Below are 72,089 nucleotides of genomic sequence, written 5' to 3'. Positions count from 1 at the left end.
TACATCTCTCTGGGTAACAAAGTGCTTCCACATAGTAAGTTTCCTTTAATCCCCCTAGCTGTCCTGTGAGCTAGCAGATCCTGCCTTGGATCATGCATCTGGTAACACAGGGTTATCTAGATTTGAATTTAGGTCTCATTATTCCAGAAACTCTATCTTTGTATTATTCAATGTGGGAAAGTGAAGTGAATTTGCTTAGTTATGTCTGACTCTTTGCGACCCTGTGGACTGTAGCCCACCAGGCTCCTCCATCTATGGGATTCTCCAGGCAGGAATACTGGAGTGGGTTGCCATGCCAGAAAAGATCCCACATTTATCTCTCAGCTATTTGTGGACAAATAAAGCATTAACATTGACTATCCCCCTGTGAAGTGCTAGACATATCTGAATTTTCACAAGAATTTTCACTTTAAAGCATAATTTTCAAGTAGTTATCTCATCTGGTCCTACAAACATAGAAAAGGAAACAAGTGCAGACATCTGTTCCTTTTATCTATATACCACCCATTTCACCACTGCACTGCCGTTTCCCTGCATCTCTGTTTTCATAAGAATATCCTATTCTCCTTGCCAAAGTGATTTGCTTAGGGATATGGAAATATGATCCAAGTTGGACCAATTAGAATCTTCCATGGTGCCTTCTGCTGGAATTTTTGGAAGGATTTGTTTCCATTGGAAATAAACTCTGGGTCTGGAGTTGCCAGCTGCCATATTTTCCTTCATATGGACAGACTCTATCTGAAAACTGGAGAGAGTAACAGAATCTTGAATATTTTGACTGAATCCTGGCCTTGCCCGACTTTTGTATTTTTCTGGACTTTTCCTTGATACAAGTCAAAAAATTCTATAACGACTTTTAAAAAGTGGTCCACATTAAAGAAAAAAAATTGACCCAGTGGTTAAGACTTCTTCTTCCAATGCAGGGGGCCTGGGTTCAATCCCTGGTCGAGGAGCTAAAAAGCCAAAACATAAAACAGAAGCAATAGTGTAACAAATTCAGTGAAAATTTTTTTTTTAAATGGTCCACATCAAAAAATAAATTTTAAATGATGTAAGTCAATGAATCAGCAAGTTCCTTTTTCCTTAAGCTTGGTTAAATTTGTTTCCTTTCATTTGTACCCAAGAGATTTTGTTTTATTTTTATTTATTTAATTATTTATTTTTGGCTGTGACATGCAGTATGTGGGATCTTTGTTCCCCAACCAGGGATCGAAACCATGCCCCCTGCAGTGACAGTACAAAGTTTTAACCAAGGAAGTCTCCCCAAAGAATTTTAATTTCTTTTTAGCAGATAGATAAATCAGCAATGCATTGCAATGTTCAGTTCCTCAGTCATGGCCAACTGTTTATTGACCCCATGGACTGTAGCCTGCCAGGCTCCTCTATCCGTGGAATTCTCCAGGCAAGAATACTAGAGTGTGTTGCCATTTCTTTCTCTAAGGGAACACCCCAGATTAGAGATCAAACTCATGTCTCCTGTATTACCAGGCAGATTCTTTACCACTGAGTCACCAGAAAAGCCCAGATAGATCAAAGAGGTATGTAAATCTTTAAAGGTCTCATAACTTACAGTGGTATAAATGATGTTGAAAAAGAATGCTCTCAGAAGAAAATGTCTTTCTACTAATGCACAGGTACCTCTATAAGTATATATGCATTCATGGAGATTAACCCAGGCCTCTGAGCCACACACTTTGCCTACTGGATTATTCATAAGCTTTCTTGATTCAAGCAGGTGACCTTGAAACTGAGTAGAGCTCATCTAGTCCCCCCCCCGCCCCACCAACTTGGCCCGGACCCAGCATTGATCCCCCAGTTTGTCCTTCATCATGTCTGTGCCTTTTATGATTGGTTCAAAACTGGGCAGCTCCTCCATCAAGGTCTTTGCACACTCTTTTATAGCAAGGCTGATGTAGTTTATATCTGGTCCTTCCTGGACATTCAAGAACACATTGATCAGAGTCTCCCTTCAGGTAGGACAGTCCTCTCATATTTCTTCTGCATCTCTACTGTCCAAGGACATGTTTCTGGGGGATCTTGTAGAGCTGGGGATGGTGTTTTCACAATATTAGAGTTAATTTGTTTCAGGCCTGACAGATGAGTTTAAAGGTCTGTTGGAAGAACTCATTTCCAACTCAAGTCCAGAGCTATTCAGGCTGCACATGTTTCTAAAGAGAATTTCTTTTGGAAAATGAATGCTTAGTTTCAAATATTTTATTTTTTCATTTATTTTTATTAGTTGGAGGCTAATTACTTTACAATATTGTAGTGGTTTTTGCCATACATTGACATGAATCAGCCATGGATTTACATGTGTTCCCCATCCCGATCCCCCCTCCCGCCTCCCTCCCCATCCCATCCCTCTGGGTCTTCCCAGTGCACCAGCCCTGAGCACTTGTCTCAGGCATCCAACCTGGCCTGGTGATCTGTTTCACCCTTAATAGTATACTTGTTTCAATGCTATTCTCTCAGAACATCCCACCCTCGCCTTCTCCCACAGAGTCCAAAAGTCTGTTCTGTACATCTGTGTCTCTTTTTCTGTTTTGCATATAGGGTTATCGTTTCCTTCTTTTTAAATTCCATATATATGTGTTAGTATACTGTATTGGTCTTTATCTTTCTGGCTTACTTCATTCTGTATAATGGGCTCCAGTTTCACCCGTCTCATTAGAACTTATTCAAATGAATTCTTTTTAATGGCTGAGTAATATTCCATTATGTATATGTACCACAGCTTTCTTATCCATTCATCTGCTGATGAGCATCTAGGTTGCTTCCATGTCCTGGCTATTATAAACAGTGCTGAGATGAACATTGGGGTGCACGTGTCTCTTTCAGATCTGGTTTCCTTGGTGTGTATGCCCAGGAGTGGGATTGCTGGGTCATATGGCAGTTCTATTTCCAGTTTCTTAAGGAATCTCCACACTATTATCCATAGTGACTGTACTAGTTTGCATTCCCACCAACAGTGTAAGAGGGTTCCCTTTTCTCCACACCCTCTCCAGCATTTATTGCTTGTAGACTTGGATAGCAGCCATCCTGACTGGTGTGTAATGGTACCTCATAGTGGTTTTGATTTGCATTTCTCTGATAATGAGTGAGGTTGAGCATCTTTTCTTGTGTTTGTTAGCCATCTGTATGTCCTCTTTGGAGAAATGTCTGTTTAGTTCTTTGGCCCATTTTTAAAAAATGAAGAAAGAAATGGGAAGACTTTCCTCCAGAGTCTTTAATTTACCTGAATTCTTTAAGCCATCAAGTCACTCCTGTTATCACACCAAGGTGAAGCTACCACTTAAACACAGGCCCCTGATTCCATGACTTTGTTTGTGTGTCTGTATATATTGAACCACTTGTTAGAACTCACCCTGCATGTATGAATCTTTCAATGGTTTTTCTTGACATATTAGAGATGCCAGTACCCTGGCCATTTGCCAATATTTTGTCTGTTCACTTCTCATTCTGTTTCCTGAAATAATCCCAAGTGTATCCTGATACATTGCAACAAAAAGTAACAAGCTGGAAGCCTCAGACTGTAACCCTGTGGTTTATCTTCATATGATTGGTTATGTCTCCTTCCAGTAGTTGACTGTTCAGTCGTCGCTCCTGCTGTGATTTTGAGGACACTTCTGAGGTTTTTTGCTTAATAGAAATGTGGATTGTGCTGCTGACCTTGTTGGTCTCTCCTGCCCAGCCCCCACATATTCAGTCCACTCCAGTCCCTTGAGTTTGCCCAAGTTCTCCATAGTAGCATTTCTTATTCATCATGGGTTGAATCATAGCATCATGGGTTGGATTTCAGTGGGAGCTTCTTAGAAGGGAAGAATTCTGGAATGTTGGCCTTAGGAATAACCATGTCTTATTAGTGACTGTTCTCCAGAGAAATAGAGCCAATAGAATCTCTATCTATATCTGTCTGTCTATCATCTATAACCTCAGATACACAAATGACACCAGCCTTATGGCAGAAAGTGAAGAGGAATTAAAGAGCCTCTTGATGAAGGTGAAAGAGGAGAGTGAAAAGGCTGGCTTAAAACTCAACCTTCAGAAAAATGAAGATCATGGCTTCCAGTCCTGTCACTTCATGGCAAATAGATGGGGAACAATGGAAACAGTGGCATATTTTATTTTCTTGGGCTCCAACATCACTGTGGACTGACTGCAGCCATGAAATTAAAAGACGCTTGCTCCTTAGAAGAAAAGCAATGACAAATCTAGACAGCATATTAAAAAGCAGAGACATTACTTTGCCTACAAAGGTCCATCTAGCCAAAGCTATGGTGTTTTCAGTAGTCATGTACAGATGTAAGAGCTGGATAGTAAAGAAGGCTGAGTGCCAAAGAATCGATGCTTTTGAACTGTGGTGCTGGAGAAGACTTTTGAGACTCCCTTGGACAGTAAGGAGATCAAACAAATCAGTCCTAAAGGAAATCAACCCTGAATATTCACAGGAAGGACTGAAGCTGAAGCTTCAGTTAGATGCTGAAGTTCTAATACTTTGGTCGCCTGATGCCAAGAGCTGATTCATTGGAAAAGACCCTGATGCTGGGAAAGATTGAAGGCAGGAGGAGAAAGGGGTGACAGAGGATGAGATGGTTGAATGGCATCACCAATTCAATGGACATGAGTTTGAGCAAACTCTGGTAGATGGTGAAGGACAGAGAAGCCTGGTGTGCTGTAGTCCATGGAGTCCCGAAGAGTCAGATACAACTGACCACTGAACAGTAACAGCAAAGTCATCTATCTATCCATCTATCTAGCTATCTACCTGCCATCCATCTCTCTGTTTACTTATATATCTCTCTGTCTTATCTACCTATCTATCAATCTATCTATTGATCGATCGATCCATAGGAGAAAGAGATGTATTATAAGGAATTGACTCATGTGATTATGGAGCCTAACAAATCCCAAGATCTGCAGTTGGCAAGCTGGAGACCCAGGAGAGATGACACTGTAGTTCCAATCTGAGACTGAAGTTCTAATTTGAAAGCTGAAGCCTCAAGACCCAAGAAGGTTTGAGTTTTCAGTTCAATTACAAATCCAGGAAAAGAACTGATGTCCCAGCTCACAGATAGCCAAGCAGGAGAGGTTCGCTCTTATTCAGGCAAGGGTCAGCCTTTTCATTCTATTCAAGCCTTCAGTTGATTTTTCAGGATCCATCTGCATTGGGAAGGGCAATATACTTTCCTCAGTCTATGATTCAAATGTTAATCTCATCCAGAATCACCATCACAGACACACTCAGAATAATGTTTGATCAAACGTCTGAATACTTATTGACTCAGTCAAGTTGACACGCAAAGTTAGCCATTGTTCATGGTAATGAGGACAATAATAATTCCTCCCATGGACATTGTACAATGCAACCTGCAAGACATTTTTACCTTTTTAAAATCACATTTTATCATCAAAACCATGCATTGAGGGACTTCCCTGGCAGCCCAGTGGTTAACACTTAACCTTTGAATCCAGGGGTGCAGGTTCAATCCCTGGTCAAGGAGCTAAGATCTCACATGTCTCATGGCCAAAAAAAGAAAACATAAACAACAGAAGCAATACTGTAATAAATTCAGTGAAAGCTTTAAAATGGTTCACATTTTAAAAACCTTTAGGAAAAAAAAAAAGAAGAACCACAAGCACTGAGATAGGACTTCCTATCCTCTTTTCTTGAACAAGGAAACTTAAGCTCAGAAAGGTCAAGTATTTATTTATTCATTTGCTTTCTATGTGCCAGATACTGTGCCAGGCACTGGAAATTCAAAAGTAAAGTTCAATTCACTATCTCTCTACAACCAAGGACACAAGAGTTCAGGAGAAATTGGCTCTGTGTTGAGCTGGAGCTGGTTGAGCATGAGCTGTGTCCAGAAGAACAATTAGTGCAGAACAATGAAGAGCTAACTGCAAACAAAGGTGACGAAAAGCTTGAGAGGGTACAGTTAAATCACCTCTGTTTGCAGTAGTTACAGAAGGAAGACTGAGGAGGCAGTTGGAGTCCTGGCATTTGGGGGCAGTTTCACAAGGTTTCAGGATGTGCTATGCTGAGGTTCTGGATGGGAGGACAGCTGGAAGAGGGCCAGAGTGCTCTCCAAAATGTCCTTTATCCCTGAGATCTCAGAGTCTACAGCCCAGCCATGTTTTCTCTCTTGCTCACTTTTCGCTCTCAGTGAATAAGTCTTGTTTATTCTGTCTCCTAAATACCGCTCCATTCTGTTTATTTCTCTTCATCCCCAGGGCCACTTCTTTAATTTAGTTTCTCCTTACCTTGACTCATGAAATAACATTCTGTTTGCTTTTTTACTTCCTCCAAGGTTTTCCCCACCCAGTCACTACCAATCACTCTAAAATGTGACTCGAAGTGCAGGCTCAGTGTGACAGGGCCGGATTTAAATTTTGCGTATTTTACTATCTACATTAGAACTTCTTGGTAGGGTTGGTATGACTTCCTAGGCAACATCCAGGCCATCCTGGGTCACTAACTATAATACCATATGCTATTGTTATTTAATCTCATTTCATTCCCTTTCATCTCTAACAGTGAAATTACATGAAATTAGCCCAGAGTCTGTCACTTTATTTTGGACTCACTAAATGATTGCTATTTTAATTACAGACTTTTTTATTTGCTTGCTTATTACTTAATGGCTCCCAGTCACCTACAGTTTGCAGCCTTATAGAGACCTGTAGCCTTCTGTGCACAGGCTTCAAACCTATTTTCCATCCTTATCTTCTACTTTCAACCCTACACTCCCTACACTCTAGCCATGCTGAAGAACCTACTATTTACTTGGTCTGTCCTGGTTCAGGCCTCCACTGTCTTTGCACATGTCTGGCCTCATACTAACCTCTCAGTTCTTTTTAGTTGATTTCTTCAGGGGGATGTCTGGAAGTCTTGTACTGGGTCTTAAAGACACAATTCAACTTTCACCTCCCTGGAAGGCTTTCCTGATTGCTCTAAGAAGAATTAACTACTCTCCTTCCAGTCACCACTCCACAGTGCGTGCACTGTTCAGATGTAAGATTGCTTTCCCCGATGCTTTCCATATTTGATTTTATGTCTGTCTACTGGATTACATGGTGAACTCTGCTAATTAAGCAGTATTGATCGCAAGGGAAATGTTTTATATCAGATGAAGAAAAATTATCAATATTAGTTAGTGGAAGTAGAATAAGATACAGGGATAAAATGCAAAAAGAGTATATAGGCAAATGGAACCTCAGAAAATAAATGAACTGCTGTATGTTTACACCCTTGTGATCATAAAAATGAGATCTGCTGTATGAGCATAAAGAATTTGTCTGACCAGAGCTGAAGGTGCAGGTATAATAAAATTGTATCCTGGTGATAGAGCCACCCATGGTAATGATCTTGAAATAAGGGACCAATCCATATGCTAATGAAATAAATCATAACTACAGAAAAGTAACCAAAGTTCTACACAGCTCCATTTTGGAGGCAGGCCAAGAGAAGTATTTTGCAAATTTTTGAAGTATTTGGCAAGTATTTGAACAATTTGAAAATTTGCTCAGCAGAGAAGGAACTCAGGAGGAGAAGAATTTGAACCTTGTATAAATGGAGTTATAGCCTTCCCATGTGGCTCAGTGGTAAAGAATCTGCCTGCCAATGCAGAAGACTCTGGAGACATGGGTTTGATCCTTGGATCAGGAAGATCCCCTGGATAAGGAAATGGCAACCCACTCCAGTATTCTTGCCTGGAAAGTTCCAAGGACAAAGGAGTCTGGCGTGCTATTGTCCATGGGGTCACAAGAGTTGGACATGACAGTCACTGAGCGTGTGCACACACACACACACACAAAAAGGGATTTTTAAGGGGCCAACCAATTCTGCTTTATTGACTATGCCAAAGCCTTTGACTGTGTGGATCACAATAAACTGTGGAAAATTCTGAAAAAGATGGGAATACCAGACCACCTGACCTGCCTCTTGAGAAACCTACATGCAGGTCAGGAAGCAACAGTTAGAACTGGACATGGAACAACAGACTGGTTACAAATAGGAAAAGGAGTACATCAAGGCTGTATATTGTCACCCTGCTTATTTAACTTATATGCAGAGTACATCATGGGAAACGCTGGGCTGGAAGAAGCACAAGCTGGAATCAAGATTGCCAGGAGAAATATCAATAGCCTCAGATATGCAGATGACACCACCCTTATGGCAGAAAGTGAAGAGGAACTAAAGAGCCCCTTGATGAAAGTGAAAGAGGAGAGTGAAAAAGTTGGCTGAAAGCTCAACATTCAGAAAACTAAGATCATGGCATCTGGTCCCATCACTTCATGACAAATAGATGGGGAAACAGTGGAAGCAGTGTCAGACTTTATTTTTTTGAGCTCCAAAATCACTGCAGATGGTGACTGCAGCCATGAAATTAAAGATACTTACTCCTTGGAAGGAAAGTTATGACCAACCTAGACAGCATATTAAAAAGCAGAGACATTACTTTGCCAACAAAGGTCCATCTGGTCAAGGCTATGGTTTTTCCAGTGGTCATGTATGGATGTGAGAGTTGGAAGAACACTGAGCTCCGAAGAATTGATGCTTTTGAACTGTGGTGTTGGAGAGACTCTTGAGAGTCCCTTGGACTGCAAGGAGATCCAACCAGTCCATCCTAAAGGAGATCAGTCCTGGGTGTTCATTGGAAGGACTGATGCTGAAGCTGAAACTCCAATACTTTGGCCACTTGATGCAAAGAGCTGACTCATTGGAAAAGACCCTGATGCTGGGAGGGACTGGGGGCAGGAGGAGAAGGGGACGACAGAGGATGAGATGGCTGGATGGCGTCACCGACTCGATGGACATGAGTTTGAGTAAACTCCGGGAATTGGTGATGGACAGGGAGGCCTGGCGTGCTGCGATTCATGGGGACGCAGAGTCAGACACAACTGAGTGACTGAACTGAACTGAACTGAACCTTTTCAGACTCTTCTTGGGTAAGCCACTGAGTATATTTGTGATTAATACAAATAATGAAATAAGTGGGAATCCTCATGCCACAACCCAGAACCACCACTGTGTGGAGGGATACTGCTCTGGCTAAGCTCCTGCTTCTCCTGGTTCATTAAGCTGCTTGGAGCTGGAGCATTTGGCAGTGGCCTATGTCTTATTTTCTCTCTCATCTCCCTCCTTTTAGGCAGGAGTGTCTGGACCTCTCAGAAGAGATACAGAAAAATCCAAAGATGAGTAAAATTTTAATCTTGGCATCTTTCTAATTTAGCTCAAGGACTCATTATTAGTAAAAACAAAATTTGTGACAAAATGGATGATAATACATACTATCAGGAAAGCTAAAAACCCTAAATGTGTTGAATCCTACATAAAGAAATATCTACCATTAACGGTACTCTGCTAATTATCAGGGACACTCTGAGAGGCTTTATATCTGTTGACCTTTTAATCCTCATTTAAGACTCAAAGCAATTATCTTTGTAGGATAGGCATTATTATTTCTGTTTGTGGATGAGAAAACTAAAAGTGTATGGAACTGATTCAAGGCCATAGACGCAGCAAGTGGCACAGTTAGCATTCAAATTAAATTGGCATGCTCCAAGCTCTTTTTATATCAATACCCACAGGATCATGTTATCATGATAAGAAAATCAGGGAAAGGATAATGTGAACTTGTAGGTGAGGTTTAAGTTGATGACAAAGAGAAATTCCTACAGCTCATATTCTGTTTTGTTTCTGCCTTATCTATCACATGGTTTACTATAAACCACCTACTAAGACCCTGATACTGGGAAAGATGAAAGCAGGAGAAGGGGATGACACTGGATGAGATGGTTGGGTGGCATCATCGACTCAATGGATATGAATTTGAGCAAATGCCGGGAGATAGTGAAGGACAGGGAAGCCTGGCGTGCTGCAATCCATGAAGTCGCAAAGAATCAGACATATCTTATTAACTGAACAACAACCTGCTAAGAAGAAAAATGAATCCCCAAAATGCTTGAACTCTAAGTAGATTTTGATCTATTAAAATCTAAATAGAATTCTCCCATGGATATGTGCAGAGACCACTAGTGTAGAGAAAACTGGTCAGTGTGTTTTGGAGCTGCAGTGTGCTTAATGGTTAAGAGAGCAGGTTTTGGGGTGTAGAAGACCCGAATTCAAACTATATCTCTGCTACTTCCTAACCCTGTGAACTTGGATGGGCTATTTCATTTCTCTCAGGCCCATTGTCCTGAGTGGATAAGTGTTTATAATAGCATCTACCTTGTAAGATTAGTGCACAGATTCTAGTTTGGAAAATACATATAACAGAGAAATATGTACTATGGACAAAGGTAAATATTCAAAATGAGCTATTTTTATTTTGTTGTAGTCCAGACCCTTATTTATACCCATGCAAGCAAAAGAAACTCTTGCGTGTGCTGTACTAAGTCTCTTTAGTTGTATCTGCCTCTTTGCTACCCTATGGACTGTGGCCCCCCAGGATCCTCTGTCCGCGGGGTTCTTCAGGCAAAAATACTGGAGTGGGTTGCCATGCTCCGCTCCAGGGGAAAGAAAGTCTTAGGAAGTGTTAATTATATTAATTTTTAAATTGAGATTCAAAATTGCATTCATAAAACCATTGAAACTATGCAAACACTGAGAATGAAAATAGAAAAAGACTGCAGAGAAATGTATCAAAAGTATTCAAGAGGTTGCCTTTAGAAGCATGGGGCGGTATTTCCTTTTATTAAACTTCTATATTTTTAAACTCTTCTGTGATCAGAATATGCTGCATTTTATTAAAGGGAAACTTTAATTCTATATAATTTTAAATATTATATGCTAATGTTACCTTAATCATCAAAGGAAATGAACAGAAAATGTTTGAAATGTTTGCACCAGAAAAATGTCAGTTTGACTTAGTATAAGCGGTCAAGGCTACATTTCCAGCAGTCATGGGCTGATGTGACAGTTCTACCATAAAGAAGTCTGAGCACCAAAGAATTGACGTTTTTAAACTGTGGTGATGAAGAAGACTCTTGAGAGTTCCATGGAAAGCAAGGAGATCAACCAGTCAATCCTAAAGGAAATCAACCCTGAATACTCTTCGGAAGGACTGATGCTGAAGCTGAAGGCCATCTGATGCAAAGAGCTGACTCACTGGAAAAGACCTTGATGCTGGGAAAGATCAAAGGCAGAAGGAAAAGAGGGAGACAGAGGATGAGATGGTTGGATGGCATCACCGATTCAATGGACATGAACTTGGGCAAACTCCAGGAGATGGTGAGGGACAGGTAAGCCTGGAGTGCTTGATCCATGGAGTCCTGAGAAGTCGGACATGACTTGGTGACTGAACAACAACAAGCAGATTTGCCTGGCAAATATCCACTGCATACTGGAGGCTCCTGAAAGCATCTCTAAGTGAGGTGGGGGGTGGAGGGGGATGTTGGAACTGAGTCCACAGGACAGCCTTCCCAAGAGTTCTAGAAGGCTGGAAAATGCAAATTCATCTCTGTGCTCAATCCCTTGCAACTGAACTAAGAAATCCCTGGGCTCTGATGGAGGCAGGGTGCGTGCCACCTCCTTGTTCTGACGCAATTGAGTCTGGGAGAAGCAGAGTTGCCTGAGTAGGGACAGCCCTGCTTTATCAGCACCGATGCCTCAAGCAGTCACGGCTGAGGTTAGCTTCATTCAGTACAGGGCTTCCCTGGTGGCTCCGCCAGTAAAGAATCTGCCTGCAAGTTTGATCCCTGGGTCCAGATGATCCCTTGGAGAAGAGAATGGCTACCCTCTCCAATACTCTTGCCTGGAGAATCCCATGAGCAGAGTTGCCTGGTGGGCTACAGTCCATGGAGTCATAAAGAGTTGGACTCGACTAAGCAGCCAACACTTTCACTTCTCACTTTAGCTTAAATACAGTAGTTTGTTAATTGTGAGTTTGACACAAAACTCCCAGTGTCACAGCAGGCAGACTGGAAGTGGAGCCAGAGAAGTGGGAAGGTTTCCAGGCACAATGCAAGTGCATAAAATGGAAATTAATGTACAGCAAGGATGTGGAGGGTGAGGGTGTCCTGGTGCAGTTTGACTTGAATCCTGAAAGGCTCTTTGAAAGACTCTGGGTTGGTTGCACAAAACTTGCTGGAGGTGGTAATGAATTCACCACCGAGATTTTTGAATGCTAAATAGTAAAGAGCCAAATGGGTGATTTAGAAGACTTTTGAGATCAGCGTCTGTCAGAGACCTGGATCAAAAAAAAAAAAAAAAAAGGCATTTGGGAAATAACTGGTAGGTCAGAAGACCAGGTATGGATACAGAATGGAAGATGTTGGGATTGCTGAGAAAGGTATAAGAAAGTGTAAAAAGAAAAGAAAAAAGCAAGATATGCAAAGATGGAAGATTAAGAAAGGTGAGAGAGGGACTTCCTTGGTGATCCAGTAGTTAAGACTTTGCTTTCTAATGCAGGGGGTGTGAGTTTGATCCCTGGTTGGGAGCTAAGATCCTATATGCCCTGTGGCCCCAAAGCCAAACCACAAAACATAAGCAATATTATAATAAATGCAATAAACACTTTTAAAAAGTGGTCCACATTGAAAAAAACTTAAAAAAAATAAGGGTGAAAAACTAACTCAGTAAGTCCCTCAGAGACAGTCAGAGGAATAAGAGGTCTCTGCTAGAAGGGAGTGAAGAGGAGGACAGCAGTCCATCCAGTAGTTGAAAATATTCACTCATATATCCCTCCATTCATTGTTTTGTTCATTTTTTCACAAACAGAAATTAAGGGTTCACTTTTTGCCTAGCACTGTCCTATCACAGTTGAACAGAGAATGGGAAAGCAGACTCAAAATGGATTATTACAATACACTGTGATCAGAGCTGTAATAAAACTTTGTACAAGATGATATAGAGGCAAGGAAGAAAGAAGCCGTTGGGGGAGTTAGGAAAGACTTCATAGAGGATGAGTCATTTAAATAGGGCTTGAAAGGAAGAGTTGGGGATGAATGAGGACAGAAGGAAGAATATCTCAAATAAAGAGAGAAGCCGGGCAATTTATGTTTGGAAAATGAGATGAAATGACAAGTAGATGGAGGATGGACGGACGAACAAAGAAAGTGAAGGGAGATGGGATTGAAATGGGAAGAGTATGGATTCTTAAACTAGGAATTGGAAAATAATTCTGTGTACCAGTGGTTTCCATGCTTTTTTGGTCAGGTATTAAATTAATTCATAATTTTGAGTCATACCCCCAATATTCATTCATTCATTCATTCAATAAATTATTAGTGAACATCTGTTATACACCACACTGCTTCCCTTAACCCATAGACCAGGTTCAGTTTCCTGGATATTATGCACTGAGAATTCCTTAACATTTTGCTACATTTCTGTATTTTATATAGTCAAAATATAAATGTGCTCACTTCTATAAAATGTTTAATTTTAAGTACCTAAATTGTATCTATATAAATTTTTGAGAACCTCTTCTATTACAGACACAACTATTTGTATTTTTCTCCATTTAATAGAGCTTAGAAACCATGGTCTGACTTCATTTCCTGCCCAATCAGTAACCTCTGCTTGTTTTTTAATTTCTTTCTCCTAGGTATTTTACTGGAGTTTTATTTGGTTGTTTCTGCTCATGTCCCTGATAGCATTAATTTTGTGTATATATGCTGTCATCTTGTGACCTGAGAAACCCCAAGGACAGAGGAGCCTGGCAGGCTACAGTCCATGGGGACACAAAATAGCGGACACTTTGGGATCCTTTGTGCCCCAAAGTAGATACTTTTTTTAGAAATTAAGACAATGTAATGGTTCCTGAGTCCTTATTTGAGCCAGACATTATCCTGAGTGTTTTTCATGTACCAACTCAGTTCATCTTCACAGCAACGTCCGTGAGGATCGCATTGTTGTCACCGTATCACCAGGATATCACCAGCAGCTGAACTGCAGCTGAAGGCTGCCTACTATGCACCGGGAACTCGCAGAAGGTTCTGGGTTTGCTAAGTTTGGTTCTAGAGCCACATTCTCAGTCAAGGTGTCTCGTATCATGTACCATGAGGACCGCAGGTATGAGCATCAAGAGTTGACCATGTGCCAGGGACTCTGTCAAGTCCGTAAAGTGCACTAGCCCGGCAAGCCGTCATAACCGCCCCACACTGCAGCATTATTATTATCACCCATTTCACAGGTGAGGAAACTAAGGCTTCAGGACCTTAATAAGCTTGCTGCAAGCCAGAAAACAGGTGAGCAGTGGGGCTGGATTTAGAAGACATGTAGCTTTGGCCGAAGTCCGTGTACATAGCCCACTGGCTCTACCACATCTGACACCTGGGGAGGCACTTACTTTTGACTTTCTTTCTTGCAGAATGTGCCTGGGGTCTGATTATAGGAAAAACACTGACTAACACTGGTCTCATTACCATCAGTTAAGGAGAGAAAGAGTTTGTCTCCAACAAACACTGGACATTACCAGATGCCAGCCTCCAAGCTAGTATTTTATGAAATATCATGTTACTAAATCACCCTGACAACTTTCTGAGGGAGATATTATTATCATCCAGTTTTCACATGGAGGATCACCCACGTTAGTGGGTTAGGCTGGAGACATTAAATGACTCCCCCACGGTCACAAAGTTGATAAGAGGGAGAGCCCTGACTGAGACCGCGGTTTCCTTGTGTCCAAAGCTTACCCCTTGCAGCTTTAGGGGTGAGTCCCTGGTTGTCCCCTCCTGTTGTGCCTGAGAAGAGAACGGAGGACTACTCCTGTCATCATTGCTCTGCCTCTCAGCTGCCCGGGCTCCCAGAGGAGGGCCCGTTCTGTCCACAGTCTGGATGACAGCACCCTCTCCTCTGCTCGTCAGCTGCAGTCTCCCTAGAAGAAGGCTTTGCTATTGGAAGGAAGATTTATGGCTTCAGCTTCATCAAGGTGGCTTCAAGATGCAGTGCTCTAGCTCAGGCGCCTCTTCCCCATTCATCTTCCTCAAGGTGAACAAAGATTATAAATTCACAGTGCTTCTGATTAAGTTTTAGGGACCCCGTCACATCACTGCCAAGCAGAAACACACACACACACCCTTACTCACATACTTATATCTGTTCACTTTTGTTGTTTAGTTGCTGAGTCACGTCCGCCTCTTTTGCAGCCTCATAGACTGCAGCCCATCAAAGTCCTCTGTCTATGGGATTTTCCAGATAAGTATACTAGAGTGGGTTGCCATTTCCTTCTCCAGGGGATCTTCCCAACTCAGGGACTGAACCTGTGTCTCCTGCATTGCAGAAGGATTCTTTACGGCTGAGTCATCAGGGAAGTCCATATCTATTATTAATAACTGTATCTGTGTAAAACACAGGATTTTCACACCACACTGTGATGGTCAAAGCTATGGATTCTGCATCTGGACTTCTTCTTGTTGTTGTTCAATCTCAGTAGAGACAGAGATATAAGTAAGGGAAAATCTCTTGTTTTCAAAAACTTAGGGTCTTGGGAGGAGAGAGAGACAGAATAGTAAAAAGTTAGTTTCTAGTAAATGTTACGGCAGAGGCAATCACAGATGTCTGTGGAAGCACAGACTTTGGAAAACAGTGGTCAGAGAAGGTTTGGCTCTTGCTTATGCAAAAGTGACAAGCAATTAATCCTGAGCTTTGTAGAGCAGGTCTGAGTACAGATCAAAAGGGTTAGAGCCGAAAGGAACTGATACCTGAGACAAAAGGCCTTCTGTGATATTCATACTCTTCCTACACCTACTATAGTCATCTTGCATATTAATAACTACTTATATTGGCTTATTTTCAGTTTACATTAGGGAAATGGCACTAGCAGGACCATTTAAATCATGAAAGGTACTGAGTAAAACTGGTGATAGAAGCAAGGTCTGATGCTATAAAGAGCAATATTGCATAGAAACCTGGAATGTTAGGTCCATAAATCAAGGCAAATTAGAAGTGGTCAAACAGGACATGGCAAGAGTGAATGTGGCCATTTTAGGAATCAATGAATTAAAATGGACCAGAATGGGTGAATTTAACTCAGATGACCATTATATCTACTACTGTGGGCAAGAATCCCTTAGAAGAAATGGAGTAGCCAACATAGTCAACAAAAGAGTCCGAAATGCGGTACTTGGATGCAATCTCAAAGCGACAGAATGATCTCTGTTTGTTTTCAAGGCAAACCATTCAATATCATGGTAATCCAAGTCTATGCCCCAACCAGTAACGCTGAAGAAGCTGAAGTTGAATGGTTCTATAAAGACCTACAAGACCTTTTAGAACTAACACCCAAAAAAGATGCCCTTTGCATTATAAGAGACTGGAATGCAAAAGTAGGAAGTCAAGAAACACCTGGAGAAACAGGCAGTTTTGGCCTTGGAGTACAGAATGAAGCAGGGCAAAGGCTAATAGAGTACTGCCAAGAGAACACACTAGTCGTAGCAAATGCCCTCTTCCAACAATACAAGAGAAGACTCCACACATGGACATCACGAGATGGTCAGCACTGAAATCAGACTGATTATATTCTTTGCAGCCAAAGATGGAAAAGCTCTATACAGTCAGCAAAAACAAGACTGGGAGCTGACTGTGGTTCAGATCATGAACTCCTTATTGCCAAATTTAGGCTTAAATTGAAGAAACTAGGGAAAATCACCAGATCATTCAGGTATGACTTAAATCAAACCCCTTACGATTATACAGTGGAAGTGAGAAATAGATATAAGGGACTAGATCTGATAGACAGAGTGCCTGATGAACTATGGATGGAGGTTCATGACGTTATACAGGAGACAAAGATCAAGACCATCCTCGAGAAAAAGAAATGCAAAATGACTGTCTGAGGAGGCCTTACAAATATCTGTGAAAAGAAGGGAAGTGAAAAGCAAAGGAGAAAAGGAAAAATATACCCATTTGAATGCAGAGTTCCAAAGAATAGCAAGGAGAGATAAGAAAGCCTTCCTCAGTGATCAGTGCAAAGACATAGAGGAAAACAATAAAATGGGAAAGACTAGAGATCTCTTCAAGAAAATTAGAGATACCAAGGGAACATTTCATGCAAAGATGGGCTCAATAAAGGGCAGAAATGGTGTGGACCTAACAGAAGCAGAGATATTAAGAAGAGGTGACAAGAATACACAGAAGAACTGTATAAAAAAGATCTTCACGACCCAGGTAATCATGATGGTGTGATCACTCACCTAGAGCCAGACATCCTGAAATGTGAAGTAAGTGGGCCTTAGGAAGCATCACTAGAAACAAATCTAGTGGAGGTGATGAAATTCCAGTTGAGCTATTTCAGATCCTAAAAGATGATGCTGTGAAAGTGCTGCACTCAATATGTCAGCAAATTTGGAAAACTCAGCAGTGGCCACAGGACTGGAAAAGGTCAGTTTTCATTCCAATCCCAAAGAAAGACAATGCCAAAGAATGCTCAAACTACCACACAGTTGCACTCATATCACATGCTAGTAAAGTAATGCTCAAAATTCTCCAAGCCAGGCTTCAACAGCATGTGAACTGTGAACTTCCAGATGTTCAAGCTGGATTTACAAAAGGCAGAGGAACCAGAGTCAAATTGCCAACATTGCTGGATCATCAAAAAAGCAAGAGTTCCAGAAAAACATCTATTTATGCTTTATTAACTATGCCAAAGCCTCTGACTGTGTGGATCACAACAAATTGTGGAAAATTCTGAAAGAGATGGAAATACCAGACCACCTGACCTGCCTCTTGAGAAACCTGTATGCAGGTCAGGAAGCAACAGTTAGAACTGGACATGGAACAACAAACAGGTTCCAAATCAGGAAAGGAGTACGCCAAGCTGCATATTGTCACCCTGCTTATTTAACTTATATGCAGAATACATCATGAGAAACGCTGGGCTGGATGAAGCACAAACTGGAATCAAGATTGCCAGGAGAAATGTCAATAACCTCAGATATGCAGATGACACCACCCTTATGGCAGAAAGTGAGGAAGAACTAAAAACCTCTTGATGAAAGTGAAAGAGGTGAGTGAAAAAGTTGGCTTAAAGGTCAACATTCAGAAAACTAAGATCATGGCATCTGGTCTCATCACTTCATGGGAAATAGATGGGGAAACAGTGGCAACAGTGGCATACTTTATTTTTTTGAGCTCCAAAATCACTGCAGATGGTGACTGCAGCCATGAAATTAAAGATGCTTACTCCTTGGAAGGAAAGTTATGACCAACCTAGACAGCATATTAAAAGACAGACATTTGCCAACAAAGGTCCATCTAGTCAAGGCTATGGTTTTTACAGTAGTCATGTATGGATGTGAGAGTTGGACTATAAAGAAAGTTGAGTGCTGAAGAATTGATGCTTTTGAACTGTGGTGTTTGAGACAACTCTTGAGAGTCCCGTGGACTGCAAGGAGACTCAACCAGTCCATCCTAAAGGAGACCAATCCTGAGTGTTCATTGGAAGGACAGATGTTGAAGCTGAAACTCCAATACTTTGGCCACCTGATTTGAAGAGCTGACTCATTTGAAAAACCCTAATGCTGGGATAGATTGAAGGCAGGAGGAGAAAAGGACAACAGAGAATGAGATGGTTGGATGGCACCACTGACTCAATGGAAATGAGTTTGGGTAAACTCTGGGAGTTGGTGATAGATGGGGAGGCCTGGGGTTCTGCAGTCCATGGGGTTGCAAAGAGTCTGACACGGCTGAATGACTGAGCTGAACTGAACTGAACTGAACTGAGTAAAATACACTCACAAACATACACACTTACCCCATAAATTGATAACAAAGATACTCTACATTTGGAAAGCAGTTTTTTTTTTAAAAAAGCAGAAGGCTTTTAAGGTTAACGACAAAAAGAACTGTGCATGAATACTGTATTCGCATAGGATATGCTTTGCATTTTCTTACTATGTGTATATTCTTGTTGCACAAACAAGTGAATAAATTGTAGATAATGAGAGCCAGGTATCTTTGCAGAGAAAGAAGTTAAGAATAAGGGATGGAGAAAAGCTAGTATGAACTCGGTGCCATTGGATTAAAATTGGAGATATCTGTATGAATTTATGGTTTTAAAATATATAAACACAAATGAATGAGATGTATATCAATATGTGTGCATGATTGTATTTCCCAAATCTGGCCACTTATAAAACTTAAGCAAAGCCACTGACCTCAAATTCAGTTCAGTCCAGTCATGTCAGACTCTTTGCAAACCCACAGACTGCACCATGCCAGGCTTCCCTGTCCTTCACCATCTCCCAGAGCGTGTTCAAACTCATGTTCCATAGAGTTGCTGATGCCATCCAACCACCTCATCCTCTGTCATCCCTTTGTCCTCCTGCCTTCAGTCTTTCCCAGCATCAGGGTCTTTTCAAAGGAGGCAGTTCTTCACATCAGGTGGCCAAAGTATTGGAGTTTCAGCTTCAGCATCAGTCTTTCCAATGAATATTCAGGACTGACTGATTTCCTTTACAAATGACTGGTTGGATCTCCTTGCAACCCAAGGGACTCTCAAGAGTCTTCTCCAACACCACAGTTCAAAAGCATTAGTTCTTTGGCACTCAGCTTTCTTTATAGTCCAACTCTCACATCCATACATGACCACTGGAAAAACCATAGCCTTGACTAGACAGACCTTTGTTGGTAAAGTAATGTCTCCACTTTTTAATATGCTGTCTAGGTTGATCACAGCTTTTCTTCCAAGGAGAAAGTGTCTTCTGATTTCATGGCTGCAGTCACCATCTGCAATGATTTTGGAGCCCCCCCCAAATAAAGTCTGCCACTGTTTCTATTGTTTCCCTATCTGTTTACCATGAGGGGATGGGACCAGATGCCATGATCTTAGTTTTTTTGAATGTTGAGTGTGAGTGACCTCACTAATCATGAGAAAATTCCAGACAAACCTAAACAGAGAGACAATCTATAAGATAACTGATCAAAACCCATCAAAAGTGTCAAAGTCATAAAAACGAGGAGAGGATGAGGAACCGTCACCAACTGAAAGGTAACGAAATATGACTAATGACTAATACACGGAATGTGGGGCTCTAGATTAGACCCTAGACCAGATGAGGGACACGCAGGGAAAGCTAGTGAGATTTGAATAGTCTGTAATGCTAATTTCTTGATCTTGATAATTGACCTATGCTTAAGTTGTTAGCACTAGTAATGTAAGCACTTAATGCTATTTTTGTAACTTTTCTGTAAATCTAAAATGATATACAAAATTTAAAAGGTGAAAAAGATACTTAATTTGGTTGATCCTTCACAGTGTCAGGCATACAGTAGAAATTTAATATATGCTGGTAGAATAGCTTTGGACTCCCCAGGTGGCTCAAGTGGTAAGGAATCCGCCTGTCAGTGCAGAAGCCACAGGAGACACAGGTTTGATCCCTGGGTTGGGAAGATCCCTTGGGCAAGGAAACGGCAACACACTCCAGTGTTCTTGCCAGGATAATCCTACGGTCTATAGTTCACGGGGTTGCAAAAAGCTGGACACAACTGAGAGTGCACATGCAATTGTTTTGCACCATATGCTTGATCTGTCAGTTTCCCCCACCTGAGGTGTTATTCTGTCAACCCCACATTTCTTGATTCATTTTATGACAATGGGCGTCCCTAGTAGCTCAGCTGGTAAAGAATCTGCCTGCAATAAGGGGTCCCCGACTCGATTCCTGGGTTGGGAATATCTGCTGGAGAAGTGATAAGTTACCCACGCTAGTATTCTTGAGTTTCACTGGTGGCTCAGCTCGTAAAGAATTCACCTGTAATGTGGGAGACCTGAGTTCAATCCCTGGGTTGGGAAAATTCCTCTGTAGAAGGGAATGGCTACCCACTCCAGTATTCTGGCCTGGAGAATTCCATGGATTGTATAGTCCATGGGTTGCAGAGCTGGACACGACTGAGCAACTTTCACTTTATGACATTATATGTGGCCATGAATTATTTGATGTTGATGTGAGCTGCTGATCAGTTTCACGAACATTCTGGAGAAGAAAGAACTAGAGAAGAAACAAAGGTAGGCATGGAAATTGAGAGGCACTGCAGTGCACAGGGCAAGTGCTCTTAAGCCTTGGAGAGCAGAAGCCCAGCTCCAGCGTCTTATAGTCATCTGTACTGCTCTGCACTCCGCACATAGGGGGCAGCAGACAACTGAGAATGATGCTTCGGAGACGCTGGAGTTGGCCAGCTGAGAGGCTCCCGGGAGCTGTCCATGGTCCTGAGATAGATGTCCAGGACCTAAGCTGGCCCAGGCATGGGATCTTAGATTTATTTTTTTTTTAATTTTTGAAAAAAAATAATTAATTTATTTTAATTTTAAATTAATTACTTTACAATATTGTAGTGGTTTTGGCCATACATCGACATGAAACAGCCATGGACACACACGTGCTCCCCATCCAGAACCCCCCTCCCACCTCCCTCCGTATCCCATCCCCCAGGGTCATCCCAGTGCACCAGCCCTGAGCACCCTGTCTCATTCATCAAACCTGGGCCAGCGGGGATCTTAGATTTTGCATGTGCGGCTGTAATTAAATATGAACTTTAGAGTACCAAGCACGTGGGAATTATGGTGTGTGTGTATGTGTGTGTGTGTGTGTTTTCCTATTTGTAAAGCCAAGCTCCAAAGAACTTCATCACTGTGGAAGGTGGATCTGGCTCATTCCAGAAGCTTGGACCTGGAGGGAATTGAGCCCCCTGTAGTCAATGCTTTCTCTATAACATGCTTCATAAAGTGCAATTCCAAGTATTATACCTAGAACATAATTTCACTGGACTTGTAAAAATGCAATTTCCAAGACTTGCCTATTAAGTCAGAATCAAAGGCAAAGTTAGAGTTAGAGTTAAAGGCAGAGTTCCAAAGAATATCAAGGAGAGATAAGAAAGCATTCCTCAGTGATCATTGCAAAGAAATAGAGGAAAACAATAGAATGGGAAAGACTAGAGATCTCTTCAAGAAAATTAGAGATACCAAGGGAATATTTCATGCGAAGATGGGCATAATAAAGGACAGAAATGGTGTGGACCTAACAGAAGCAGAAGATATTAAGAAGAGGTGACAAGAATACACAGAAGAACTGTGCAAAAATGATCTTTATTACCCAGATAAACATGATGGTGTGATCACTCACCTAGAGCCAGACATCCTGGAATTCAAAGTCAAGTGAGCCTTAGGAAGTATCACTATGAACAAAGCTAGTTAAGGTGATGAAATTCCAGTTGAGCTATTTCAGATCCTAAAAGATGATGCTGTGATAGTGCTGCACTCAATAAGCCAGCAAATTTGGAAAACTCAGCAGTAGCCACAGGACTGGAAAAGGTCAGTTTTCATTTCAGTCCCAAAGAAAGGCAATGCCAAAGAATGTTCTAACTACTGCACAATTGCACTCATCTCACATGCTAGTAAAGTAATGCTCAAAATTCTCAAGTCAGACTTCAACAGTACATGAACTGTGAACTTCTAGATGTTCAAGCAGGTTTTAGAAAAGGCAGAGGAACCAGAAATCAAATTGTCAACATTGATTGGATCATCCAAAAAGCAAGAGAGTCCCAGAAAAACATCTACTTCTGCTTTATTGTGGAGAAGGAAATGGCAACCCACTCCAGTACTCTTGCCTGGAAAACCCCATGGATAGAGAAGCCTGATGGGCTACAGTCCATGGTGTCACAAAGAGTCAGACATGACTGAGCAACTTCACTTTCTGCTTTGTTGATTACACCAAGGTCTCTGTGTGGATCGCAACAAATTGTGGAAAATTCCTCAAGAGATGGGAATACTAGGCCACCTGATCTGCCACCTGAGAAATCTATATACAGGTCAGGAAGCAACAGTTAGAACTGGACATGGAACAACAGACTGGTTCCAAATAGGAAAAAGAGTACATCAAGGCTGTATATTGTCACACTGCTTATTTAACTTATATGCATGGTACCTCATGCGAAATGATGGGCTGAATGAAGCACAAGCTGGAATCAAGATTGCCAGGAGAAATATCAATAACCTCAGATATGCAGATGACACCACCCTTATGGCAGAAAGTGAAGAGGAAAGAAAGAGCCTCTTGATGAAAGTGAAAGAGGAGAGTGAAAAAGTTGGCTTAAAACTTAGCATTCAAAGAACTAAGATCATGACATACAGTTCCATCACTTTATGGCGAATAGATGGGGAAACAATGGATACAGTGAAAGACTTTATTTTGGGGGGGCTCCAAAATCACTGCAGATGGTGATTGCAGCCATGAAATTAAAAGATGCTTGCTCCTTGGAAGAAAAGCTATGACCAACCTAGACAGCATATTAAAAAGCAGGGACATTACTTTGCAACAAAGGTCCATCTAGTCAAAGCTGTGGTTTTTCCAGTAGTCATGTATGGATGTGAGAGTTGGACTATACAGAAAGCTGAGTGCCAAAGAACTGATGCTTTTGAACTGTGGTGTTGATGAAGATTCTTGAGAATCCCTTGGGTTGCAAGGAGATCAACTCAGTCAATAATAAAGGAAATCAGTCTTGTATATTCATTGGAAGGACTGATGCTGAAGCTGAAACTCTAATACTTCGGCCACTTGATGCAAAGAGCTGACTCATTTGAAAAGACCCTGATGCTGTGAAAGATCGAAGGAAAGATGAGAAGGGGACGACAGAGGATGCAATGGTTGGATGGCATCACCGACTCGACGGACGTGAGTTTGAGTAAACTCCAGATGTTGGTGATGGACAGGGAGGTCTGGCATGCCGTAGTCCATGGGGTTGCAAAGAGTCAGGCACAACTGAGAGACTGAACTGAACTGAAGGCAAAGATTGGACAGAAGGGAAGTCTGGATGAAAATATTCATTTAAACATTGCTTCCCTGGTGATTCATATTCACTCTGAGGTATAAAAATAATTTTATATCCAATGAAAAGTGGTATAGATAGAAATATTTGGAAAGTGGAAGTTGTCACTGGAACTACTATTCATATTCATATCTCTTTCTTAAAGTTTCCCCCTTTTCCAATATGCATCAAAATTTGCATAATATTTCACTACATGAATATGCATTGGTTTGTTTAAGAACATGAATATAATTCATAAATATACATGTATTTATTCATGTTTATTATTTCACTCTTCAATTATTTATTGAGTACTCACTATGCTCCAGGCACTATTCTCGGCTCTTCAGATACAGTATAGAATAAGACAGAGTCTTTGTCCTTATGGAGTTTATATTTTCCTCATGGAAGGTGAGGGAGAGACAGAGACACTTCAGGTGTGAATTTCCAAAGCTGTGGATGTATGTTAGCATGTCCAACCACATAAGTTAGTTCATGTGTCTGACATAATTGTCATGTTCATGCATCCTCTACAAGTGGTTCTGTTGTTGCGTAGCTTACTCTACAGTACTGAATAGAGTACAATAGCATGGTATCTTTATGTCAAACCTGGGATGTCCAGAAGTCTGCGTAAAAGCAGTGGTATATGGCGAAATGTGTTAGTTGGGTAACCAGGCTAACTTTGTTGGACTTACAAATGCACTCTCAGAACAGAACTCATTCATATGCAAGGGAGTTACTGTATTTGTGATACACGCTCACATTTTTTTTAATTTATGAAGTAATTAATTTTGCAAAATTTAGAAACCATTTATTTAGGCTTTCTAAGTATCACAATCAAGTCCATTCCACTCTATACAAGCCCAGCACAAGTCTTGGCAATGACACTGGACACAGTTGTGTCCTTCCAGATGGTGCTGTCCCCTAGAACCTTACTAGTCTTCAGAGTGATGACTCATCTCAACATTCTGGCCCCTGACTCCATGTTGCTGTTAGTTCTCAGAAACTCTTCTGTGGCTCCATTTTCCTTTCTTAGAAAAACAGCCAGTGTGGAGTCCCTGCTGTTTTGCTGTTGTGACAATAAACGAGTGTGTGTTTTTCCACACTCATTCCTTCTGTGGAAAGAGCTGAAAAAATGACAAGTAATTTCCTCCTCCAACATATATACATTTTTCTTCATCAAAAATGTTGTTTTGTGCTCATCTGGTGCCCTCTTCCCAAGAAGAAGAATTTATTATTAGATCGGCAGCTCCCTCAAACACCGAATAAAAGAATAAAGGAGAACTGTTTGTGCTGCACTGTCTTATTGGAGGCCTCTCGGCAAAATGTATGAACTCCAGCGTGTCACCGTATTTTACAGTAGCACTGATGTTTTCACCAGGTGCTTTTAAGTCAGGCAAACATAACTCATATTTCAACCCAAACTCAATTTGCATAGCATCGATGATAGCATCACATCTTTCAAAGCTGCTTCAACTCCTGGGATCCCTTGCGCTCAGCGCAAACTCTCCTGTTCCCTATACAGAAGCATGTTCTACAGTTAACGTAAGCAAGCCCTAAAGCCCACTGGAATTTTTGTGTATTGTAGGCTCAACGAGTACAGTGATGTCTCATCCAAGTTCTGTCAAAGCAGATTGGTCATATTTGTCACCTCTTCACCACTTGGGCAGGAAAGACATTCCCAAGTCAGGGAAGTACATATGGTCCAACCATTTAGTTTGAAAATAGCATATCCCATTACTAAGAAATTATGTTAAGACAGTAAAGCATAAGATAAGAAGCAGAGAAGAGAGATTATTTATGTACTAAGAGACATCGCTAGATAGAGATCATCATAGTCATGCTTAAAATCTTGCATGTTAGGCTTCAGCATCATGTGAACCAAGAACTTCCAGGTGTCTAAGCTGGGCTTAGAAAAGGCAGAGGAACCAGAGGTGAAATTGCCAACATTCACCGGATCATAGAGAAAACAAGGGAATTCCAGAAAAACATCTACCTCTGTTTCACTGACTACACTAAAGTCTTTGACTGTACGGATCTTAACCCACTGTGGAAAGCTCTTGAAGAGATGGGAATATCAGAACACCCTACCTGTCTCCTCAGAAACCTGTATGCGGGTCAAGAAGCAACAGTTAGAACACTGTATGGAACAATTGATTATTTCAAGATTGAGAAAGGAGTGTGACAGGGCTGTCTGCTGTATTCTGCTTGTTAGCCTATATGAGTTACATGCTGGAATCAAGATAGGCAGGAGAAACATCAATGACCTCAGATATGTGGATGATACCACTCTAATGGCAGAAAGCAAAGAGGAACTAAAGAGCCTCTTGATGAGGATGAAGGAGGAGAGTAAAAGAGCCAGCTTAAAACTAAATATTAAGAAAACTAAGATCATGGCATCTGGCCCTATTACTTCACAGCAAATAGAAGGGAAAAAGGTGGAAGGAGTGACAGATTTCCTCCTCTTGGGCTCTGAAGTCACTGTAGATGGTGACTGCAGCCTTGAAATCAAAAGATGATTGCTTCTTGGCAGGAAAGCTATGACAATCCTAGACAGTTTGTTGAAAAGCAAAGACATTACTCTTCTGACAAAAGTCCATATAGTCAAGGCTATGGTCTTCTCAGTGGTCACGTAAATTTGTGAGAGCTGGACCATAAAGAAGGCAGAGTGCCAAAGAATTGATGCCTTTGAACTGTGGTGCTGGAGGAGACCCCTGAAAGTCCCTTGGACAGCAAGGGGATCAAACCAGTCAATCTCAAGGGAAATCAACCCTGAATACTTGCTGGAAGGACTGAAGCTGAAGCTGAATCTCCAGCATTTTGGTCATCTGATGCAAGCAGCTGACTCATTGGAAAAATCCCTGATGCTGGGAAAAATTGAAGGCAGAAAGAGAAGAGGGCATCAAAGGATGAGATGGCTGGATGGCATCATTGATGCAATGGACATGAACTTGGGCAAACTCCAGGAGATGGTGAGGGACAGGGAGACATGGCATGCTGCAGTCCATGGGGATGCAAAGAGTCAGACACAACTGGGTGACTGAACAACAAGAGACAGATCGCTAGACAGAGATCATCCTTTCAACCATGAAATCATTGTTTATCAAGCATCTACTCTATGCCAGGTGCTAGGCTTAAAGCAATAAGCAACAAAAACTCAGACTCATCTCATCAGGCTCATAGACTGCAGGAAGCAGAGACAAATCATCAAGTGTAGAAGAAAATGTGATTAATTGCTGCAGTAGGAAAAAAACATGGTACTATTGGAGAAATAACTCAAGGCATCACATCTCATTCATGGGTCTTGTAAAAGGTTTCCTGAAGATAATATTTATACTGAGACTTAAAGATGAGTAACAGGATTAGGATTCTAACAGGTACCTTGACCCCACTTCTTTATTTCAACCATTTTCTTTCCAGGTGTACTATCTGAAAATGGACATGAGTTTGAGCAAACTCCAGGAGATAGTGAAGGACAGGGAAGCCTGCCATGCTGCTGTCCATGAGGTTACAAAGAGTCAGACATTACTGAGTAAATAAGACTGAATAGAAGCACTTTTTATTTTCTGTGCCACACACAACATTTTACCTACATTTATTCTCTATAGTTTTGAGCTTTTACAAATGTGGGAAATTAGTTGCTATTCCCCCAGGTCGAAAAACAACTAATGCTTTTAGACTCATTATGTTTTACAGAGTGTTTTACGATTATTATATTACTAATTGACCACTTCCAATAATTGTGTGAGATGGGTACTAGTTCCCCATTTTGCAGAAGGGAACTAGGGAGTTTAGTGACATGAACTATTTTACTTGAAGATGCCCAGTAAGCAGTAAAGCTACAGTTCGAACCCAAGTCAGTCTGACATTTCTTTTACAATAAATACTAGCTTGAGTAGCACATTAAACATGGGATGGAGCCAAGAGATTTCTTGTGTGAGTTAATTTCATTATATTGATGGGGAAACTTAGACTTGGGGGAAGAAGAAAACCATGTCTAAGGCTAGAATGTCTGTGGCTCTAGCTTTTTCTCCCCTTCCATGAATTTCTAGACTGATTTAGATTTTCACTAGCACTTTCTGTGGAATAAAAAAAAAAAGATATTGTTCTTATGAAATAAAAGAGAGATTAGTAGCCTTCCATTTGCTTCTTATCTCCTACTTTTCTGCTAAAGGGTATTTGAAGAGAAAGTTCATTTGTTCAAGACAAAGAAGGAAGCATTTTCATACTTTTCCAGCTGGCTAAGAACACCTGGTTTCCAATTTGGGAGATGTGAGTAATTGTTTATCCAGAGATTACCAACCTATGCTCCTAACTAATCCCCAGCCCCAGGGGACCAGAGAATGTGATGTTACATTTATTTACAGATGGGACTGCATGCAGGAAGGGAACACATGTTTTTGCTGATAGACACAGGCAGTTTTTCCATCTGCTTCTGTGTGTAGGGGATTCAGGGAGAAAGGATGAGTCCCTTTCTGACCATGAATCTGCAGGAAAATCAGGCACACTAGGATTAGTTTACTGATGCTTCTAGTTGGTAGTAGGTGTATGCACACACTTATGAATATGCCTGTACCACACATGTGCATACCCTTGTATTGGGGGGAATTTGAAAATGCATCTGCATTGAATATTTGTGATTGTGCAGGAGACAGAGGTTGTAGTGTGTAGAAAGGTGCGTATGATACCTAGAATGACTGTGTCATGTATGGAGATTTTGTGTGTTTGCTCATTTTGTGGAATGTAAGTTGCCAGGATGTACTTGCTAATTTAACATGTACAGTGAAGATGAGTAGGATATTCCCTGGTGGCTCAGGTGGTAAAGAATCTTACTGCAATGTGGGAGACCTGGCTTCAATCCCTGGGATGGAAAAATCCCCTGGAGGAGGGCATGGCAGCCCACCCCGGCACTCTTGCCTGGGGAATCCCCATGGACAGAGGAGCCTGGCAGGCTACAGTCCGTGGGGTCACAAAGAGCTGACACGACTGACAGACTAAGCACAGCACATGAGCACTAGTCAATTTTAAGTGATTAGTTCTTCAAAAAGCGAGGAAAAGAGGAAAATTCCACTCTCTTGACCTCTCTTCTTCTGTGGAACTTGGGTCTAGAGTGACATCAGCTTCTGGGTCAGATGGATCTGTGAAATGAATTTGAGTCTGTTCCGAAAAAGGGTTTGTGCAGTATCCCCATGTCAGCGTCTTGAGATAGGACTCTTTATCCAAGAAGGGAAGAGAGCCAGAAGTCAAACCAGAGCTCGTGGACTTGTTCCACTTTGCCTTGGATGACCTTGGATGGAGCTAGGGAGGTGAGACAGTAGGAAGTGCATCCCCTAGAACTGCTCAGGAAGGAAGGGATGTACCAGACATTCTCTTTCTTTGGCTTCTTGGTCAAAAATCAAGAGGCCATAAATGCATCGGTTTCTTTCTGGACACTCAATTCTATTCCATTGTTTAACATGCCCATAGTGTTTTGAGCATGCTAGTTCTGCTGGATGGAAACTGCCCCAGAGACATGACCAGAGAATCTTGTGGGTGCTGAAGCCCCAGTCCACTCTCCACTACATGTGGAATCCCGCCACAGCTTCCTATATAAAAGCTCCCCCCAGTCTTAGGGCCAAATGCCTCCTGTAACGATGCTGTATAACCCACTACTGTACAGCACGAATGTTCCTGAGACTTTCCTCCTCCTCTGGAAACCACATCTGCCTCGATATAATGGCTGCCTCTCTTTGTCCTTTGGACTTATGATGAGTAAGTGACTGTCTTTCTCCTGAGGGTAGTGAGACATAATGAAAAGAACAGCAGCCTGGTCCTGAATTCAAATCCCACTTTGTCACTGACCCATTATGAAATCTTAGACAAGGAATCTAGGATTCTTAAGTACTAGTTTCCTCACGTAGAAAAAAGTGGGAGTGATGCTCCATACCTCACAAAGCTTGTTGGACAGATTCATTGAGAAAAAGACTTTGTTATTATTATTCATTCGCACCATGTAGCATCTTAGTTCCCCGAGCAAGGATTGAACCCATGCTGTCTACATTGGGATCATGAAGTCTTAACCACTGGTCCACTAGGGGAGTCCTGAGATAATGACTTTTGAGGTTTCCTTGATCATAATGAGTCTCCTTTCCTTCAGCCCATGAAGCCACACTTTCCTCAATGCCGGCCGTTCACATTATTTACAGACACTCTGGACTTTGTTTTTCATCTTCTAGATGTGCTTCAGTTTGTTGACACTGTTTTGAACGTGTGGTGCTCGGGTCTGAACAGGGGACCACAGCTGTGCGCTGAGCGTTCCGGAGAGACCAGATGCTCGCCTCCTTGATAAGGAGCAACATAGCTCTATGAATAGCTTTCCATAGACATACCCTGCTGTTGCTATGCTGACTCATGGCGCAATTCGATCAATAGGGAAGTTCATGGTCTCTCCCAGTTCTCTCTCATCCAGTATTTGAGCAGGTAATTTTTGAGCCTGTGGGAATTAGCACATATTTAGTCACAAGAAGTAAAGCTCATTTTCCTTACCAAGGCCCTGTGCAATCTGGTCCCTGCTTACATCTCATTTCCTGCCACTCTCCTTCTCCTCCTCACTTCTTCCACTCCAGTCCCTCTGGGTCTAATTCTTGCAACTCACCAAGGCCATTCCCAGCTCAGGAACCTGGTGCAAGGCATGGCTGAGGACAGGAAAGCTCGTCCCGCTCCATAATTTCTCATGATTGCCTCCTTCTTATAATGCAGGTCCTTCCCAAATTCCAAACCACAAGCCTCTAAAGAGCCTCTTTCCACCTTCTACACTCCATTTCATCCTACTTTATAGCTCTGGTCACAGTTGGTAATGATCTTGTTGGTTTACTGGTTTACAGTTGATCTCTGAAGCTAGAATATAAGCTCAACAGAGCACCTGTAGATAGCTTGTCTTCCTTGTTGATCTTTGAATTCAATCATTAAGGAAGTTCATGCATCTAGCACGGTGCCTGGTGCATGTAGGGACCCCTCCCCCACCCCCTGCAATGAATATCTTTTGAGTGAAAAAATGCATGGATGAGTTTATTCCTGTTGTCTATAATCTAATTGAATTTAATCCCTTTGATGGAAGCTCTTAATTATATTTTTTGAATTATACTTGCTCATTTAGCTCTCTTGGCACTATGTCATTTGTACATTTTCTCAGTGTGCTAAATCTCCTTCCAACTGATAAAACTATTGATGAGGGTGGGTTCCAGGTTGAGCACACAACAACCCACTAAAGACCCAACCCCTGGCATTTTGGAATATGCTCCAGGGCACAGGAAGGGCTGTTGTATGGTGAAGAGGATGACCCCATGCAAGTCCAGCCCCATTCAAGGAAGTAGAAACCATCCTATCTGCCTTACATTACATGTCATTTGAGAGGCTTCTGTGGATTCAAGAACTGACAGTGTACATTGAAAGCAGCAGCAACAATAATAATATTAATCAAAATTGTTTTCCAACCTACTGTTGCAGAAACCAGTACTCAAGAAACCAAGCACCACACTCAGAGTTGGAGAACTCAGGTTTATTACGCCGGCGGGCCCAGAGGAGTTAACACTCCAAGCTCTGAGCCCTGAACAAAGGGTTACAGAGCTTTTATAGACAGACTATAGTGGATAACACTAGCTGCTAACAGGCTGGTTTAAACTGAGGGGTTTTGCAGGCAGCAAAACAGCAGTCAAAATGGGGAGGAGTATGCCTGACCTTTACATGGACAGGCATGATTAAGCTGGTTTGCAGGGGCTGGGCAGTTGCAAAGAGCAGGACAGGGGTGAGTGAGATAAGCTCCAGTTCCTGGTATTGCAAGTCCCCACTTTCTGAGACTAAGTGACCTACGTGATCCAGACTTTGCAAGAAGCAAGCTGAGTTACAGAGGCAGAGGAGCAGGAGGTTATGTAAAATTTTAACTTTTCCTCTTCACTCTGAAGTAGGAAAATAGGTTCCTACTGTAGATTCAACAGTAAAATATTGGTAAATTTACTTGCCTCAACCTACTACTCATGCCTGCCTCCAGGGATTATTGTAAAGAGTAAATGAGAATACATACTGGAAGTCCTAGCATCGTCTCTGGCCCCTGTAGCATACTCAGCAATGTTTATGACTGTTCTGATTTCCATCTTTGTTGTTATTATTATCACTGAATGCAGGCTGTGGGTCAAATACTCTGCTGTGTGTTTTATAGAGGTCCTTTTGCTTAATTGTTTGTGAAGACAGAGCATCTCCTTCTTGCTCCTGCTGTTCCCTTCCATGTATGGGAACATAAACTAGAGTGACACTTCTGGACCCTTGCCTCCCACCTCCATTTTTTGCCTCGCGGAAGCTGCATTTTTTCCTTTGGTGAATTGGGAAGGAGGAACTGCTTACGAGTAACTCAATCCTTTCTTTCTCTTCCTTTTCTTATTGAAAGGAGGTACCCAGTCTGGTACATCAGTGTTCTCTGCTCCTCCAAGCTGCAGTCTTCCCCAGGTTGAGCAGTCTGATGCTTCTGAACTAAACCAAGGAAGATGCTACCGCCACAGTCACACACACATTTGCAGGGACACTGGCGGGAGTGGCATTCAGAGCTGTGTAAACAGGGCAAAAGACAGAGTCCCAGATGAGTGAGTGAGAGAGAGAGAGAGAGAGAGAGAGAGAGAGAGAGAGAAGGCCCCAGGAAGAAGAGTAGGGGGGCTTGTTTCTCCTTCCTTCCGGGAAGTGTTGCTGCCCAAGTATTTGTTTCTGGGGGGTTTTACAAATTAAGACCAAAGGGAAAAATAGTATTCAAAGAGCATTTTTTTTTAAAGTACAACAGCTTTATTGAGATGCAATGCACCGACCATACAATTCACCCATTTAAAGTACAAAATTCAATGGCTTTTAGTATATCTGCAAAGTTGTGCAACCATCACCATAGTAATGTTGAAGAAACCCTGACCCATTAGCATTCACTTCCCATTTTTCCTCAAGACCCCAGCCTTAGGCAACCACTAACATGCTTTTGCTTGGTCTCTACAGATTCTCTTAATCTGGACATTTTACTTTAATGAAGTGATATCATCTATTGTGAATTCCTTCTTTCTCAGAGTGGATGGCTTTAAAGTATATTCCACCCCAGCTGAGATCCCACTCAATTTGTGGTCTGCTCTTCATTTACTTTTTATTCATTAGTTCAGTAAAAATTTATTGAGAACATATTATGTGCCAGCATTTTACATTCAGGAAATGATGAGAAGAAAGAAAAATAAAAGGAAAAGGAAAAAGAAAAAAAAAGGAAATACCCAGCGCTCCTTGGAATTTACACTGTCTTCCTTCCATGTCCCATTCTTTTGTCCTTCTCACTCCTTTTCGCCCTCTCACCCACCTCTGTGTCCAAACTGTTTGGTACCGTCTTATTGCTTCCCCATCCCCAATTTGTGAAGCCTCCCTACTTAGCACCTACAAGCTTCACTTCACACAGAATTTGCTCCTGAGTGCGTGTACACTACTGCCAGATGCTGCAGAGTCTGCTAATGGCATAATCATCGATGTGTCTTAGTCACACACAAACTCCCTGACTTTACTAACAAAGAAAGAGTGAACAGTTCTTTAGTGCAACTTGACCTATTCAATTTCCTGATTTTGTGTTTTAGAAAGAGATATCATTTTTTAAATGTGGACAATATTTATTTTTACTATATTCACTTATGTGCAGATATGTTTGCTCATCCTTAGTAGGTGATCCCACCAACCAAGATGCTTCAGTGAAACGCAGAGGAAAGCTTGGAGAACCAAGCCTGGGAGAGTGGGTCCAGTGGCCCCAATTCAGCCCAGGCCTAATCCATGTTGCCACCCACATTGAATAAATTATGTGTGTGTGGTGGGGGGTGCAGGTTCTCTGGAATTTCTGATGCAGAGTAGCATTTATAAGTGAGTTCTTTAGATTCTGGTTAGAGAAGTTTCATTTATTTGGAACTATGGAATGGGAGCAGGGAGTTTTGTGGCTCAGGGAAGAAATTTTATCATTCCTTCCATATCTTGCTTCTGACTTGTGGGACTCACCTTCCTCAAGATAGCAAGACTATGTCTTGTGCTTAAACTTTTCACATCTTTACCAGCGTATCTCACTGAATCCTTAACATCTTCCATTGAAGCAGCTATTAGTGTTAATATTATCTTTATTTTGCAGATGTGGGGTCTGCGGCTCAGAGACTGACTTGCCCCAGTTTGAGAGTGGAGAAAGGACTTTTCACAAATAATAGGCTTTTTGATGCCAAACCATGAGCTCTTTCTAGGGCTTGTTCCTCAGTCTGCCCAATTCCTTTGGCACTTCCTCATGTGTTCAGCCCAGGCAGAAATTCCTGAGTAGGAAGTTTCTCTCTGCTGCAGTTTCTACCATGCCTGTTAGGAGCAAATGCTTGGCTTTCTCAGATGCTGTGTGAGTTCCCACCCACTCTTTCTGCTGATGGAGTCAGAGGAGCCATTTTGCTAGCTTAACTAGATGCTATCATCGTAATACACAATTGCTAATTCGCCTCTAGAGTCTCCTAACAGCCTTTTTAGTGGAACCCAGGAGCTGCCTTCCTTTTATCTCTTTAATTTTTATAAAGCAAAATGCATAAGCCAAAGAAGAGAACCAAACTTAGATCTGCTTCAGAAATGCCTCTCTTTGGCTTGTTCTTGTCCTTGGCAATTCTGGGCCAAGACAGAGTCTCAATGTCTTCCTAGAGATAGTCAATGAAAAGAAACACTTGATGAAAAATCAAAGGGGCAGTGTTGGAATTCGGTGCTGTGAAGTTAAGACTATGGCATGTTTGTCCTCCAGAGCCTACCATCAAGCTCCCCAGACAGATGATCACGCCCGAACTTGATTTTGAGGTCCTCAAATCCCACCAGGCTACACTCCCTTGTTATCCCAGGACACTGTTCATTCTTTTAGTCCCTCTGTTTCCTTTATCCTCCCTCTTATCAACCCTTCCCTTTCTTCTGTTTCTTCTTATTTCTCACTTCTCTCCTCCTATGGCAAGTTCCTTGCAGAAGTGGCCACAGTTCCTCACTCTTCCTTGTACTGTCCAGGTTTTCCCATTGAGAGTAGGATCCATTTCTCCCTCTCCTTGAATCTGGGCTGTCCTGTGAGTTTCTTTGATGAATACTGCTGCTGTTTAGTGGCTAAGTTGTGTCTGACTCTGTGACCTCATGGACTGTAGCCCACCAGGCTCCTCTGTCCATGGGATATCCCAGGTAAGAATATTGGAAGAGGGGTTGCCATTTCCTTTTCTAGGGGATCTTCCCAACCCAGGGATCAAATTCATATCTCCTGCTTGACAGGAGGATTCTTGGATAAATAAAATATGGCCAAAAAAAAAAAAAAAATGACCTTGTGCCAGTGCTGAGCCTCAGACTGAAAGCATCTCAGGTATTTCTATTCATTCTCTTGGAATCATGCCGAGCCACTTATGTTAACACTCAGGCTATCCAGCCATACAATGAGCAATACACAGGCCCACCACCTCTGCCACCATAACAGAGCCAGTCAGCACCCTAAATCAGAGCCATTCATTGACTGGCAGCTGACTATAAATTCAGGAATGTACCCAATCAATTGAGCCAATACCAGTTGTCAACCTACAGAACTGTGAGCTAACCAAAGAGTGTTATTTAAGCAACTAATTTTTTTTAATACAACCAAACTGATATATCTCCCTTTCACACTTTTCCAAATGCTCCTCTAGAACTGTTTTTCACTGATGAAAATTGGCATGGATTTCTAGCTCCAGTGATGCCCCAGCCACCAATGATGTGTCAGCCAGGAGAACTTCTCTTATTCCTTCTTTAGCCACAGGATCCAAAGGGAGAGCTGCCACTCTCACATTGACTCCACCTTCTTTCCCGCCTACAGATAAGCACATAGTCCAACTTGGACAAAATCTGAGTGCTTTACTCCCAACAACAGTGATTAGTCCAATGGGAGGAGGGCACATGAACCACGCCAGGGCCATCAGAGTCATTCCTGGAACTTCTCAACCAGAAAACTGATGCAGGATAAGAAAAAAAATTTTTTTTAAGAAAAACTTTTTATCCAAACTAGGAAGGGGACAGTAAAGATATGAACCTGAAGCTACCATTGCTCAAATCCCTGTCAAATGGAGAAGCTGATCTAGGAACAAGAAGCTGGAAGATAGAAGTTGAATTATGAATGGGTAACTCAGCAGGTGAGCTTAAGACTCCCTGGTGTTGACCTTCCCTGACCTTGCTGTAGACTCAGTGTGTGAATCAATCCCCTATTTTCTCAAGCTAGTTTGAGTTGGCCTCTGTGAGTTGTGACCAAACAGTTCTAAATGAAGCCTTACTCTATGGTAAACAATCTTCCTAGAAGTAAAAAACCTGGAAAAAAAAATGTCTTGCCTGTTGAGTTGCTTCTGTGCTCATCCCAGTGTACCTTAGTTTGAATGAAGCTCTTATCATCATATACATTTCTTTCCATGACCCTTTTCTTTGTATTTATTCAAAACATATTGGCTGTGCTGGGCAAGAACCACACTATATATTAGAGATGTGCAGACAAGCCACAGGGGCGCTACCCTTGGCAAGGTCATGGTTGAGTAGGGCAAGAAGCTGGTCAGTTCTCCCTGACACAGCTGTTGCAGGAAAGAAAGTGGGGCATGGGAAGATGGTCATGTCCTAGGTCACATCAGGATCCCCAGGACCACAGCCAAGTGTGGGTTCTTGACTTCATGCAGGGAAGAATTCAAGAGCTAGTCACAGTAAAGTCAAAGAAAGCTTATTCAGATGTGGCAATCCACTTCAGTATTCTTGCCTAGGAAATCGAATGGACAGAGGAGACTGAAGGGCTAGAGTCTTTGGGATCACAAAAGAATTGGACACAATTTAGTGACTAAATAACAACACACACCTTAGACAGAGAGTGTGCCAACTCAGAAGGCAAGAGAGGTGAGAGAGAGAGAGAGAGAGAGAGAGAGAGAGGGCAAGGGTATGGAGCTGTCAATTTTTATAGGCTAATGAGTGGGAGAATCATCCCAACTATTTGGGGGAAGGGGTGTTGGGTCAACTTTTTGGCTTTTCATGGTCAGCCTCAGGACTATGACGTCACCTGTGGATGTGTGGCTTAGCTTTCTGATGCATTACAATGAGCATGTAGTAGGGCTCAGCATCCAGTGGAGGCTGATTTGTCCACTATCTTGGACCCAGTTGCTCCAACCAGTCTGTGCTGTGTCTTTGGGCCATGCCATTCCTTCACAGGTTGTGCCCTACACTCTTGGATACGCAAAGTGCTGTGATAACACAGGAAAGGTCATGTAGTCCAGCCACAAGAGTGGGAGAGAGCGAACACTTACAGAAGGTTCTGGCAGAATTGTGTGTGCTGGGGATGACAGTTAATAGTAACTAACAGGGTGAAGGCAGAGGGAGCAGGGTGAGACTCTCTCTGAAGAGGGGATGTTATATAGAAGTACATGAAGGGAGTTTGCAGAACTGAAGTGGGCAGAGGTGACAGATCAGAGGGTAAGAGGATTAAAAAAGAAACTAGAAAGATTTGCAGGGGGCAGGGCATAAAGAGACTTTTGAATTATGCTAACAAGATTGGACCTTTTTTTTTTTTTCTTTTTCTGAAAGCAGTGGGAAGTGATGGAAAATTTTTAATCAAGAAATCTTTTGATCTGATTCTAGCTTTTGGAAGATAGGTTTAGCATCTGTGCAAAGAACAGATTACTGCAGCGAGAGCCTGGGGCTAGGAGATGGGTTAGGAATCCAGGAGGAAGACCTGAGCAATTCAAGGCAGCTACCTTAAGCTCCCAGGTGATGCTAGAGGTAAAGAACCCACCTGCCAGTGCAGGGGATATAAGAGATGCAATTGCAATCCCTGGGTTGGGAAGATCCCCTGGAGAAGGGCATGGCAACCCACTCCAGTATTCTTGCCTGGAGAATCCCACGGACAGAGGAGCTTGGTGGGCTACAGTCCATGAAGTCACAAAGAGTCGGATAGGACTGAAAGCGACTTAGCACACCTTAAGCTCTGGGCTTCCCAGGTGGCACTAGTGGTGAAGGACCTGCCAATGCAGGAGACGTAAGAGACATGAGTTCAATCTCTGGGTCTGGAAGATCCTCTGGAGGAGGGCATGCTTGCCTGGAGAATCCCATGGACAGAGGAGCCTGGCGGGCTACAGTCTTATAGGGTCGTAAAGCGTTGGACATGACTGAAGCGACTTAGCACAGCACTGCATTTTAGGCATTGGGGATGGAAAAGCAGGGCAGCTTAGAGAGATATTAAGGAGGCAGAAGCAACAGGAATTGGAGATTAATGGGATGTGTTATGGGATATGGGAAGTGAGGGCTTCCCTGGTTGCTCAGATGGTAAAAAATCTGCCTGCTATGCAGGAGACCTGGGTTCAGTCCCTGAGTTGGGAAGATTCTCTAGAGAAGGAAATGGCAACCCACTCCAGTATTCTTTCTTGGAGAATCCCATGGACAGAGGCGCTTAGTGGGCTACAGTCCTGGGGGTTGCAAAGAGGTGGACACAACTGAGTGACTAATACTTGAGAGCTGAAGGGAGGAAACTTTTCCCCAAGTTGCTCCCAGCAAATAAACTGGAAGATAAATCAGCTCTGAACTGGAAGCATCAGAGTACAGTGCTGAGACCTCTGGTTTCAAATTCAACTAACTCCTTGATAAAAGAAATCTTTGAAAAAGAATAGCTAGAGAGTATCAGTCCCTCATTCCTGGCTGATTTAGAAACTGTGAAGTTCAATGTTTGTCTCCCTAGTCCCCTCAGACAACCAAAGTCTTTGCCAGTTGTAGGTTTACCTCACCTTCCACCCCACCCCTCCCCCCATGATAAACAAATCAACCCATTTCTTCTCTCACGTTGTAGCTGACTTGACTTCTCTCCAAAGCCCTCAAACAGCTGCTTTTGTAGATATTATTGTTGTCATTGTTGACTCAGCTTTTATAGTTGTTCTTGGCAAGAGGGTGGGTCTGATACAAGCTACTCCAACTTGGATAAAACTGGGAGTTCCAATGTTAATTGCAGTCAATCCAACAATGTTTTAAATGTCCACTTGAGTGCCATCAACATTTCTGTAGGGGATATAAGTGAAAATATTAAATGAGCACCTAGTGTTGCCAGGCAGTTTACTAGGTGCTTCATATAAAATGTAAGTGGTATTCTTTAGCAATTGAGTACAGTGGTTCTCAAGGGAGACTTCCTGGGTTTAAATTCAGAATCTCTTACTTAAACTTGGGCAATGTGCTTTAATAGCCCTTTGCCTCAGGGTCCTCATTTATAAAGTGAAGGTGAAGTATACCTGTCTTCTGGGACTATCATGACAGATACATGGCATAATGCTGTAAATATTACTATCATGGTGCTGTGCTTCACTACTACTAAATACCTAATAGATGACAGGGCTTGTTAATATTTTTGCATTTACGTGGCAACTGAGAAATAGTCCCTGGCCCTGTTTTACAAATTGTGAAGTCAAGAGGAGAAAATGTGAATGTATGTGAGCATATGTGTGAGCATGTGTGAATATGTATTTATGTGTTTGTGAATATGTATGTATGAACGTGGCAGAGAGTAAGTGATATGACCAGAAAAAGAGCCATTTTAGTGCTAGACTAAACAAATCAGAGAATGAATGCAACAGAATGATACCAATTAGGTTGTCATTGTAATGGACAAGGAGAAAGGGAGTGCGGACGTGAAATAATAGTATCAGAGGCAGGAAAGAGCAAATGAATATAAAGATACTGAGGAGGGAGAAGCAAGTGAATTGAATGACAACTTGGCTGTGGGATTTAAGATATAAGATTCAAAGGTGACACCAAGATTTCACATGTAGACAATGTCAAGGAGAAAAGCACTACCAATTACCAGGTTTCTCTTTGTGGAGGAAGAATTAATAAATAGATGAGTGAATGGGAGATGTGACAGATCATTTCTGATGAAAAACAGTTTCTCATCAAAGCTCCAGCATATGGGCAACAGGTGAAGGAAACAGGCCTGGACAATGAGCACAGTAGGAAGTTTCCTAACATCTGTAGACATAGGCGAATATCAGTCCTTTGGGAGACACCAACTGACCAGGGTAAAGGCAAATGTCAGAAAGAAATTCATTCAACTTCACAATTTTCTCTAGTTCAACCCTAGGCACTGTTTAGCACCTTTGAAAATACCAGAGTAGTGCCAAAGGCCAGTCACATTTTGAGAAAGAGATTAGGATGGAGAAAGCTTCTGCCTAAATCCATCCATTCATCCAGTCAGCCATTCATGCCTCATTTCATTTATCCCTCACTCTTTTCCTATTACATGCCAAATATTAAAATATAGGTAAATGAAAATGAAATCCCTGACCACCAGAAATTCTCATCCTAACAGGGAGATAGTTATTATAACTTAAAATTAAAATATAATTTGTAATTCTGCAATATAGATTAAGCACCACAGCTGCACATATACATAGTCTCTGGTAGAGGTCAAAGGAATCTGGTTGGGATGTAGACTTTGGCTTTCACACTGGGTGGGTGGCCTTTACTAAGTGACCACTCCAATATTCTTGGGCTCTGCTTGTAGCTCAGTTGGTAAAGAATCCACCTGCAATGTGGGAGACCTGGATTCGATCCCTGAGTTGGGAAGATGCCCTGGAGAAGGGAAAAGCTACCCACTCCAGTATTCTGGCCTGGACTGTACAGTCCATGGGGTTGCAAAGAGTCGGACACAATTGAGCCACTTTCACTTGAGCAAATCACTTCCTCCATAGGCTGAAAGGTCATAGGAAAATCTTGCTGAGCCTTAGCTTCACATCTGTAAGTGAAGGGTTTGGAATAGCTGTCCTCAGAGATCTCTTCCAGTCATTTGATTGCAAGAATTCTTCTTCAGACCCACAGCATCTCTTTCTGCCAGAGCATTCAGTGAGCTGTTGGTCCTAGGATCACGAGGGGAAGACTTTCTGGGGAACAGGACTGCAAATATATCTCAGACAGTGGCTGATGTGTGAGCACAAATATACCCTGTAGTAGACCCCAAATAGAGCTCTTTGGCAGCTCAAATAGCTTGAGCTTTGTGATCTATTGCACTGTAAGGGCTTCTGCAGCCTCATAAAGCTCCGAGCTCTCTCTTTAAGTGACACAGAATGGGGAAAGAATTGGAAAAGAAGGAAATTTCACCAGAGAAGAAGGGGTGGTAACTATTGCCCCCTCTTCCTCCCCTAGACCTCAATTCACATGCTTTATCTATTTTTCTTAACATCGTGCATTGGCCTCAAATGTTTCATGGAAACAGCCAAAGTGTAAAGCCTGGTGAGGTTGCCCAGGGACAGTTTTTGCAGCTAAATTCTTATGGTGAAGTGAGCAGCTCCCTCAGCGTCTACTCGAGCAAACTGGCCTCGTCATGGTATAAACAAATTCTCTGGGTATGTCTACTTTTCAATGCCTGATGGGTAAATCTGATCTTGAGCCAGGACAACATTGCTCAGGGTAAGCAGGATCAGGGACAGAGAGCTCTGGCAGATGTTTTCTTGATGAAGACTACCGTCCCTCCATGGATGTGTTACCTGAAAGCGGTGTGTGACTCTTAATAGGTTCTTAATAATCACCTGAGTGAATGAATGACTGAAGAAGCAAGAAATTGATTTGGCCATGGGACCATTCCACCTGGCCCTAATCTCTGTTAGTAGGGGACCTTGGGCCCTGGGATATCTTGGCAGGATTGCTAATTGGTTAGAACAGTGGTTCCTGAACTTGGCTAAATATCAGACTCACCTAGATAATTTAAATCGATAAGAATAACAATTCCTGGGTCCCACTCCAGACACAATGAATCTGACATCCTTCAGGCGACTCTTACTCACTGATGGTTCGGCAGGCACCAGGTTAGAACAGGTGGACGAGACCAGAGGGCTGCAATTGAGCCTATTGTGTGTGACAGTGAGTTTTCACAAAGAAATCTTGAGGCTCTGGTCACACAAGGCCTCAGCAATGCGAACCTCTGTTCCCATGGGAACTGGGTCAGCAAGGTCTCTTTGAACTGAGAGGAGTAGGCCAGAGAAGCTTGGGAGGAGAGAGACTCGGGCTTTGTTCAACCAGGAAGCCAGGAAAACAATGAAGCAGCAGTTTAAACCTCTAGTGAAGGAGGAAACAGGTGAATTGACTCCAACTAGATGAAAATATTGCCCTCCTGAGGGAGGAGAATGACCCCAAATTTTGGAGAAAAGACTGAAATGAATGCACTTTGGAAAAGTCAGATGGGACACCTTGGCCTAATGCACATACAGAAAGAGGTTTGCTTTGTCGCTGAGCAAGTTTAAGCCAAATGACTTTTAAAAAAACTTTATTGAAGTATCGTTGATTTACAATATTGTGTTAATTTCTGCTGTACTTTTTAATGTAACTCACATTTTAGGATAAATAATACAAAGAAATGAGATGCTAATTTAAGTGAAATAAAAGAGAGAGGGAGAAGCTAGAATTGGCTTAGCTATGTATTTTATATAATATGGCCTTAGGTTGACTGAGTTTTGTGGCTGACAATATTGAGTTGACTAAAATGAACGAATATTTTGGCCAACAATAGATTCAGGGGATTATGGATATGCTTCTGTCTCATACTTGGGAAGCAGGTAGGTAGTTGATTCTATCTCTGTGGATATATGTAGATGCTCCCAGAACAGGCTTTGGAGCCTGAAAGAATCTTGGCTCCAACATCGTGTACTTGTAGGCACATTTCTTAACCTTTCTGAGTCTTACTTTCCCCATTGGTAAGTAGCAAGCATCCCAGATTTGGCCTGAAAAATGTCTAGGGGCAGCTATAAATGACTGTAGGGGAGATACCCGAGGATGCATTTTTCATAAATTTACTTGCTCAGTGGGGTTTGGTAGAAGGAACACAATGAATGCTTGAGCAGAAAGGAGGCGGATGGGGAGAAGCAAACATTATCTCTCTCACAAATTGTCCTTCCAGCCTCAATTTCTAACATGTATCCAGATCCTAGAAAAAGAGAAAATGAAGGCAGAAACTGAAGGAAAGCTTTCTACTGTTGTCATTTAAAAATATCCTTGATATATTGGTGCTCAGACAGCCCTATGTGGGGGCTGAGAGGACCAAGTGAGATGTTCAAGCTAGGGAGTGGGAAAGTCTTCTCTATGGGGCCCTTTGTAAGCTCCTGGGAAAGGAGTGCCATCTTGGAACTCCAAGGGTTGCGGTGCATCATGGAAAATAGAGGCTATAAAGCCCAGAGGCGCCCAGAAGAAGGACTCAGGGACTTGAGCTTCAGAAGCAGGGGCAAGTGCCTCCCCACAGCAGCACAGGTGTTCACCACCCAGGCCAGGAGACATCAGAAACATCTGAAGTTGAATAGGAGTCTGGTGAGTGCCTTTCGGTGCAGAGAAAACTGTTCATGAGATGTGTGAGATAACATAGGGGGAAGCTGAGTCTTTTCAGGTTGGAAGAGGGGGAAGGTAACAGCGTATGCAACCAAGATAATTACTATTGTTATAGCCCAATTTGCCTGAGAGTCTGGCGCACTATGAGAATCATGGGAGCATATGAGCTGTAGACTTTAACTCAAAGCACAGTTTCTCCACCTTGACACTATTGGCTTCTTAGGCCAGAGTTCTTTACTTTAGGGGCTATCATACATAGTGTAGGAGATTTGAAGCATCCCTGGCCTCTGCCCACTAGAAGCCAGTAGCACCCACCCCCTGCCCTGGTTGTGACCACCAAAAATATATCCAGACACTTCTAGGTGTCCCCTGGGGGCAAAACTGCCCCCTTGAGAACACCGATTCAAAAGGTTATCATGAGAATTTAGGATGTGGTATGTTAAATGCCCAGTCCAGTGTCTGGAACATGGAGTGAACTCAGCAAGTATTGGGTTCCTTCTTCTCATCTCTGGTCACTGGACTTCTGCTCTGGTTCATTGGGTGGGAAGATTCACGTCTTCTCCACTGGGGCTCATGGGTCAGAAATGGCCAGGGACAATGTAGTTCTAACAACCCTTTGATGTTATGATCCTGAGCAATCTCTCTGATAACCTGAGCTTCCCCAACAGCAAAATGAGAGACTTGGACTTGGAGACTTTTAAATGCCCTTCCGGGGATGACAATTCCTGGTTCTTAGAGGGTACAGGCCAGGATTGGAAGAAGGAAGGCTGTCAAGAGTATTTTATGAGGAAAAATGCAAAGTTCTGCTTTGTGAGATACAGCAAAATTATATCGGAGGGGGGTTTGCTAATCATTGCAAAATATTTGAAAGATGGATGTCAGAAAGAGGGTATATTCTTAGGTCTCAGCACAGTGATTAGTTAAGAATGGATTAAAGCCAGGAGGTTAAATGAAAGTGGAAATACAGATACCTGGCTAAGTAAGAGCCAAGGGAAATCTTGGAGAAGTGAGTCAGAAATCAACTGCTTGGGTGTGGTTGGCAGAATTCTATGATGAGCCTAAGGGGTGCCCAGCCCATGGTTACACACACCTTTTCCCAGTTATTAAAATACTAGTTCCACTACATGAGGGAAGGAGTCATGTGTGTAGTTGTCTATAGGACATGTGATGATGTGCGTGATGACTTGGGATGGCTTGTCTGTAGGGTACATACGTGGGGCCATTTGCAGTAAAGAAGTCTGAGGTGTAATACATGTGAGTGGTAGGGGTGTGAGTTTGTGCATCCTGCTCAATTATTCTCTGTCTCTATGACACCATCTTGTTTAAATTTCTTCTTTGCACTCATAACTGTCTATCTTATTTACATAATTGCATATTTGTTTATCCACTGGAATGTAAACTCCATGAGAAGAATTCACCTGTATCTTATTTACTGATATAGCATCAATTATTTTTAGAACAGTGCATGACATATTAAAATATAAAAGGATCTAGGAGGTGATGTGACAGTGGGGTGTATGTGCATATGAGTATATGTAAAATCGTGGTAGAGAATTTACTGTGAGAGTCGAAATGAGATTGGGTAGCTCATTATCTGTGAGTTAGTAAAGAAGTAGAGTGAGGTTGCGTAGAGGTGACAGGCTTCGTGTGTGATTGGGTACTGTGTGCACATAAATATGTAATGAAAGTTTAAATGTGTACTTGAAGGATATGTGGTTGGTGTTGATGGTAGAGGGAGAACATGGGGTGTATTTATGTTTGAGTGAATGTCATTTGCAACCTCACTGGGGTGTATCTTGTCAGGTGTTGACTTCCCCCAGGTTCCAGGGACCTGAAGCTGTATTGTGTCTTCCTAATGAGGAGTCCTGTCTCGACAGCTGGGTCTCAGGAGCCATAATTACCTAATAAAGTACAGATGGGGTTAAGGGAAGATAGAATTCTTTCTTATTAAGTGGTCTCTCAAATGAGCAGCAGGTCTTCCTGGATACCTGTAAGATATACCTACAAAACATGAGGATCTAAAGTCCAGGTGGCTTCTTTTGTTTGTAGCAGACATTTATTGTGGCTGTGTGTGTGTGTGGCTGTGTGTGTGTGTGGCTGTGTGTGTGTTCTTTCCAAGAATCAAGTCTTTACCTCTCAGATTCTAGAGACACTCTCTAAGATTTGAATGAATATACTCTGAAAGTTTAAATGTCCCTGCCATTTCAGCTCCCTCTTTCTTCAACTAGGGAAGCTCATTTCTTTTCTAGTTATTTCTAAAGAATTATTCTTTTGCTTGTCATCTCTAGTTTTGCTGACAAGAGCTCTAAGTGCTGGCTAATTCTCTTGCCCAGCTCTGGGATTAAAGCAGTTTTTGGCACCTTCCTCTTATCTGAATTACCTCAAAGCCATTCATCCCAATTTAACTTGAGTTCCATCTACTTTCACTTTTTGAAAAAAAAAAAAAATTCCTCTGGGCAGAGCTTAGGATTCCTCTGCCCACCCTACTCCTTCTCCTGTGTCTCCTGTAACTGGAGAGTGGTTGATCAGCTATAAAGAGCTACTGAGTTTCAAGTGTAGTATAATGGGAAAACAGCCTATCTGGGTAATATAAAGAAATATTTTCCCCAGAACACTTCAGTTAGATTGTTTGACCTAAACTCTACTAAGTGCTAAAAGCTGTGAAAAATTCCTTCTCCTGCCTCACTTTTTAAACCTACTGTGTGAAATCATTGTCTTAGAACTCAAAAGTGACAAGGGAGCTGGTAGAGAGAAATTCTAAGGAAAAACAAGTAAAAGATATTCCTGGCTTAAGAAAAGGATTCTTGGAAGAACAAAACCCAAAGGACAAACTTGACCATCACCACCATCAAAATCACCATGACCATCATACTTATCCTTACCAATAGCCCCATAAAGTTTATAGAGGGTGAGTGATAAGTATCTCCTCTTCATCTGTCTTAAATCCATATGAAAAGGGAAAAAGATTATTGTCCTACCCACCCCAAGTTTTGGCTTGGGTTTCATAGAACACAGATTTTATGGGATCACTCATATGCCCGGGATCATTTGATTCCCCAGCCCAAATTCAGATCAAATCTGAACCTTTCTGATAGCTAGTCCGAGCTCACCATGACCTGACCTCATTGGGGGTAAGTCCTCTGCATGTGTATCCGCCAGGTTATGTAAACTGAGGGTACAGAGATGGGAAAGAGCATAAAGCCCCATCTCTGACATCAAGGAGCTCACAGTGTAGCAGACGAGGCAAGGTGGAGCAGCGATGAAGGAGCCAAACTTATGCTGGGTGAAGGGTGGTCATGAGAAGCCGGGAAAAGAGATGATGCTGGAGCTGAGCCCTGAAGGAGGGTGCTGGGGTGTTCCAAGGGAATAGGTGGTTACTAGAAGGGATGATGTCCTCAGCCATGCTCTCTGGCTTAGACATCACTTGCATTCCAACCTCTAGACTTTTGCTGATGCATTTCTATTACTAGAAATTTCCATTTTCTCTTTTCTTACTTATCCAGGTCCTGCCTACCCTACAGGGACCATGTCTAGTCTCAGCATCGCCACAAAACCTCCTCTGACTACTAGGACCCATCCTCTTTCCTCCATAATCACCTGTAGTCTAGTCTGTTCCAGACCATCATGCCTAATATGATGATGGTCTTGTTTCTCTACTAAGGAAGAAAACTCTGAGAGCAGGAAATCCTGGTCTCCTTGGAACCATGACCTGGAAGGCTGGGCAGAGTCTAGAGAGCCAGGAGAGCACAGTGTTTATGAGCACATTCTTGAAAGCCAAACAATGAGAGCTGAGACTATGAGGGCTCCTGTGCTTACGAAAAGTGTTACTTTCAGAAATTTTTTTTTAAGATTTTTAAGATTTTTTTTTAAGATTTTTAAAAATTTTTTTAAAATTTTAAAGTTTTTGTTGAATCTGTTACAATACTGCTTGTGTTTTATGTTTTGGATTTTTGTTTGCAAGGCATGTGGGATCTTAACTGCCCAGCCAGGAATCAAACCTGCAGCCCCTGCATTAGAAGTTGCTGTCTTAACCACCAGACTACCAGGGAAGTCCCAGGAAGTCATTTAAATGTCCTGTGCCTCAGTTTATTAATCTGTATAACAGGAATGACTAATGAGATTAATGAAAATTAAATATGTTCATCAGTGTAAGACCTTTAGGACCGTGCTTAGGAAGTGGTAAACATTAAATGCTGCCTGCCATCATTATCACCATCATCATCATCACTATCACCATCACCTGATTCAACCAGCCTCTCTGCTATGTCCTAGATGAAGAGGCACAAGAAGGGAAGTGACATTTCTAAGGTCATACAATTAGTGAGTAACAGCTGCAAGCAGAATTTAAGTGTTATAACTCCCAGCCAGGGTTATTTTGGCAACATCATGCCACTTCCTGGTCTTCCCAAGGTCCTAGCTCAACCCTTAACCAACAGCTCCAGCTCCATATGTGTTTGTCAAGTGAGTGACAGACCACTAATCCGGAACCCAAAGGCCCTAGAACTGGCTGGGTGTCATCCAAATTCCAGGGGTATGAGCTCTCCACCCAAACCTAGCACACCTAACCCACCCTTCAGAGAAGACATTGCCTGTGGCCTGGATGAAAGGAAGAGACAGGTAGTTTAAAATTAATGCTTGTGGATTGGATTTAAAAGCTCCATCTTCCTTTTTCTTCATCTTATATTACAACCTGGAGGCAAGTTGGCTTTTGCTGGCTTAAGAAGCAGCTCCATTTAAACGCTATTAGTTTCTTAATTGCAGAGAGATTGCACTCCCACTGCCTGGCTGCAGGCTTTCACATAGTACCAGGTATCTGGGATCTGAGTGCCAGGCAGGCAGCCAGCCATGCCCCAGTGCCCCACAGAGCAGAGCTGGCTTGCTGCTCTCCTTAATCCTGCCCAGGTCCTTTTCTTACCTGAAGGTCCTCCTCCTGGTTTAGTTACACAGATGTGCAGCTACGGAGGCAGAAGCAATCCTGTATCCTGTTCCTTATTCACAAACTTGTTGTGTGATCTCAGTCAAGTTTTCCTCTGCACTTCCTGATAGGAAGTCTCTTTCTGATAGTAAGACCTGTTTATCGAATGTCTTTAAAGAATTCAATTCAGGTCCATTCTAACTCATCTAACAACCCAGGAGGGAAGGCTTTATTGTCCATTTTATATTCAAAAAAGCAGGCTCAGAGAGGTGGAGTGACTTATCCAAGACTGTGTAGTGGGTCTCAGTGGAACCTAGACTCAGGGTGTAGTAAGGAAGAACGAATCTGACTCCATGTTAGCTGTTTCTTTTACTTTAACCCTTGCATTCTATTGTTTTTGCTGCAAGTTAAGAATGTTACCTATAGCCTGAAATATACAGAAGAGCACATTCTCAAGATTTCTCACATTTCCCACTCATATAAAGATAAAAGTTTCATAACAGAGAATAACATTTGTCTTGTTGGAGGTTTATAGGAACATCATGACCTGACCAACACGGACAGCTCAAGAACAAAGGATTCTTACACCAAGAAGTTTGAAACAATCAACCATATTCCCTCCCCTTTTAGTGTAAAGTAAGCCTGAACTCCAACTTAAGTAAATTGTTCTCTGGGACACTTGTCCACCATCTTCTCAGTCACCTGGCTTTCCAAATAAAATCGCTGTTTTCTGCTTGTGTCTTGAATTATTAAAGATAAGATGGGAGGAGCAATAAAGATAAAAATTAGGATGAAATAAAAACACAGAGGAGGGGTGGGTAACCGTTAGAGGACCTCAGAGGTACTATACCTTCATTGACCTTTCTTTCCTGTCTTTTGCTGTGGTGGAAAGCATTTTGGTTTTGGGTGGACTTGAGTTAGAATAAAAACTGTCAGTTCCTGAGTGGCTTTGGGAAGGGCACCCAACTTCCCTGGGCCTCAGATGCCCCATTTATTAAGTAGGCATCTGTGCAGATGTGGGAGTGTCCCACTAAAACCTCCCTTCAAGAAGGAACCTGCTGTGAGGGATGGAGGTGGCTGATAGCCCCCAGGTGTGACACCTTCAGATCTTACTGAAGCATTTTTATGTTGAGAGCAGTCTCCCTGGACTGTTCCCAGTCAAATATTGAGCCCATGGGGCTCTACTAGGGTCAGTTCTTAACCTGACCTTGGAAGAAATCTCATGCAGGTACCACAACTTTTTTAGTTCCTTTCATCCTCAAGAGTAATTTCATCTGGGCTATTAAACCATTTAATACAAGCTAGGGTTTTAGGATGAACCATGAGTAATTGCCAAAGTTTGATAATTTTTGATCTATGTAAAAGACAATTTCATATGGTTCAGACTTATAATGCTTGTAAGTGTTAGTCACTCAGTTGTGTCTGACTCTGCAACCCCATGGACTGTAGCCTGCCAGGCTTCTCTCTCCATGGAATTCTTCAGGCAACAATACTGAAGTAGGTATCCATACCCTTCTCCAGAAGATCTTCCCAACCCAGGGATCAAACCTGGGTCTCCTGCCTTACAGGCATTCTTTACCATCTGAGCCACCAGTGAAGCCCATAATGCATGTAAAGCCACGCATAATTCAAATTTAAACTCCTGACCTCCCTCAGCTTGGAAATTGGCCCTCAGTAGGGACAAAGAATATGGTTGACTCTGGTCTTTCTCTTGATCACCTTCTACTCCACTAGGAACATGCTGCTTCTGTCACCTTTAGGGCTAGCCCAAATGAAGAGGGGAGTAATTGTACGTGGCTGACGTTGTTGGAAGCTAATATTGACATCTAGGCTTGGTGAACACTTAAAACTAACATTTCTTCCTTGAATCATTTTTGTGTGTTTTCCTTGGGATTTTCCATCAGGGCAATTCCTTTACTGAAACTTATGTGTTCTCTGGGGGACAATCTTGTGTTTCCCATCAGCTCTTGGTCTTCTGGTAGTTCATCCTCTGATTGAGTGCTTCTAGGCATCCTCATGGACAAGATTCTTCAGAGACATTCCAGGCAGTCTCTCTCATTTGTGGTTGATATCTGTCTGGTCCAAGAAAATACACACCTTTGAAAGAATAGATTTCACCCAGTGGAACTCTACTCATATTCAACTCAGCTGCTCATGCCATTCTAATACTCTTTTAATCCCCAGGGACACAGACCAAGTTGTCTCTGTGACTCCAGTAATCTTTTATTATCTAATTTAAAGCCAAGAGGTATAGCCCCTTCTCTCCATTTTGAGGGGAAAAAGGGAAAGCGACCCTACAGCATTCCAAAAGCCTTCTCCAAAGGGATCCACTCTCCAAACACTTGCAACTCAACATTTTTACAGGCTGGGATTTTGCTGGCAGAGCCGGCTTTTGTCACATCCTTTCCAAGTCCCATATGAGGGATATGGTATCTCATTTTAGAGTATAGGGGTACATATCATCTGTTATACATTCTAAACTTTTGAGATCTCTGTTGAAACATGGAGACAACAGAAAGAGCTACCTTTGACAGTTGGTTTCACTTATATGCAATCCAGCTTTCCCAGTCATTCCATTTCAGACATAACAGTACAGAACAGGCAATTTTGCAAAGTACAGCTGCTTCTGAACCCATTAGGTGAAGTTTCAGGCAACAACTTGGCTGACTGTTAGAAGATTTTGATCAGCTTGGCCTTTGAGAAAGATGGATGATAAGAGCAATGTGTGTATGATCACTACTGTGAGGGAGACTTTCAAAGTCAGTTTTCTGCTAGACAAGGTTATTCGAAAGTATATTGACTAACTGATCAACCATTCACAGGACAGGATCAGTTAAACATGGCAGCTGCTAACAGGGTTTGACAGATATCAAACCTCATTTCTATCTTTAAAAAATGACATTGCACAAAGAATCTAAACCTTCTGGGGAACAGTGAAAAGCAAAGTAAAATTCTAGGATTCCTGATTTTTTTAGCAGCAGATAGATAATGTAGTATAGTTGCTTAGGGTCCAGATTCTGGGGTCAAATAGAGCCAGGTTTGAATTTTTACTACCCAAATTTACTAATTGGGTATCATTTCCTTATCTGAAAACTCTGATTTATAGGGTTCATGTGACTATTGAACAAGGCAAATTACTAGTGCTGTGCTTTAGACATGTTAAATACTTATCACCAAAATATTAATAGTTGTTATTACCAACATAGCAGGTTTGGCCCCAAGAGTCAACCTACTCAGTTTTGAATCTCAGCTATGTTACCAGATTTGTGGGCTTGTCCATAAAATGCTTCCCAGTGGCTTAGTGGTAAAGAATCTGTCTTCCAACGCAGGAGACATGACTTCTATCCCTGGTCAGGAAGATCCCCTGGAGAAGGAAATGGCAACCTACTACAGTATTCCTGCCTGGGAAATCCCATGGACAGAAGAACATGGCGGGCTACAGTCTATGGGGTCAGAAAAAAGAGTTGAACATTACTTTGCAATTAAAAAACAACAACAAATTGTTACTGAAATCCTTTTTGTAGTCTTTTATGCTAGGAATTGAAAAAATTGGAATATATGGTCTGTTCAGTCATGTAAGGATTGCTTAATTTCTTCCGTCTTCTACCACTTCATTAAAAGTGGATCAAAAATATTCATGAAGGACTTCTCTGCTGGCCCAGTGGTTAAGAATCTGCCTGTCACTGCAGGGGACATTGATCCAATCCCTCGTCTAGGAGGGCCCCACATGCCACGGAGTGACTAAGCCTGTGAACCGCAACTACTGAGACAATGCTCTAGGGTCTCAGGCTCTACAGCAAGAGAGACCACTGCAACGAGAAGCCTATGCACCACAATAAAGAGTAGCTCCTGGTCGCAGCAGAGAAGATCCAGTGTAGCCAAAAATAAAATCATTAATTAAAAAAAGATATTCATGACTACAAATCAGGATTTCTGATTGAGAGGAACAGAAATCCCACCAGTGTTAATCAGAAATTAATTCCAATCAAAGACTTTGGGCATTTTTCTTAACCAACGCAGTGTTATCCCTCCAACTGCCTTTAAACATTTTTGAAACAGCACTAAAATTATGCAAAAGATTACAAACACTTCCCTATATCAATTGAGAGTAAGTGGGCAACATGATGTCCCATAACCCCAGAATATGTTGGTGTATATCTCCTATAAACAATGGTATTCTCCTAAATAACCACAGCATATCACTCAAATCAGGAAGGTAGCTTGAATATATCACTGTCATCTGCCCCACAGATCCATTCAAGTTTTTCCAATTGTCCCAGATAATTTCCCTTATTGCTAAAAGACTGAGTTATAAATCTTGTTTTGTGTCTGGTTTTGTGTAACTTGGATCTTCAGTCTGTTCTTAATCTTTCTTTGTCTTTCCTGACCTTGACACTTTTGAAGAGTACAAGTCACTCACTTTTTAGGATGTCTCTCAATTTGATTTTATATTTCTTTATGACTAAATTCAGGTTTTGCATTCTTGGCAGAAATACTAGCAAAGCGATGCTGCATTCTTCTCATTGATTCTCATCAGGTGGTGAATGATTCCATGTGTTTACTTGATCTCTTGATTAAGGTGTGTCTGCCAGTCTTGCAAGCTGTAAAGTCACTACTCTTCATTTTGTAACTAACAAGTATTTTATGGAAAAATATTTTCACATTATGTAAATATGCCACCATCATTACACTTGTAAGTTATTTTTATCAGTATAAATTCATGGTTTTCTATTTTATTCAGTTATTATAACCTATGACTATCATCACTTATTTGGTTACTCAATTGTTCCCAATTTGGCCAGTGGGATTCCATTCAAGCTGAGTTTTATGCCCCTTTAAAATTTTCCTATTATTTCTCTCTGTTACAAGATATTTCAGTCTGATCTTGTACTTTCTTTGACACCCATGAAATTAGCTGTTTCCCTAGGAGTTCAGATTTCTTTTAGGGGATAGTGGTATTAAGAAACCAAGATATGCACTCTAGGTGTGTTCATTGCTATTAGGATGTTGTTACTCCTAATTTTCTTGACAGACAGAGCCAGGGAACATATGTGTATATATACAGTATTTTAATGCAGAAAATATTGATGTTTTCAAATACATAAAACTGACCTAAAATTGACCCAAGTCTATTACTTCATCTTTCAAATAGGATCAAAGTCTTATCCCAATCAATGTTGTAGAGGTGCTGTAAGGATCAAATAAGATAATAAATGTGAAATTGCTCTTTAAATGTTAGTGTTATCTAAGGGGAAATAATAAAATCCTCAAGCTAGTATCTCAATTTTCCATATACACAGGAACCATTTCCCCCAGTAACTCATGTTACTGTTCTCTAGGGAAAAGAGTCCAGGGCCCCAATCCATCTTTCTCCCACTCTTATCTTTAATCGTCCCTAAAGATGTAGCAGGATCAAGGTCACAGCATTCCCCATCAGGGAGGAAGAGTTGGAAGGGGGAGGCTCTCTTAGATCACTTTATTCCAGGCTATTTTATTAGGACCATGATCCTGATGGGTAGAACTTCCAAGGATATGAGGAGGGTACACATGCCCTTCTCTTTCATTCTTTTAATTTTTTTTCATTTATTCTTATTAGTTGGACGCTAATTACTTTACAATATTGTAGTGGTTTTTGCCATACATTGACATGAATCAGCCATGGATTTACATGTGTTCCCCATCCCGATCCCCCCTCCTGCCTCCCTCCCCTTCCCATCCCTCTGGGTCTTCCCAGTGCACCAGCCCTGAGCACCTGTCTCATGCATCCAACCTGGGCTGGTGGTCTGTTTCACCCTTGATAGTATACTTGTTTCAATGCTGTTCTCTCAGAACATCCCACTCTCGCCTTCTCCCACAGCATCCCAGAGTCTGTTCTGTACATCTGTGTCTCTTTTTCTGTTTTGCATATAGGGTTATCGTTACCATCAGTTCTAATGAGATGGATGAAACTGGAGCCCATTATACAGAGTGAAGTAAGCCAGAAAGATAAACACCAATATGGTATACTAACGCATATACATGGAATCTTTCATTCTTTTAAAGTCAATGATTGTACAGCCTTACTTTTCTCTTTATCTTCCTTTATTTTTTCTCTTTTCTTCCTATAGATTCTGTCCCAGGCTGAGAGGTCTGTGGTAGCCCAAGCAAGATTGGCTCTATACCATGGAGCAAACATTCTTTTTCTCTCTCTGTCCTTTTTCTGCAGTGCCTCTATGTTCATTAAAGGAATTAGGATACATATTTTAACAATGGGAGGAAATAGACATATATCTTTGGCTGGATTGATTTAAGCTATATTTAGAGATAACAAGTATAGGGAAAAAAAAGAGATCTTACAAGATTATTAGAGCTCAACTCTAATGTAAATTCCCTGTCTTGTTCTTGTTTCTTTGTGTATATAGTTCTTCTAAGACCTACAGGAAGGCGATATGGCTTGACCAAGCTAAAGTTTGGATATTCTTATTTTCTTCCTTCACTAGGTAATTGTTTATCCTACATGCTAGGCACTTTTTAAGGATGCTGGTATATGAGCATATGAAATATGATTTTTCTCCTCTGAAACTTGGAGTCAAATGAAAGAGATAGACCTTCAACAGGGAAACAACTCATAAAATTAAAAAGAGCATCACTTGAATATATGGCATTTACCTAACTAGAAATTAACCAGGTAGACTTCAAAGAAACTTGATTCAGGCAAGAAGCAACTGCATTGTATAAGCGCCCCAGGCCAGAAATAATTTGACAGGTTCAAGGGGCTAAAATAAGGATATGATGACTTCAGGGCAGAGGATGAGGGGGAATAAAAGCCTGAAACAGAACTAGAGAGATAGGCAGCTGCTGGCTCATGCTGGGCTGTAGGCTGGTAAGAAATTTCAGGCTTTATCCTAATTTTATGTAAGAACCACTGAAAGATCTTAAGCAGAAGAGTAGCATAATTTATTTTAAAGGTATTCTAGCTACTTTAGAAAATGAGTTGAAAAGGAGCAAGATTAAAAGGCAATAGGCCATTAAGGAGCGATTGCAGTTATCTAGGTGTTAAATGATGGGAGCTTATACCAAGAGTGCAGCAGAAAGACTCCCATCGTTCAACCTCAGCAGACCCAAGCAGGGCTTAGGTGGTAAGCCCATGAGGACTTTGAAGACATAACTTCAACCTTAGCCTTATTAAAATATGATTGTTTCCCCCTTATCTGAGAATCAAACTCATCCTTTGTAATTGTGGGGGATATTCACTGATTTATCATTCCACATATTATAGACTGTATCCAAGGTGTTCCACCTCTAAGTTGGCCCCCATAATGAGCAATGTCTCAGAAAAAAAAAAAAAAATGAGCAATGTCTCTTGGTGTTCATGCCCTGGGTCATCCTCTGCCCCTAGCGAATGACTGTGAACTGGACTTATTAATTCTCTTCTAATGAATAGAATACAGAAGGATCAGGTGTCACTTTAGATGTTAGATCCCATTAAGACTATGGCTCGCTCCCTCTAAGGAAGCCAGCTGCCCTGTCGTAAGCTGCTCTATGAAAAGGCCACACGGCAATAAAGTAATCTGTCCACCCAGCAACCTGTGAGGACCTGAGTTGGCCAGAAGCCATAACAATGAGCTTGGAAACAGATTCTCCCCCAGTCAAGTGTTGACTGTGGCTCTAACACCTTAATTACAACCTGGTAAGAGAGAGACTCTGAGCCACTGGTACTCAGCTATGGTGAGCTCAGAGTCCTCACCCAAGGAAACTGTGAGATAGAAAATATTCCTTGTCCTAAAAAAGCAAGTTTTTTATATAGCCATGCCGTGCCAAGTCTCTTCAGTTGTGTTCAACTCTTTGCAGTCCAAACCTATGAACTGTAGCCTGGCAGGCTCCTCTGTCCATGGGATTCTCCAGGGAAGAATACTGGAGTGGGTTGCCATGCCCTCCTCCAGGGGATCTTCCCATCCAAGGAATGAACCCACATCTCTTATGTCTCCTGCCTTGGTAGGCTGGTCCTCTACCACTAGCACCACCTGGGAAGTCCTTTTATACAGCAATGAGTACTTAATATATTATAAAATGTCTCGTGTCCTTGTGAATTGTCTTTAAAACAACCTTGGTATTTGTAACCCTATCATCTAGAGCCACATGAGTGGGTCCATTCCCATCAGGACAGTAGTGACCAGCACAAGGCAAAGCCTTCCTGGAGACTTTGGTCACAGACCTAGAGGGACCCTAAAGACCAATATCCAGTCTTCTCAGAGATGAATAAAGAGGAGGCAGATGAACAAAGAGGAGGCGGATCTTTTAATTCACTGTATTTAGCGTAGGAATAATGCCCTTGATCTTGTAATTTCCAGATTGATTTAGCATCTCTGTAGTTGTAGCTTTCATGGCAATGAGCCAGAATCGCTGATCAGAAACTTGTAGATGATACACAAACTGCTGGCTCTGTTCTATTCTCCTGTTGCTTCTGTGACAACTAACCACATATTTAGTAGTTTAAAACAGCACATATTTATTATATTACAGTTCTGGAGGTCAGATGTCTGAAATGAGAGTCACTGGGCTAAAATCAAGGTGCTGGTAGGCCTGGATTCATTTCTGCAAGCTCTAGGAAGAAATGCATTTACTTGTCTTTGCCAGTTTCTAAAGGCTGCCCATCTCCTTTCATCTCCAAAGCCAACAATGGCAAATTGAGTCTTTTTCACTCCAACATGCATTTTCTTCTGTCTCCATCTTCTCCATTTAAAAACTCTTGTGATTACACTGGGTCCACCTAGACAGTCTAGGACAGTCAACCCATCTCTAAGTCAGATGACCAGAAACCTTAATTCTGTTTGCAAACTTAAAAACGTCTTGTAATGTAACACCTTCACGTGTTCTGGGTACTAGGATGTGGACATCTTTGAGATGGGGGCATTTTCTTCTTACTTCCCTTGGCACCTATTGGTTGTGGAAATGTGGTAGTAACACCATTATTTTCCACATATGTATGTTCTTCCCTCTTTTCCTTTAAGGTTACATCATTAATGTGCCTCCTCAGGGTCCATTACTTTGTGGACAAGCCATTGACCGAGTATGTAAACAGGTTCCACTAGAGGCACTTCCAACCTTGTCTCCATCTGAATCAGTAGGTGGCAAATGTCCCAAACGGACTTCTCTGAAAATGGAGATCAATACTTGGAAATGTAGATGCATCCTGGCATACTGATAAGTCTAGACTTCCTGCTGGTAGTGGATGATACCTAGTGTGGGAATGGCCCGTGCCCGCCATCCCAAGGATACATCTCGTCTTCATCCTCTACGAGGTCTCTGTTAGTAGTTGGAGCTCATTGGGCTTGTGAGATGAAGTATAAGATGGGAAAGGTAGAAGAAAATTTTCTTGGTTCAGGTGCATAATTCATGAAGCCTGACTATTAATATTAATGATACTGTCCACCAAAGTTAGGCAAATGAAATATGCAAAGGAAGATATACTTGGAAGCTCAGAAGCTTTTGGTCTTTCAGACTTAGTTCCCCCGAGGGGATAGCTATAAAGGTATAGTCAGATTTGTACAGCAAATTATAGCTTGCTAAGAACCTTCACATTTATTAATTTGCCTTATGCTCACAATATTCCTATGAAGTAGGAAAGATAGGGAGAAGATTTTAATTTTAGGAAAGGGAAAGTGAAGCCCCACATAGTCCCAGAGTTTGAGCTAGAATTCAGGTGACCTGATTTCAAATCTCATGTTCCCCCCATGACCTCACTCTGTTATGTTAGCTGTCACATGGTATAAATAAGAAGACATACAAAGCCCTCTTTATGTTAAATAAAGCAAAAAAAATCACAACCCAACAATAAATACAAGCTACTGTGCCAAGAACATTTTAAAACTACCCTGTCTTGTAAAATTTGTCTCTATAAAATGAGAAATAAATAGGGCTCATTGCACATGTTTCTTGGGTGGTTAAATGAAGTAATGTACAAACAAAAATCAACATGGTGCCTGAAAATAGTAGTCACTGAGTGAATGGCAGTTATTACAAGAATAAGTAGCTAAATAAGAGGGGTCTTTAGGCAAAATTTCCCTTATTTACTTATTCATTCAGCAAATATTTTTTGAGTTACCTTTCTGAATAGGTTCACTAAGGTGTAACTGATATGCAAAAACTGACGTTTAATATATATAATTTGATGAGTATGGACATATGTATACACCTGTGAAACTATCACAATAAGGTAATAGACTGCCATCACCCCCAAATTTTCTTGAGTTTCTCCACCCTTTTGTGAAATAACACAATATCTATAATGAATATTATTAACCATAGACTGTGCAGAACTTCTGCTACATATTACATGCCTGTTCTGAACACTAGGGTTATAATTATGAATGAAAAAGACATATATCCTTTTCTTCTTTCTTTTCATGTAGGAGGTTGACAACAAATAAGAATAGCAGTCAGCTAGTAGTAAAATAGAGATAAATAAGATAGGATAAGGGGTGTAAGGAGTTCAAGAGAGACATACAAATTCTCTCCAATGAAGTGATACTTGATCCACATGAAATATTTTCCATGTCTGGACCACTCTTCCCCATAGGCTATCTTGCATGCATGCTAAGTCACTTCAGTCAGTGTCTGACTCTTCGTGACCCTGTGGACTGTAGCCCTCCATGCTTCTCTGTCCCTAGAATTCTCCAGGCAAGAATACTGGAGTGGGTTGCCGTGACTTCCTCCAGGAAATCTTCCTGACCCAGAGATCGAACCGAGTCTTTTAGGTCTCCTGCATTGACATGTGAGTTCTTTACCACTAGTGCCACCTTGAAGCATAGGTTATCTTGGATTTTAGCAACTCAAAATTCTGGGTATTTTCAGTCATGCTCAAACTCAAGGTTCCGCGTGGTATCCTGTGCTTCCACTCTCCACCACTGCCCCAAGTTTGTTAGCATTAATTCCCAAGTCTCCCAGCGGAAGGTACTGGGTTATCCAAAAAGTTAGTTTGGTTTTTCCTGGTATGGAAAAACCAGAAAGAACTTTTTGGCCAACCCAATTGTAATTTCACCTTTCACATCTCCTTCCAGGGCACTGCCTTTTTGCCATGAAACTGATTCTGTAAATTCTCTATCAAACCTACATCTGCCTCTGCTTAGGCTCAACTGAAAAATCCCTTCCTCATCCTTATCATGGCATTGTTGTTTCAAATTATTCATTTATTTAATTCAACAAACATTTATTGACCATCTGCTATGTGCTGGCACAGTTCCAGGCACAGATATACAACTGTTTATCCATCTCCTTTTACTTGTGGTTGGTTCCCTGAGGGCAAAGTTTGTGACTGCTTCTCTGTTTAATATTTATTTTTAATTGGAGGATAATTGCTTTACAATATTGTATTGGTTTCTGCCATATATCGACATAAATCAACCATAGGTGTACATATGCCCCCTCTCTTAAACCTCCCTCCCACCTCCCTTCCCTTTCCACCCCTCTAGGTTGTTGTGACTACTTCTTATGATGATATCCTCAGCACCTAGAATTCTCTCAATAAAAAATCATGAGCTCAAAGAGATATTAAGTGAATTAATCAAACTTAAATTCAGTGCCTTTCTTACTCTTCATATTTCTCTACCTTTTCATAAAAGTAACATTAAGTCCCTTATATTTTATCTCACTGAGGCTTATAAGGATCTTTTGTATAAGTTATTCCATCAGGAATTAGAAGATATAAAAATGTTCAGTCATTTCAATCCAGTAATCATACTTTTAGGGAATTATTTCAAGTACATAAAAAGAATATAGTCAAACATCTGAGTACAAATATACTCTTTTGAGCATTAATTATATTAGTTGAAACTGGTCACAGTCTGTATGTCTAGCAATATGGTAACACTCATTTCTTTCTATATATTTGCACCTTTATTCTCCTCCTCCTCCTTCTCATTCTAATTTTTATTCTTATCTTCAGTTCTATTTTCTTTTTTTAAATAAAGCAATATCATCCAGGACCCAAATGAAACCTTTCCATTTTGAAAGATGGTAACTATAAGGTTGAGGGAGAAAGCTATGTCTAGCCTATAAAATGCTGTATATAGTCAATAATTTATTGACATAGACTTATTTCCCTGAAACTTTACCTATAGACATAATTTGAGATGTTATTCCAAAGAAAATTGACCTAGGTTTCTGCCGTCTCCCAGGGACAACAAGGATAGAACCATTTTGAATTATTCTTGGCTAGATATTCAACAGAGTGACTTCTGACTACAACTTTGTATGATGGCTGGTTTGTGTTTATGACTTCTCATGGGATGTTTTCCCTCTCCATTAATTGCTAAAATTTCTTGAGCAAACTTCTTCCATTGTAAATTTCTCTGAAATCGTCCAGGGTGTGTGTTTCTAATTCTCCTGTACACTAAAGTGTACTAAAGCTCTGTGGAGTCCCATCCCCTTGTCTTGGGTGGACTGAGTTTTGCATTCTGTCTCTAAGCTCCATAAGGCTGCACAAACTTATCTCACAAAGATCAGAAAATGCCCTCTAGGCACAAGGCAGCTTCAGTGTTATGTTTACATCTCTAGGTCCCTATAATGAGCATCACTTAACTTCTTGCCAGCTCAAAGAAGCATTCAAAAAGGCATAAAAATGTTTTATCTAGCATTGACAGTTGTTTTCAGCAGGAGAACTGGTAGCGGGGAGCTGATAGGAGACACCTGGCAGACCATGATGCTAGAAACAGACATCTCTCACTCAGTAAGAGAAAGAATTTGGACACAAATCCAAATTTGCCTCCCTCTAAGAACCCATCTTTGGTAGAGCTCCTGAAACACATTACCTCTAATACCAGAATAGTGATGGTTCCTCTCTATTCCAATTAAGTCAGATTAGAATATGGATGCTAGCTTTATTGCTAAGAACTTATATGACTTTTCCTTATGACTGAGCTCCAGAATACAACTTTGTTTCTGCTCATCCCAAAGCAGAGAAAGCAGCTAAACCTGGTGGCAGGAGCAAAGAGCAGGTTAAAGGAAGAAAGCAGGACTTGCTTGTCTGAGAGCTGTTTTACCCCATGAGTGATACTAAGTGAGTAACTTGTTCCTCTTCCTGCCCAATGCACCTCCAACCCCTTTCTCTCTCCCTAGTCAAAGTGGGCAACATTACTCTCAGTATTCAAGATTAATGGACTGTCATATGTTTATATAAAATATCTTTCTCCATTTCTTTTTCACTAAGATACTCAGACACGTTATGATGTGTAATATATAAACCACAACACAGGTAAACATTTTACTTGCATTTCTGCAGACTCCATCTAAAGAAGGCATCAACTTTCCCTGATGACTTCTAAGAGATTAACCATGGAAAAAGGAAAATTGTGCCAGCTGCATATTTTATTATTTTATACAAGAAAGAACTAAAATTCTACGAAATTTAAAATTCTATGAAATTTACCTGAAAGGAACAGGTGTCCTTCAGATGCTTACGTTGTCATTCAGCTGCCTCTCTCATTGTCCATTTATCCATTCTCCAGCATGTCTACTAATTCAGTAAACTATGCATACATCAATCTAACACCCATAAAATATCCCCCTCCATCCATTTGTTTGCATCCATCCATCCTTCAGTCCACTCATCCAACCACAATTCTATCCATCAATATATTTGCATCTCTCATTTATTTATCCATCTATCTATTCATCTACATGTTCACCTTCAGTTCAGTTCACTCAATCGTGTCTGACTCTTAACCCCATGAATCGCAGCACGCCAGGCCTCCCTGTCTATCACCAACTCACGGAGTTTATTCAAACTTATGTCCATCAAGTCGGTGATGCCATCCAGCCATCTCATCCTCTGTTGTCCCCTTCTCCTCCTGCCCCCAATCCCTCCCAGCATCAGGGTCTTTTACAATGAGTCAACTCTTTGCATGAGGTGGCCAAAGTACTGGAGTTTCAGCTTCAGCATCAGTCCTTCCAATGAATACCCAGGACTGATCTCCTTTAGGATGGGCTGGTTGGATCTCCTTGTGGTCCAAGGGACTCTCAAGAATCTTCTTCAACACCACAGTTCAAAAGCATCAATTTTTCAGTGCTCAGCTTTCCTCACAGTCCAACTCTTACATCCATACATGACCACTGGAAAAACCATAGCTTTGACTAGACAGACCTTTGTTGGCAAAGTAATGTCTCTGCTTTTTAATATGCTATCTAGGTTGGTTATAACTTTCCTTCCAAGGAGCATTCATCTGCAGTGATTTTGGAGCCCAATAAAACAAAATCTGACACTGTTTCCACTGTTTCCCCATCTATTTGCCATGAAGTGATGGGACCAGATGCCACGATCTTAGTTTTCCGAATGTTGAGCTTTAAGACAACTTTCTCACTCTCCTCTTTCACTTTCACCAAGAGGCTTTTTAGTTCTTCTTCACTTTCTGCCATAAGGGTGGTGTCATCTGCATATCTGAGGTTATTGATATTTCTCCTAGCAATCTCGATTCCAGCTTGTGCTTCTTCCAGCCCAGCATTTCTCATGATGTACTCTGCATAGAAGTTAAATAAGCAGGGTGACAATATACAGCCTTGACGTACTCCTTTTCCTATTTGGAACCAGTCTGTTGTTCCATGTCCAGTTCTAACTGTTGCTTCCTGTTCACCTTACCTCTACCCATTTATCTATGTAGCTCTCAAGCCACCTCTTGATCTGCATGTCAATCTATTCAAATATATTTAAGCATCCAATCTGCTAACTGGCCTATATGTGAATACAAAGAAAGCTACCACCACAATATAAGGTAAAACATGGCAAGTACTTTCATACAAACAAAGTATTCAGGGAAATCTGAGAATAGAGCAATTAGTGTTTCAAGGTGAAGAGAAGGAGAAAAGTAGTGGAGAGAAATGCACCTAAGTCACATGCAATTTTTATTATAATATCTGGATATGGGGTGGGTATATTTAGGGGTCCTGGAGAACGTAAGATTCCAGGAGTTCTTTCACATCTCAGAGGCTTATACTCTTCCCAACTACTTGAAGCACAAGTTGCTCTTTGGCTTGTGTTATTTTAAGCTGCCTTTCTATCGTTTAGACTAACAATGTCTTGATTCTCAAAAAACTTGGATTCCCCCATCTGATGAATGTCAGCATCATGGAGTGGTGAGGAGCTTAGATTCCAAATTGGGCAGAGGTTTGTCAGGGCTAATGGTTACTGTCCAATAAGGTTATCAGATGCTATTTTAAAATATTTGCATATTGGAGATGCTCACTAAATTGTTTTGATTATTACTCTTTAATTTTTATGTAAGATCTTCAGTAAGTGGTCATGTAGTCTTTAAATAAACCAGAATTGACTCTAATTCCATCTGTTGTATATCTCTGGTCCTGACTACCATCATCCCCATTCGTTAATTTATTAACTCATTCAGTAAGCATTTTATGAATACCAACTTTGTCATAATTTTCTGCACTGTGGCTTTTACATACAGTATCTTTTAATCTCGAAATCTGTCAGAAAAGTATTATTATTCCTATTCTAAGGGTAAAGAAATTGAAACTCAAGATGTCTAAAGTCAAATGATTAGTAAGAGGTAGAGCTGTGTTCTGGGCTTTGCTGGTGGCTCAGACAGTAAAGAATACACCTGCAATGCAGGAGACCCGGGTTCAATCCCTGGGTTGGGAAGATCTCCTGGAGAAGGGAATGGCTACCCATTCCAGTATTCTTGCCTAGAGAATTCCATGGGCAGAGAAGCCTGCCCTAATCCCTGGGGCAAAGTGTTGGACACAACTGAGTAACACTTTCACCTCACTTCAGGGCTAGGTTTTAACATCTATGATGTAGATATTAGTACAGATCCACCTCAACTTTCAATGTGATTACATCCTAATAAGCCCATGGTAAATTGAAAATATTATTAGTCAAAACTGCATCTTAGCACTTAAGCTACTAAACATCCCAGTTTAGCCTAGCCTACATAAAGATGCTCAGAATACTTACAGTAGCTTACCACTCAGCAAAATCATCTAACTCAAAACCTATTGTATAATAAAGTGCTGAAAATCATATGAAATTTTTTTTAATTTTTTGAGTACTGTACTGAAAATGAAACACAGCTGGTTGTATGGTACAGAATGGTTGTGAGCGTGTGGGCTGTTTACCCTGGGGGTCCTGTGGCTAAGAGCTGCGGCTCACTGCTGCCCCGCATCAGGAAGAATCATCATACCATGTATCACTAGCCCGGGAGAAGATCAAAATTCAAAGTTTGAATGTGTATATCTCTCACACCACCACAAAGTCGAAAACAACATAGGTTAAATCATCACAAATTGAAATTCGTGTGTCCCTCCTTGTTAGAGATGAAGAAACTTAGAGTTGGAGAGTTTGCATCACTTACCTGAGGTTACAGAGATACTAAGTGGCAGAACCAGAGCATGAACCCAAGTTTCTTTGCCTCCAGGTTGATGTAGTCATCACAAGGCCCATTTCTCCTTCAAAACATTGTAGGGGAGATGAGACGCATGCGTCGTCATTGTAATACACGGCTGAAAAGGACAGATTGAGCAACATAAGACAGGCACAGGAAGAGATCATGGCTCGCTAAGCAGGATTAGGGAATACTTCCAACAGGAGGAGGCAATTAAATAGTTGAGACTTGGAGATGACACAGACTAGGATATATGAGAGCAGGTGGCACTGATCCTACCAGACTTTGGGACATAAGATGAAGTATCACACCAGCAAGAATGAAACATACAGGACAAGGAGGGTGAGCAAGCCAGCTAGGTTGGAAGCAGATAGCCAGGATGCAGTAGCCCTCTTGCTTTCTGCTGATACACATCAGATCGTTCTGCACCACAGACAAAAGTCCTGAACATGGAAACAGGAGGTCAACCACTCAAAAAGAAGAAAAGGCAAGACGATCTATCTACTCCAAAGGGTAAGACAAGGGTGCCTCCCTGTTGGTTCTATCCTTTTCCTTTCTATGAAGCTTGAAGCCCAGGGCTTCTTGGACTATGTGAAGGTGAGGGTATTGCAATTAACAGCCAGAGATGGCTTTAGCAAAATGGGAAAGAGACTGGTGGAGTTAAGGAACGGAATTAGCATTAGCACTGGATTCAGACTGTCTGTATTTATAACTCCAGTTTTGCTGCTTACTATGTGACCTCAGACAAATGCCCTCAGTTCCCTGGGCCTTAGTTTTCTCACCTTTGAAATGGGGACAATGATACCTAGTTCATATGAATATTGTGTGATGATTTCAGGCATGAACCTAGCTCTTGGTAGCTATGCAGTCAATGCTAGCTTTGCTTCTCCAACATTAGGAGGGAGAAGGAAAAGCAAGTAAAGGAAGGTGGTGATACAAAAGAAGGGAAGAAGAAGAGGGGTCAAAGTGGATGGAAGAGGTGGCAAGTGTCTTCCTGGGGACTGTGACCTCTGTGCTGTCTTAAATATTTTTCCCCAATTCTGCCCACAAGATTTCCTGCAACTGACTGCATTTGGAGTTGGAACATCAAGCATTTTTGAGCTTTTACTACAGCAATTAAGGGCTCATAAAGCCATTTTTATGAGTGTATAATAAACTGAGCTACATTTGGGGTTGCCAAAGTGAGGTTTCTGTGTGAGGAGCTCAGTGTTAACCACTGCAGCCTACGGGAGCCTATGGGAGCCTGCTGGATTTGATCTTCAGCACGGTCCAATGGAAATGTAATGTGAGCCATGCATTTAATTTCACATCTTCCAGTAACCACGTTAACAAAGCATGAAAAGGAGGAATTAATTTTAATAATATATGTTAGTTAGACCAACGTATCCAAAGCATTATCATTTCAACATTGAATCAGCATAAAATATTTTTTGTTTGGTTGGTTTTTATTAATTTTTACTATAATATAGTTGCTTTACAATGCTGTGTTAGCTTCTACTGCATAGCAAAGTGGATCAGCCAGACATATACACGTATCTCCTCTCATTTGGAGTTCCCTCACACTTAGGACACCACAGAGCTTCAAGTAGAGTTCTCTCTGCTATACAGTACTTTCTCATCAGTTTCCTGTCTTATTGTTTGGTTGCTATTAACTGTTTAGTCGTTAAGTCATCTCTGACTCTTTAAGACCCTGTGATTAGCCCACCAGGCTCCTCTGTCCTTGGGATTTCCCAGGCAAGAATATGAGTGGGTTGCCAATTCCTTCTCCAGGGGATCTTCCCGACCCAGGGATGGAACCCACATCTCCTGCATTGGCAGGTGAGTTCTTTATCACTGTGCCGCCTGGGAAGCCCTATTTTATACATAGTTCCAATAGCGTGTGTCCGTCCCACTCCCAATTCCTCTCACACCACCTCTTTCCCCCTTGGTATCCATATATTTGTTCTCTACCTCTGTGTCTATATTTCTGAATATTTCCAAAATATTCATAAAATATTATTAATGAGATATTTTTAAGTTATTTTTATCACATTGAGCCCTTGAACTCTGCTGTGTATCCTACACTCACAGCCCATCTCAATTCAGTTATATTTTAAGTGCTCTGTATCTACACGTGTCTACTGACCTGGACATCACAGCTATGGGGTCTGTTTCTGTAAGAAATAGCCAGGACTGGGCAGTATGAACAGTGTGGGTTCTATGGTGCTCAAGTTAGTATGTCTAACCTCCAGCCTCCTACTTTTCCCTTATGCTTTATCATTATACACGGACACAGAGAAGGTCCTACCAAACGCCTGCCTGACCAGTGCTCACAGAACAGCTGCCAAATGGGGGGACTTTGGAAGGTGCCAGATGCCACTGCCTGCATCTGCCGAGGCTGCAGGTTGCCTGTGGGCAGTTGTATGGCACTGCTTCCCCCATCTGCCCACTCACTCCTACCCCTGATCGCTCAGTCCTGCCCTGCCAGCTCTCTTGGAAACTCACCCTCCCTTCTTTCCCCCATCCCACTCATCCCCACTTTGAACAGAAGCAAAGGAAAGAAAGGCCCTTGTTATTTCAAATGGGGCTTGACGCAGCTTTACAAAGAGCATAAAATCAAACCGTTTTCACAGGCAATCACACCCGGGCAGTTAAAACAAGCTGAGAACTCAATTCCAGCCCATAACTGTCAGATCTGGCGCTCCCCGTCTCTCCATATACTCCGGCTTCTGGAGAAAGGGGGTAGGGAAGGGCGAGGCACCCACTTCGGTAGACTGTTAATAGGGCTGGGCTCACTGTAAAGGCCTTGATTTGTCCAATCAATCCAAGTGGGTAAGACAAGTGAGCAACTCTACTACTATTTCGACATCTAAAGTAAGCGAGTCTGTTGACAAGCCCTGAGAAAAGATCCTTTCAAAATTTGATTAGCAGCATGGACCAAAAAATGTATCTATTGTGTGTGTATATGGATATCTGGGCATGTGTGTGCACATAGGCATGTGTGTGTGTGTTCTCTTTCTCACACCCATGTAGTGTGTACAGACATCAACTTTAACAGTAGTGAGAGTCAGAGTAAAACAAGAATCCAATTTCACATAGGCATCCTGGACATAGCAAATTAATGCTTCTGATGTAAAAGGAGGATAATAAAACCACCTACCATATAGAGTTGTTATGAAGACCAAACATAGCACACCTTCTGTAAGTTATTCTCTGAGAGCTATTTATTTGATTGTAAGTGGAGAGAGTGTAGGATGAACCAGATAACCCTGGTTAATGGAATGGTAGAAAAAGCAATGAAGATCCCTCCAGGGTAATTTGGAGAAGTGAGCATGTTCTGAAACCTATCTCTCTCTGACCCAGTTGCATAGATATTGTAGGTAAAATATTTTATGTAATAAAAAGAACACAGCTACATTCAAAGATATTTTCAAAGATAACGGAGAACCCAGAGTTACAAACCTGAAGCTAAATGATTATGAATTGTAGGGATTTGAACCAGATACAGGTAGCTGGGGTTGGAGACCCCTTTCCCAAATGGGGATTAGGACCAAGTACATCTCATGCATGGAAAAAACTATACTTCTGTTCTGTATGTGAAGCCTGGAGGCCCATAAAGTGAGACCATGTTATCTCTGCCTTCCTACAGCATATGGTGGCCAAGATTATGCCAGCAAAATGTGGCTGGTGGGAAGTGGGTTGCCTTCTGAGTCTGCGACCTTGTTGTTCAAGTGGACCCAGGACTGCCCAGTATAGTAAGGGAGGGAGTCCTTTTGTAGGACTGGATTTATGCACTCTCCAGTTTGCACATACTTTAGTCTGTTACACTTCTTTCATGAAAGAAGAACTGGAATATTTTTTCCATCTCTCTGCCATTTCCACAGTGAATAATAATAATGTAATACTCATTCATTCATTCATTCATCATAGATCTTCTATTGTTGACCAGATCCTATGCTGGAGAAATGCAGTCATAATACATCCAGTCCTTCTGGCCAGTAATAGCAATAACACAGCAAAGCATTTGCAATTTATAAAGTCTTTGAGTCCTATGTCAACCCCATAAGGGATGTTAATTCCCATGCACTTAACAAATAAAAAGCCTAAGTGTCCCTCAGGTCAAGTTGTCTCCTCCAAACCACCTATTTAGTATGCTGTGAACTTGGATTTTCTGATAACTTGTAAGAACCCAGAAGGTTATCTCTGCAAAATAAAGTGCTTAATCTGGGGTAGATGAGGACTACAGGGTTTCCTAGAGATAGCAAGGTCCACATGGGCATGAATGAGGCAAAAATTCTGAAGAATAAACCCTTCCCAATAGGAAGGAAAGTGGGAAATGGAGTAGAGGGAAACTGGTGGGTCAGGAGTGAGATGCTTCTTCATACCCGCTATCATTGCTATTGGGTTTCCCTTGTGGCTGATCTAGTAAACAATCTGCCTGCAATGTGGGAGACCTGGGTTTGATACCTGGGTAGGGAAGATCCCCTGGAGAAAGGAAAGGCTACCCACTCCAGTATTCTGGCCTAGAGAATTCCATGGACTATATAGTCCGTGGGGTTGGAAAGAGTTGGACACGACTGAGTGACTTTCACTTTCACTTTTCTTTCTTTCACTTCAGCATAGCATTTCTTTCACTTCAGCATAGTAAGGGGGATAAAAGGAAAAGAACTAGTGCTGGCAAGGAATACCTCCCACCCATATATTTGTGGTATGAACATAAAATGTTGTAGCCACTCTGGAAAACAGTTTGGTGGGTATTCAAAAAGTTAAACATAGAAATATATATACATGCTACTGCTAAGTCACTATAGTCGTGTCCGACTCTGTGCGACCCCATAGATGGCAGCCCATCAGGCTCCCCCTTCCCTGGGATTCTCCAGGCAAGAATACTGGAGTGGGTTGCCATTTCCTTCTCCAATGCATGAAAGTGAAAAGTGAAAGTGAAGTCACTCAGTTGTATCCGACTCTTAGTGACCTCATGGACTGCAGCCTACCAGGCTCCTCTGTCCATGGGATTCTCCAGGCAAGAGTACTGGAGTGGGGTGCCATTGCCTTCTCTGATATAAATATATTTATGCACATATATATATATGTGTGTGTGTGTGTGTGTGTGCGTGCTCAGTTGTGTCTGACTCTTTGTAACCCCATGGACTGTAGCCCGCCAAGCTCCTCCATCCATGGGGTTTCTCCAGGCAAGAATAGTGGAGTGGGTTGCCATACCCTTCTCCAGCAGACTTTCCTAACGCAGGGATCAAACCCACGTCTCCCACATTGCAGGCAGGTTCTTTACCATCTGAGTCCCCAGGGAAGCCCAAGAATACTGAAGTGGGGAGCGTATTCATCCTCCAGGGGATCTTCCCAATTCAGGAATCGAACCGGGGTCTCTTGCACTGCTGGTGGATTCTTTACCAGCTGAGCTACTTGGGAGGCCCATAGGTGTGTGCGTGTGTGTGTGTGTGTTCAGTCGTGTTTGATTCTTTGCGACTCCACGGACTATAACCCACGAGAATAGTCTGTCCCTGGAATTTTCTAGGCAAGAATACTGGAGCATGTTGCCATTTCCTACTCCAGGGCATCTTCCCAACTGAGGGATCAAACTTGCATCTCCTGCATCTCCTCCATTGGCAGGCAGATTCTTTATCACTAGCGGCATATATATATATAATATATATATGAATGACTCAGGAATTCCTCTCTTAGGTATAAACCCCCCAAATTGATGACGAGTACTCAAACAAATACACATAACTGCATTTTCATACTAATATAATTCCAAAAGTTGGAAAAAACCAAAGTATTCATCAGTGAATGGATGGGTAAACACGTTATGGTATATACATACAATAGAACATTATTTATCCATAAAAAGGAATGAAGTACTGATACACACAGCAATGTGTATATATGATCCTCAGCATATATATTATGCTAAGTTGAAGCAGCCAGAAACCAAAAGATGACATGTTATATGTTCCATTTATATGAAACATCCAGAATAGGAAGATCCATAGCGACAGAGAGCAGATTGGTGGCTGCCAGGGGCTTTGGGGAGTGGGGAGAGGGAATAATGGTTTAATGGATATGGGGTTCCCTTTTAGAGTGATGAAAATGTTATGGAATTAGAGAGAGATGATGGTTGCACAACACTGTGACTATACTAAGTGTCACTGAATAAACTGTTGTTGTCACTTTTAAATTGGTGGTTTTATGTTATGTGAATTTCACCTCAGCAACAACTACAAAAATAATGAAATATCCCAGTGTCTCTGGCCCCAAAGTTTGCATCTTCTTGCTTTCAGCAGCCATGGTGTTTCTCTCATTTGGTTTGATCATAGAACCAGTAGAAAGACAGGTTTATCCATGTCAGAAAGGATGGAAGTTAAGTATAAATAACCTCAAAAGTAACCGTGAAACAGTCAAGAATAACAAAATTCTTTTAAGTTCTTTTTTCATTCTCTTTCTTGCCAACAAAGACATTTAACCAGCTCTCAAACCCTTTATAATACTTAGTTTTAAAAGTGAAGCCCAAGATGAGCAATTTGTTTGTTTGAAGAATTGCTGGCACAGGTCAGGGTCTTGGGACTGATTTAGGAAGGAGAGGCAGAATGTCAAGAAATACAGATGAAGAGATGGGTCAGAAGACATGGGGGAGAGAAAAGAAACAAATGTGTACATAGCTTCTCTCCCTGATGGAAAGTAAACCTCTCTCAGGCCAAGAAGCATGTCTCATTCATCACCACCACAACTTATTATAGAATCTCATTTATAAGGGCACTCAGTAAATATTTGTTTAATAAGTAAACTATAAAGGAAAATGCATTTGGTTTCACCCTGCTGGCCTCACTCATGAATCATCACACTTAGGAAAGGCAAGTCTTCTTATCTCATAACTAATTGAGCTCTTTTGTTCATTTAATTCACACACACATCCATCCACTTTCCCTCCATTCAAAATTTGACAAGCTTATATTGATTGCTTACCCTACACCAGACACTATTCTAGAAGTTGTGGCTAAAGATATGAATAAGACACTGTCCTTGCCCTTCTATGGGAGGAGATTCTGAGCAGAAAGAAATGGAGTTTGAGAGGTAAGCAGAAGCTATGCAGTGAAGCGCTTGGAGAAGTGCAAGGAGGATGAGTCAGGTGGAGAGGTTTCCTGGACCTACCAACCCAGGGAGCCTTGTTTTCGTAGGTGACTCAAGTGGAAACCAGGGAAGCCCCTTCTTTATTAAGCCTAAGGACAAGGATAGGGTTTGAAGACAGAGATAAAAACAAGATCAAAAAGCAGGTAAATTAAAGAGCAAAAGGAGGAGTAAACCATTAATCAGGAAAAGAGCCAAAATAATATCAACAGTTGAATGGTGGTACCCCACCCTCATCGTTATTGGATGCTGGCTGCATGGATAAGTGGCAGCACTGCTTGATATAAAAACAAAGATCAGGGTGAACATTCATTGTGATGATGAGCCTGGTGTGACTGTTGCCCTAAATGCTGGTAGAAGTCAGAATGTACCCCCATCCCAAGATGTCTTCTTCCTAATCCTTAGATCTTGCAAATAAATACGTCACGCGACAAAATGGAATTTGTGGTTATAATTAAGATAGGGGGAGTATCTCAGATTATCAAGGGGACACTTGAGCCCTTAAAAGCACAGAAAGGATTCCGTGGAATAAGAAATTTGACACATGGAGAAGTCAGGAATGTTTGCAGCAGAAGGA

Source organism: Odocoileus virginianus, chromosome 23 (genome assembly GCF_023699985.2).
Source record: "Odocoileus virginianus isolate 20LAN1187 ecotype Illinois chromosome 23, Ovbor_1.2, whole genome shotgun sequence".
Taxonomy (NCBI): Eukaryota; Metazoa; Chordata; class Mammalia; order Artiodactyla; family Cervidae; genus Odocoileus; species Odocoileus virginianus.
This window is presented reverse-complemented; position numbering follows the sequence as displayed.